The 72089-nt window shown below is 33.9% G+C and overlaps 1 protein-coding gene across 2 annotated transcripts; it reads left to right on the forward strand.

Annotated features, from left to right (window-relative positions):
- Positions 1-8631: 8631 nt before the first annotated feature.
- Positions 8632-52934, forward strand: LOC138714819 (phytanoyl-CoA dioxygenase, peroxisomal-like). 2 transcript variants are annotated; one of them, XM_069846981.1, is made up of 9 exons: positions 8632-8832; positions 24081-24153; positions 27658-27818; positions 37782-37947; positions 39710-39823; positions 41699-41848; positions 44449-44583; positions 48507-48644; positions 50232-52934. In XM_069846981.1, exons 2-9 carry the CDS (start codon positions 24088-24090, stop codon positions 50283-50285), a joined length of 984 nt encoding a protein of 327 aa, XP_069703082.1. In that variant the 5' UTR covers positions 8632-8832; positions 24081-24087; the 3' UTR covers positions 50286-52934. The 2 variants fall into 2 exon arrangements, with proteins under 2 accessions (XP_069703082.1, XP_069703081.1); XM_069846980.1 differs by lacking the exon at positions 8632-8832 and adding an exon at positions 16819-16998.
- The last annotated feature ends 19155 nt before the right edge of the window (positions 52935-72089 follow it).

Raw genomic sequence — 72089 nt, forward strand, 5'->3', positions numbered from 1 at the left:
GGCGCTTCGCTTGTTCTTCTTGATATGGGTCTGCTTCAGTCTGGCTGTGAACACCGTGTTTCAGTGTTTTCTCACTACGTTTCTCGTGGAGCCAGGATATAAACATCCAATTGAGAGCGTTGAGGAGATGCTTGAAAATGGTTTCAAACTGTGCACTCATCCTGCGATGAAAGAATCCCTTCGCTCTTTTAGCAGCGATTTGTGGTCAAAACTTAAGGATTCTGTTATACAGATGTCCGACGTAAGTTCCTGTGTAAATATGGCTGTGAAATATCAAAACGTTTCCTTCTTGTACACTGACTTCAAAATCAGAACCGCTTTTGACGCCGGAAATTACATGGATGAGAATGACAAGCCTTTGATCTGCAAGCTTAGTAATGAAGTATCATTTCAGCTTACTGTGGCCTCTTACATGGCACAGGGTAATCCTCTCCTGGTAAGAGTAAATACCTTAATAAGTCGAATTATTGAAGCGGGATTGAGTAATGAATGGATCAAAAAATTCCTAAGCGAAACGTATCGTGAAATAATGGTTGATTCTGTAACGGAAGACTACTATAGTTTCAACTTAGGGCATATTTATCCAGTTTTCTATTTCCTTATATTTGGAATTGTTCTTGCCATGGTGTCATTCAGTGTTGAATTGGTGTGGCATTGCTTCACTTACTAACACAAACTCTACTATGGAACATTTAACTCAATTCTAAATCCATAAGGTTTATAGCGTTCTTGTAACCACTTATGTGTGCTTTCGAGTTAAGAATTTATACGAGTTTCGTAGATTTCAATGTTGTTGAAGGAATAAATTCATAAATGATTCTTATTATGTCTTAAATGAATATGAAAATAAGAGCTGTAATAAATTATTGAACGCACAGTATATGGCAAAATTAATCTGACATAAAGTGTGAGAAATATCAGCTATTGTCGATATATGTTTTATATTTGTCTAATGAACCTAATTCCATTATTAATGTTGTTTGATGTATTACCATTTCCAATGTCAATGTTACTTCGGTAGTATACTTTTTAAAAAACAAATACCTTAAAAATCATATTCTGTGTTCAATTATTCAATGATAACACCTAACTTCTGAAGAACTGGATTCCATCTATTCTTTAAATTTGTATACTGAAAAATAAACTTATTAATGGTTTAAATTTACGAAACTACAGTCTAAGAATTTTAAATATCTTTCAACTACACTGCAGATACGTGAAAATAACATATGTGCAATTTAAGGTACAAATTGTAAATATACTGACGTAGAATACGCCTGCCCTGCACAGAGTATGGGCAGCCCCTCCGGAACCCGTAGTAAAACAAAACCAAATTAAATAATTACAAAACCCTAATGTAACAAGTCTATTAGCCACAGTCAAATTTTTAAGATAATAGTACAATAGTTAGGCTATGAACCAATGTAACCTGTACGACCACGTCGAATGACGCCAACTCCTCTCGCTCTGCCCGAAATGAGGGCGCCGAAGTGGCGTATAAAATTAGTCGTGCCGTGCGCGCCTTTCAGTAATATCTCGGCATCGATAGCACCTACACACCTATGCGATCACCCATTTGATTTGTAATCGCGGGTTATAAAATACCAAAGAGACTATTTTACTAATGTTACGTTATCTACTTTCTACCAATAACGATGTCGAATGTATCTGTGTCTCAGATATGGACCAACCACAGTCATGATTCTTCAGATAAATGTCGCAATCTCAGTTTCACCTTTATCAGCTACAACTTTCCTTTGTTCATTGTACAGGAGTAACTAAGATTCAGTGTGCACTACAATATAGCAACAATGGCGGGAATTACAAATCGTTTTGGCCAAAAGTCAAATGATGAAACTGATTCAATAATTCAGAATCCAAAGCCATAGATCAGTGATAAAATATTAAAATATGTTTCAACAGTTTTGTGAAGTGCGTTTATGAATTCAAAAGTCAAACACAAACTCAACAGATTGCAACTAATTTAAAAGATTGGGATCTCAACATGACATAATCAAATTATACATAAAGAGTACCGGTACTTTGAAAACCACGTGGAATGCAAAAACAAAAGTGATACAAAAGAATTAATATTTGATGAATATCAACGAAGCTTCATCCCGTTTGTAGATCAAGAATTTAAATGTACTGCACATCCAAGAAACTTCAAAAGGAAACAACTTTAGTACAGAACACACCAGAGGAAAGGAAGCTAAGTGCTGTAGCAATTAAATCAAAATAATATTAGTTAATGATTTATTTGTGTGATCAAATATCCTGCAGTGCAGGTTTCCAGATAAATGAAGGATGGGTGGAGCGGAGATAAAGCTTCTCCTCAATGTATCGCTACGATAGCTTACGTAACTTTATATAACACTGTATCGATCAAGTAGATCGCTTCCTTATCCGAACTTGAACGTTTTAGTTTTCAGAAGTCGCCGAAACTGTTTCTAAAACAATTATCATTATCCTGTTATTATCCAGTATGCTGTGAGACAATTCATGCGCAATTACAATTTTAATTACATATAAAACACGGAATTCGTTTTTAATTTGCGCAGTTTATGAATTTTATTTACATTCCAGTATTCTCGTATACCATTTGAGAAATAGTTCTAGTAAGTACAAATCGACAACCTGAGCTTCCTGCACACTCAAAATCTCTCTTACTACGTAGCCTACCTCGAAAATAAATCAGAAATCTCAGATATTACCTTTGATAATAGACATCTACGATACACTTAGAGTGAACCACAGTGAATGATTTGTAGTGAGCTGAAATTTATTACGCAATGTAGCTTCATAAGAAAAGAAAATATAGTACATGCCATCTATTAAATACTGTCCATACTCTGAATTTGTAAACAGAAACAAACGTCAGCCACTGAAACCAATAAGACTGTAGTTTCATTCCCGAAACTGGGTGACGTATTCTACGTACCGGTGTATCAGTGCGGAGCAAATATTTTTATGTAAAAACCTTATAGGCCTTAGTCCATTAACAAACCTTAGCTAAATTATGTGCCTCTGGTTGAGAGTTAAATTGGGAGCGGAGTGATAATCCTAATGAAAAAATTCATTTCTTAATCTGTAATATTATTTGATATATGGAGAATACTGAAAAGTTTGGGTATGTGTAATTTGTTTATGCTGTAACAATGTGTGTATTTTTGTGTTTGTTGCTTTACCTTCCAATGAAGAGATGAATAAAACTCCTACGTGTTCAATTTGTGTATTTAATTTACCTCCGGTTACCATTACATCATAATTTACTAAGAGAAATTATATATGGAGATCGTATGAAAGATTTCGCTTCTGCGTTTTTCATTGAATGGGAGGTGACAGTAGAGTGCTCACAAATGTATCTTGTCTATATCACATTTTCGATATGCAAACATTCATCCAGAACAAATAAGCTTACACATTTATTGTGTGAAATTTTGAAAGCAGTTTATTCCTAAGGAGAAGTATTACAAATAACGTAACAGATTTCATTTGCTCTTCTATCCTAAGCTGTTTTCATATTGAAACACTAGATGGCAGATACAGATACAAATAATGATGGTGAAAGGATTCAGCTGTGTCTGACGAAAACAGCTCACCTATTTTCCTTCATCATGAGATTTAAAGAAACTGGAATGTGATGTGTCACTTCAATCAACTACAAACTAAATCTAAGTAATGTGTACAGACATAATATTCGGCGGAAGCGGTAAAACCACGTTTGGTGGGCGTGTAATGCAATGGTGGTTCTCGTTATCTTCTCACTTCTTTCTTTTTCTCATTTCTATCACTAATAATTACAATTAATTTGGTAACCTATATATTATTCCACTATCTCTCGGACTTCGCGTTTTGTTTTTCCAGTTGAGGGCACCATAGTTCATCTCATCTCTTCTCATCTCGTTCAAGTTTAAGCGCATCTTTCTCACTGTTAGGCCCAATTGTATAAAACTCCCTGACTAAAGATCAACTTTGATCGAAGATCGAAAAGTGAACCGAGTTCAGACACTTCTTCTATTGTATAAAACTTTTCTGCGATCAAATTACCTTGGTTCAAATGCAATCTAAGTTCACGTGAAAAGGATTTGGCAACATCGCATAAACAGGTGAAATACGTGATGCGCGGATCATGTTATACCAGGTTTGTTCAGTGTTACCAATCTAGCGACTTTAACTCTTTTTCAACAACAATTTCTTTTAACTTTTATATTGCTTAAATAGGGATTTAGTGACCTTTTTAGCACCCCATAGTGACAAAATTTAACCTTTCTTTGTTGATACTGAGAAATATAGCGACTTTACAACTACTTTTTGGCGACTTTCCGTATTACACTCTGTTGGAGACACTGTTTTTTTTTTGTGCAATGTAAATAATGGCGGACAATAAGAAGAAGGTTGACTGTTCTCCAAATTGTTATCATGTTATGGTGTTCGATACTGCTAAACATAATAAAGCTTTATAAAACGACAATTTTCGTGGCATTTTCGTTTATAGTAATACAGTTAATTGAACATTTCTGAATGCACCTATCATATCCATTAATAATTAGGCCTAATGGTTGTTATAAACATAATATAATTATAGGTTATCTTATTTGATACTGCTGAACACGATAGAACCTTATAAAATATAAGAATGTTTGTGTATTAAGGCAAGAAATTGAAAGAAATACATATAAATATACCTAACATATCTATGAATATTAATAATAATGGATATTTTATTTGCACAATCTGTCACTCTTATATTTCAAACAGAAAAGAAAGAACTGAACTTGGATCATCTAACTTAATCGGAGAAATGTCTTCAGTCAAAGTTGACTTTAGTTTGAGACAAATTAATCTCAGATTAGACTTTATACAACACAAAATTCCAAGTTCAGCTGAAACAAGGATCAATGTAACCTCTGATCTAAGATTAAATGGTTTTATACAATCGGGCCTTAGAGTTTTAACTAGAGTTGAACAACGATCGAGGAAGCAAGATTAACAGCGCCCGCAAAGCCGAAAACCCGCACGACAATATTGCCTGCGTTGCGTCGTTGACGTAAAGACTGCGCTTGAGTGTTTCAAGACATCGGGAGTGGTCAACTCTCGAACGTCAAGCAGCCTTGAACCGTCACAGATGTTTACACTCACAAACCAGATTGAACTTAGTTTTGTTCATCTCTAGATCCTAGGTCTCACTTGTTAGACGTGTGAATAGAGATCATATATTTTTAAATTGAATGAGGGAATCAGTTATTTCTAAATCTAACTTAATTATATTAGTCAAAACTAGAATTTCCTAAAGAACCATAGTTATTTCTAGATGTAACTGAATTACGTAAGTGAAAAGTGGAATTTTCTAAAGAGCTTTGTCAGAACTAGAATTTATTACAAACTTCGAGTTTTAACGGATTTCGCGTTCTGACTATAGCATATATATTTAAAAATGTTTATCTAAAAACTAAAATTAATTTGTACTAACATTTTTACACGAATAAATGTAAATAACGGTAATTTTTTCTGAAACTCGAAAAAAAAAACGAAAACCCACGGTAGGCAGATGGTTTTTGAAAAAAAAAAAAACAGTTTTTGCAAACCCTGCTACTTTTACTACCTGGTTTCATGGGGTGGTTACAAAGATTAAACGGTTTTGCACGATGCAATTCCTGACAAAACATCACTCTAAAGATTATATCGCCAAAGAGAACCTGCTATGGTCAGCCTCTGGATGTGTACGTTTTCCGCCAGTTTAAAGTTTATTTTAAAAAACTGGTAGATTTTGTGAGACTTCGATAGATCAAAACCAGTAAAAGCTTTATGACTGACGCTTCAACATAAATATGTATTCCGTCATTTATAATCAATTAAGTAAACCAACTAACCAGTAAACCATTCTATGTGCATGGAAAGCAGCTGGTTAGAAAATTGGAGAGAAGGTTTCATTCAGTAATGTAATAGACATTGTGTTTGAATGTGGAATGCTCGGATGTCAATGGAAAGGCAGTGATGATAGTAAATCTGCTAACTTCGCAATTATTGTACCTTGTTCCCACTTCCCACTTTGTTACTGTTTTGACTATTTTATTAACATTTCACGTCTACACAATTAGGAATATTGTACTTTTCTCATTCTTCATTCATTTTCGTGTCCATTAAAAAAATTTTCGTAATTGTGTTTTCTTTCAAAACCAAAAGTGTCACTGAATGTTTTAACTTTAGATTGCACTGCAGGCTAAAAAGTTGACTAGACACACATCACCACGAGACTCAGCGCCTCAAATTAGTAGGTGAGCCATCCGTGTTCGAGTGTTGAGACCCGGAGGCATCCCTTATCAGATAGACGACGCGAAGAAAAATAAATTGGGACAGCTTCTGCGGAGAAGATCCCAACTAAAAGAAAAAGGCGTAATTTTATGACCGGAAAAGGTGCAAGATTAACGCAAATTGTGAAAATTGTACAGAATAGCCTACACGAATTCTTTTCCGGCACGTAGTAGAAAACAACAGGGTTTTGCCACACAAAAATATTTCGGAATATATACTGTATTTACTTTCACGCTTTAAAATTAGGTGCCTTGTTGTTGACTAGTTTTACCCACTTCTGAAGATAACCTACAACAGGTCGAAACTAGGCAACAACAAGGTACCCAATTTTAACACGTGCAAGTAAATACAGCACATATTCCCAAGTGATACAGTGTTAAAAGTTGTATAATCAAGATGTATACGAAAATATTAATGATAAATAGGTGTCGGAAGCAACAGGAGTTTTCCTGACAAATACAAAAATACAGTATCATAGGCGGAAAGAGAACCGTTTCCTTAGGGGGGAGGGGGAGCAAAACCATAGAATCCTCAGATAACGGGGTTATGGGGGGGCATCATGTACCTCTTCCCCCCGTTATAGCTTGACCGTGGTACGGTACAGTATATCGGAATATCATCATTTAATAAATGTATTTTCGGGGGGCAAGTTTCTCACAGTGTTATATCCATACTCGGGATGCTTCGGACCGAAATGTATAGGGCTTGAATTATAGATCTACTACGAATTATAATAGGGCATAATTTAAAGCGATCTCTTTCTTTTCTCTCTCGTACAGGAACACACATACATCAATAAAACTACGTAACAGTGTTAACAGAAACTTTTTTTATGTTAAGATTTCCTAAAGATATCATATTCAAATTCAAATTCAAATTTATTCACAATTTACATTTGAAATGATACATAGAATATATACCCGAAATGAGCATATGCTCGTGCTCGGGTACAGTCCAGTCTACATAAATTTTAAAGAGATCAATAATAAAGTTGATGTTAGAAATAACAGTAACAATAATAATAATAATAATAATAATAATAATAATAATAATAATAATAATAATAATAATAATATAATATCCGTGACGGAGATGGTACAAAGATAGTAATACAAATTAATTCATTAATAATAATAATAATAATAATAATAATAATAATAATAATAATAATAATAATAGTAATAAAACAAAAATATTTACAATAATAAAATAAATACTAAGACGAATAAAATAAAATATAAAACCACTAGCGAGAGTTAACACAACTTAAAATAAGCATACAATAACCAGAAAAAAAAATGACGAACTCGAAAATCAACAGAAAAGTACGATGTATCGCAGCCGACAGCAATATGAAATGTAAACTCTAATTACTTATTTTATTTTAGTTCGTCTTTAAGGTTACACATTATATCAGGATCACTTTTCTTTTTTCTGCATTGTTGTGCCCAGTATGTTATTCATATTTCTCCAAGTAGCGGCCTGAACACCTGCAGACTTCTAATACACGAGTACAGGCTGCTGTTACAAAAAAAAAACATTACAGTGCTTCCATTCCTCAAACGAGGTATAGAAATTCTTACACATTCAAAAATTTAAAATAAATATTACAGTCCAGACACATGATCTGAAGACATTAATTCGTCAATATAAGCACAGAAACTTAATCATAAACAAAAGCAAAAAAGATATTTTGAATTCAATATTTTTTAACGTAATAAAAAAAAAGTTCAGACAAGTTTGGGGGGAGGGGCAGTGCCCCCCCCCATGCCCCTCCATAACTCCGCCTATGTATAGTATATTCAAAATTTCAGGTCAGATATTTAACAAATTCTAACAAAAAAACGCATTATTTTCTCACTACCTACTCATAAATTTTAGTGAATGCCCATGGAAAAGTATATGTAATACTTCATGTTTTGTCAGTTATTTCCTTTTATGGACTGGCCTAGAAAGGAAGACATGTCCGATAACCCGAACGTTTAGTAACCTAAATCACTCACGTCTAAAATGAAGGATCTGCTATTCTACACAGACGGACGTTAAATGACAAACTACGATGTTTATCGAACATCTGCCAATAAATAACACTATTGCACTGCTGTTTCGTTTTTCACTACTCACTTTCTCAACGTATAATGTAATTTATACAGTGTAATTTATTGCAGAGCGTTGGCAGCAACGTACACATATTTCTTCTAGGGATTTCCAAGATTTTGTAATGTCTATCCGTGATGTCACTCATAGTGTCGACATACGCGGATAAACTGAGATTGTGGCTTGCAATTGATAACGCATCCCTCACCGATGGAACGGTGGTAATTTCTTAACAGCCAGATGCCCAATGAAATCTCAGCTCGAACAGGTATTACAGGTATTAGAAGCACTTTTAACTTGATTGCAACAACTTTCGAGTTCCAAAGTAGACTTTCGCTGATTGTGTCCCATGTCGCACCATATGGTAGCGGCAAACATGGAGTGATACAAACTTCTAGTGTCAGTTTAGTTCGTTTAAAGGTAAGATATTCAAGTCAGATGTTTTATAATACACTATTAAACATTCCAATCTTTTTTTTTTTTTTGAAAGACATGTTGGTTCAGAAAAGTGTGAATACAATTAATAATTATATTATAATAATAATAATAATAATAATAATAGTAATAATAATAATAATAATAATAATAATAAGTTTTCAGTCAAATACACTTTTCAATCTGCGAGGTCAGATAATCTGTTACATCACAATATTTAGTACGAAGTCACTAATATTTTCGACTTTAAAAAGTCATCTTCAGGTGCATGAGATGCAAACAATATTTAAAATAGGTGATAAGTTGATCTAGCAATTAATAACATGGTAAGTAATGCACGTACTGGCATTTACAATTATATAAATTGCATGCCTCTTGAGGTAAACGTACATGGTAAAGCTGAACACTGATGCTAGATTCTCGTATGTATATAAGACAAGGAGAAGGCACAGCATGATATTAACCTTATACAATTAAAGGCTAAGTATTCTCATTAGATCGTAGATCAACTTATCACCTATTTTAAATATTGTTTGCATCTCATGCACCTGAAGATGACTTTTTAAAGTCGAAAATATTAGTGACTCGTACTAAATATTGTTTGCATCTCATGCACCTGAAGATGACTTTTTAAAGTCGAAAATATTAGTGACTTCGTACTAAATATTGTTTGCATCTCATGCACCTGAAGATGACTTTTTAAAGTCGAAAATATTAGTGACTTCGTACTAAATATTGTTTGCATCTCATGCACCTGAAGATAACTTTTTAAAGTCGAAAATATTAGTGACTTCGTACTAAATATTGTTTGCATCTCATGCACCTGAAGATGACTTTTTTAAAGTCGAAAATATTAGTGACTTCGTACTAAATTGCATCTCATGCACCTGAAGATGACTTTTTAAAGTCGAAAATATTAGTGACTTCGTACTAAATATTGTTTGCATCTCATGCACCTGAAGATGACTTTTTAAAGTCGAAAATATTAGTGACTTCGTACTAAATATTGTTTGCATCTCATGCACCTGAAGATGACTTTTTAAAGTCGAAAATATTAGTGACTTCGTACTAAATATTGTTTGCATCTCATGCACCTGAAGATGACTTTTTAAAGTCGAAAATATTAGTGACTTCGTACTAAATATTGTTTGCATCTCATGCACCTGAAGATGACTTTTTAAAGTCGAAAATATTAGTGACTTCGTACTAAATATTGTTTGCATCTCATGCACCTGAAGATGACTTTTTTAAAGTCGAAAATATTAGTGACTTCGTACTAAATATTGTTTGCATCTCATGCACCTGAAGATGACTTTTTTAAAGTCGAAAATATTAGTGACTTCGTACTAAATATTGTTTGCATCTCATGCACCTGAAGATGACTTTTTAAAGTCGAAAATATTAGTGACTTCGTACTAAATATTGTTTGCATCTCATGCACCTGAAGATGACTTTTTAAAGTCGAAAATATTAGTGACTTCGTACTAAATATTGTGATGTAACAGATTATCTGACCTCGCAAATTGAAAAGTGTATTTGACTGAAAACTTATTATTATTATATATAATTATTAATTCCAATCTTCATCTATTAAATACATATAGACTATAAATTCCTTGCAGCAAGACTAAGATTTTATATAATCTATTAACTGAATCCGTAAGACAATAGATATAAATGAGATAGTCCAAAGCCATACTTCTAACAATTTTTTTTCTGTTAGTTCATTTCTTACACATATGGGATGGGAAAGCTACCAGTAAAATATTATAAAAATTACTCAACAAATGACGTAAATATACGCCGAAGTATACGATACCGCACCTAATAGCATTGGACTCTAAACCTTTAACACGCTCTCCTGTAAAATTTTGTCTGCGTGGCTTAGAACTGTATAATTCTCACCTCTTTAAAAATAACAGATCTTTCAATTTTACAGTACTTGAATCTTAAAAAAATATCGTCGATTTACAAGCACAACACATTAAGTCAAAAATTCTACTTCTGAGAAAAAGGCGTTCTGAACGCTCTTAACAAAACTGAATCCTCAAAATATTATTATTACCTAGAAGTTGTTTCTCCTTATGTGTATTCCATTTTCAAATTCTAAGTTCATGCACATAGATTAAGTATTTTATAGGCTTTATTTTCAGAAGTAATATTTTTAAATTAATATGTTTTTTTATAATCATATTGGTAATTATCCGATAATTGCATGTCAATTTTAATCTAATGAACGTTTTAAATTGAACTACATTTTATTCTTGTATAATTCATTAAATATTGTTTACTGATTCCTAACCAACTGTGAATTACGTTGTTCACTTTTATGTGTTACTGTTGTAGATCTGAAGGTGACAAATATTGTCGAAAACGTTAATCTTTTAAATGTACTGTAGTATTTAATAACTATATTGCACTTGATAAGCATATAGACGGCTATTACACAAAATATCAATAAATTAATGTTTTACTTGTAAATCGACGATATTCTTTTGATTAAGGGTGTTTGAGAATAAGGTTCTTAGGAAAATATTTGGGGCTAAGGGGGATGAAGTCACAGGAGAATGGAGAAAGTTACACAACGCAGAGCTGCACGCATTGTTTTCTTCGCCTGACATAATTAGGAACATTAAATCCAAACGTTTGAGATGGGCAGGGCATGTAGCACGTATGGGCGAATCCAGAAATGCATATAGAGTGTTAGTTGGGAGGCCGGAGGGAAAAAGACCTTTGGGGAGGCCAAGACGTAGAAAAAAATGTTACGTTTTATTTAACGACGCTCGCAACTGCAGAGGTTATATCAGCGTCGCCGGATGTGCCGGAATTTTGTCCCACGGGAGTTTTTTACATGCCAGTAAATCTACTGACATGACTACTTAAATGCCATCGACCTGGCCCGGGATCGAACCCGCAACCTTGTGCATAGAAGGCCAGCGCTATATCAACTTGCCAACCAGGTCGACCCAAGACATAGACGGGAGGATAATATTAAAATGGATTTGAGGAAGGTGGAATATGATGATAGAGACTGGATTAATCTTGCACAGGATAGGGACCTATGGCGGGCTTATGTGAGGGCGGCAATGCACCTGCGGGTTCATTAAAAGCCATTTTGTAAGTAAGTATGTAAGTAACAATAATAATAATAATAATAATAATAATAATAATAATAATAATAATAATAATAATAAATGTATTTCTACGTTTTAGAACAATGTTATATAATATTTTATTGAGAATGGTATATTTTGTGCTGTTCTAATGATTTTATTTCACATTAAGTACAAACTCAGTAGGAAAATAGAACAATTACACAAAGCAAATTATTATTGGGGCTAGCCTTCTAAATTATTGGTTCCATGAACTTTACCACATCCGCAAGGATAAGGGTATTCATATTTATGTTTATATGACCTCTGATCTTCACACTACAGCCCAGGAAGACTCAGCGATAAAGATACGGTTTTTTTAACCAGATGGTTAAGCACAGAAACAAAATAAAGGCCTGCTTTGTTTCGGGCATGTAGTGGTACGCCGAGGACTCATCACCAGTGACAATTCCTTTCAGAAAGTCATGCCCTTCTGCAGCGTAACGCCATAACGCATGTCATCATTCGCTGGTCCTTGTGGTGGTTTCTCAGGTTCTTAGGCACTCAGCGAGCACTAACTTTATGAAATTTAAATGTGTCATGCACGATATCGTACACCGCACCGTATGAAATGTTGAACTGCTGAGATGAGGTTCGCAGTTTGATCCGCCGGTCGTGCAAAATTGCAGCCTCTATGCATCTTAGGCCTACATTCCGCTGGGTAGCAGCTGTTACCGACCGCTCGGAACGTGGCGAATCACAAAGGTTCTCACGGCCGTCTGAGAAGAATGCGCACACCTGGAGATGTTGCTACTGTCCATACAGTCTTCCCCGTACACGTCACGCACGTCCCTGTGAATTTCACTCGGGTTATGTTCTTTAGTCCACAAAAATCGCACAACACTTCGCTGCTCTTCACAAGATGACGACAGTAACATGTGCGCCATCTTTGTTGCGTCGTTCACGCTTCTCTCTCTAGAGTTGCATATGCAAAACAAATTGTGTTTGTGGTGAAAACTTCAAACTATATCTCGGTGAGATGTCAACATCTCAGCCGCAATGCCAACGCAGAAAAAAGTTGTTGTGAGCTACTTTCCGATCCACCCTCGTACATATCAACCAGAACCTCAATGAGAGTCAAAACATATCTTAATTACATATTTAAAAATTCGGATAAGGCGCAGTTTGATTCTAGGCAACTCATTCATTTAAGGAGACTGGGCAGTCTAAGGGTATGTCTGTTGTAAGTGAAATAAGTGAATAAATTTTGCTATTAGGAAGGCCTACTCTTCAACTTTTAACCTATCAATTTCCAATTTTTACAGTTACACGCAATATTTCCGGGTATATTTCGGTTTTTAGATTATCCTTCTATCTCATATACCTGACTTTATAAAAAAAATTTAAAACTAAAATATATTAATTAAATTTAAGTTAAATACACAGGTGTTTTAGGAACATTTTTCTCTGAAATTGCTAGGGTTAAGAGGCTAAAATTTTGCATTATCCTATTTCATATGGTGGTGAAGAAGCACGGCCACTTTCACATAGTTATCGCAATTATTATGGACTTTACAGCCAGAAAATTATAAAAAAATTACGAAAATTGTTTAATAATTTTATTCAGGATGGAAAATAATCTTTTTTTTCTTGACTCAACATTCATAATACGATGAAAATGGCGGAAAATATAGTCAACTACATTGCAAATATGCTTTAATTTTGAGGAACCTGTAGTGCAAAGGGTTTCTGAGAAAAATGCTCCTATATACCTACGTTTTTAACTTATGTTAAAATAATTTCTTTCAGATTTAAACTTTTTTATAAAATTAAATATATGAGATAGAAAGATAATCTAAAAACCAAAATATACCTGCAAATATTATATACATGTTATAAAAATTGTACATTAATACATTCAAAAGTTCAAGAGTAATAGCAACATATTCTCACTCATACACAATAGCCATCAATAGCGGCTGGTGACCGAAATCCTCGGTGAGGACAGCAGTAGGTCTAAGTAGTATAAGCAGGCTACCTTCTATACAAAATGTTTATTATTGATGATACTTTATTATGATTGACATTATTACTATATTATTATTATTATTATTATTATTATTATTATTATTATCATCATCATCATCATCATCATCATCATCATTAATGAAAAATAATAACATGCCAATCTTCAAATAAGTTGCTACGCTGTAAGTTAATTTCTGTAGGCTTCACTATTTAATTTTTATAAAGCAACGAATATTATGCTCAACTGAAGAAGCATGTGCTAAAATTCCCCTGGAAATATTTTTCAGATCGCTGAAGTTTCAGTAGACGCACTGTTCTTTTTTTTTTTTTTTTTTTTTTTGACAGCAACAAGCACGACCAACAGAAAAGTTTATTTCGCACCACATTACCGAAGACCCATTTATGTTACTCACACCAAGATGCATTGAAACCTCGCGTTTTAAGATTATCTTTCTGAAAAATTGTCAGTGATGGCGCAGGTCTGTCTTAATTTAAAACTTTCCTTTTTCAATATTATTTCATATCGACAACGATACTCTAACAATGAATTTATTACAATTATCATCATTATTTCTCGCATTTCTTTCGATTTCTATTTCCCGGAATACACAACCACAGTGGACCTCACGACGATTCACCACTGTTATTCTCATCCCAACCGACACTTGAGACCGGCATTGACAAAAGACAGGGTTCTGAAGTGAAGGCTGATGGGTGGGGGAATACCTGCTTCATCACGAGGCCACAAGAAATGTGCCTCAGTTTCAGCTTTCCGAGTGCAACCTTGAAACCGTGGAAAGATACGAAATGCAGAAGCCAGACCCGGCACGAGCGGTCCTGGCCTCAGGAACAAATTTTACTGCAAGACAGGTCTACTACATACATACATCACAAAGTTTTCTACTTCTACAACTCTAGACGCTTCATTGAAATAACTAATAATCAAAGCTCGGAACTTGGGGACTTGCGTGTCGTGTGCATGAGTAAGGTTACAGGTACAACGTACACAAAGCTCACCCTGCAAGTGCTCAGGGACAGTCGTGTGTACTAAGAAAGTGGTCACATCGAATGACAGGAAGACGGACGAGGAAACTGTATCGTGTCGAAGCCAATGACATTCAGATAATTAATTAAAGGTAAACGGTCTGTTTGAAAATAAGAACATACATATTATTCGAATGGGTATTGTATACGTTTGAAAGTATGTTTCTTAAAATTTATGTACAGAATTTCGTGGAGGAATTCTGAGGCGATACATTATTTTCTTCGAATGGAGAGTTTATATTTCGTAACTTGTGTCAAACACAAACTAGAGATTGGAAACGGGCATTCATTGAAATACATTGCAGTCCCTTAAATCGGTGGAAAATGTGTCCATAGCCATGGATCAAGTCGTAGTGGAACCTTCCCTAGTAGTGACATAGAAATTGAAAACTATTTTCGAGACAAATTTAGGATACTTATCTTTCTCAGATACGAGATCAGCCAGCAACTACTGAAAATCGAACAGGAAACAGTGACAGTGAAAACATTCAATACTTTATTTCGGCCTAAGACTTTATAATACAATTACAAACCATTTTCCAAATTTGAAATTTTTTGAAATTGAAGCTTTTAAAAAATAAATTTGTAAAATTATCCACGATATAATATAATATTAACAAATGTATTTTTTACCTTTTATTTCTGTCTACTATATTCTTGTTTTTATTGAATATCACAGGCTTCTGTCGAATTGTCAATTTATATTAAATGTGTATTTTTCTCTCTTTTTCTCTTTCTTCTTTATTCTTGCTCTTGTGTTGTATTTATTGGTTTGAATTAAGTTACTGTATTTAGTAAAGTGTCCTTGTAAATTTTATGTTATATTATTGACTAAGACCACACCGTACACGAGCCTGGCTCTTACGGTAGTGGCTAGAAACATTTTTGTTTTATAAATGTAATTTGTATTCAGTAGGTAGCTAGTTAAAATAAATAAAATTAAAAAAATTAATTTTGCTCCCGTCACTTCATGTGACGTGGAAATAATTTCTTTCGTTTCGAATCATGTTTAACTAACAGACGAAGAAGGTATGGGTTCGAAAAATATTCGAATGTATGTAGTCATACACTGTAATAAAATATACAGAGCAGAACTGTAAATTTGATGTATTTCGCATGTTTATATATATATATATATATATATATATATATATATATATATATATATATATGCTATAAAATTACTTGTTTCAACCTACCATAATATTATCATTATGTTGTTCCAGCCAGGAACCACCTTTATAGCAGACCTTACAGTACCTCTGTGCTGGAAGCGGGAGTTTGTTGACATTGAAGTCCGGTCGCTTAGCCGCGTTCAAAGACACAAGTCCCCAAGTTCCGAGCTTTGCTAATAATCGTCGGTTTCTTGGTAAAAGCGACCAAGTCACAGTGAAGGCTTCCAAGCATTATGGCAATTTAAGACTTATAATTTTATATTAAAAACTAACAATATAACTCATTTACTTCAAAATATCTAATTACTAATATCTAAAGAAGTGCAGTGATTTTTGGATGGATCATTAAATCTTTAAATGCGTTTTCCCAACAATTTTGCATTTTGGACTTGGTCACTTTTACCACGAAACCGACGAATTATGTTATATATGACTAAAAACCACTAAAATTTTGAGTTAAAGGAAGCAAAGTGACTGAGGCCCGCTTCACTTGCCTCAGCCAATCAACCGCCACTGACAGCCATACGCCCAGACTACACAGTCATCTTAAAATCGTATAGTATATTGTAGGTAAAACAAAGCTATCTTCATTATCATTCCGACAGGCAGTTTATCACCAGTGCCTTATGCGCGCAAGCGAGTTGCTACGTTTCATGTTGGTCAAACCCACTTCAGATGGCTTCACATTCGCGTTGGAAATGTTTTTACAGGACCTTGCTCTGATCCCACAAAAACTGTAGCACTTAATGTGTTTAGGCACAACGTAACAGAGAGCTAGTGGACAGGTGCAACTTCATACATACGAGACAACTGTGAGTACGCGCTGATATATGAAACAATTAAGTGTGTTTCTGCGAATGCGTCTGTACGTATTTGTGTTTGTTCGTCTGTATGTTAGGCGTTTTTTTAACAACTATAATCGTTACTGCTACGTAAACTGCCAGTAATGTAAAAGATGTCTTAGTTCGAGGAAACTATTAAAACAGGCTATAAATTATTTATTTATTTATTTATTTATTTATTTATTTATTTATTTATTTATTTATTTATTTATTTATTTATTTATTTATTTATTTATTTATTTATTTCGCTAATAATTGTAACATAATAGTACATTATGCAACGAGCCTATAATGAAGGTAATTAAGAAGTGAGTATGGATATTTATGAAACGAGCGCAAGCGAGTTTCATAATTTTCATACGAGCTTCTTAATTACCATTATAGGCGAGTTTCATACGACTTTTTATGCTCAACCATATTTCTAACTTGATATTATTAATTTTCTTTGTATCTGACCTTGGCCAATGTCCCGTATGTTGTGAGATGTGCGGAGATGCGAAAGTATTGATTTTTTCCGAGGAACAGATGTTCACATTGACCTTGCTAGGCCATAAGAACCTACAGAGATAACATTGAAATTAAATTAGACATTGAAAAACGAGATGACAAATTGAATTTATTTGAATATTATTTATAATTAACGCTAATTATTATAGTAACAGAACATAACCTTCTGCGACAGTATTGCATTTCCAGCCTCCGTGACCTTTCGCTAATTCTCTTTCGATTGTATATCCGAGAATAATCGATACTTGCGATTTTATAACGGTAGAAAGCTGACCTGTCATTGGCTGAACAGTTGTAACCTGAGTCGTCATTGACTGAAAGACCTGACCTTTAATGAGTAGGTGTACTTTAATGACATGCATTCATTCATTCATTCACTCATTTATTGTATTCCATAGATCTTACATGAGCAATGAAGCTTTAAGATGTGGAACATGTCAACATTTTACAATATTACAATTACAATTTTTACAAATTTTTATAGTTTTACAATTTAGTAATTTTCTACAATTTTTACAATGTTGTACAATTTTTTTACATTTTGGCGAGATGTAGTGAGATGAAATGAGGTCCGAGGATTCGCCAAAATATTACCCGGCATTTGCCTTTTCGGTGGGGAAAACCTCGGAAAAACCCAACCAGGTAATCAAATCAAAGGGAGTAATCAAATCAAAGGTGTTGATGCCAAGGACTCGCCATAGACCATCCGGCTTCAGTCCCACGGCTGTGGAAAACCTCGGAAGGAACCAAAGTCCAAAGATCTGCTACCAGGTGTATAATTACTACATTTCGGCATGGTCGAGCATAAAATATAATATATACAGAAAAACTTTAGCTCGCCCCTGAAAGAGTAGAACTCGTGCTCAGGGCGGATTCCTGAATTGAAATTAATAATCATACAATACAATTTGTCATATGTTTACTGTGCAATTATAGTATATAAATTTAAATTTACAATTTTTCAATTTTTATAAAATCCATACATAACTTTTTAAATTTAATACTAGAACTATTAGAATTGACAAGATTAGGATATTTAAATATAAATTTGTTATATATTCTTCGGCCTAAATTACTACTATGGTTAAATACTGTAACAGTGTTGCATTTTGGTTCAAACAATCTTATAGAATTCATACCTTTTGTTTCATAACTATGAGAATACAATTCAAAATTATTTCGATTTTTATGTATGAATTTTATTAATACAATATAATAAATTTGTCTTACGTTAAGTACATTAAAGTCTAGAAACAAATTTTGAGATAGAAAATCAATAGGTTTATGAAGACATATTTTAATTACTTTCTTCTGTAATAAATAAATTGGATTAAAATTGGATTTAAATGAGCTACCCCATCCTATAATTCCATACATAATTACCGATTGAAATAAAGTTAAATATATTTTACGTAATAAACTTATTGACAAGTAATTCCTCAATAAAACAAAATAATATACTATTTTACGTAATTTACTACAAAGGTAATTAATGTGTTGCTTCCATTTTAAATGATTATCGAAAATTATGCCTAAATACTTAACTTCAGAGGACTCTTTAATAATCGGACATTTACACAGTATAAGACAACAATCAGAATTATGTAATTTAATACTTAATATAGATGTAGGAGGTTTGTTACATTTTTCAGATAATGAGAATGGAATAATTATGGTTTTATTTTCGTTGATAGAAAGATAATTTATGTCAAACCATTTTTTTTATTAATTTAAGTCCATTGTTTGAATTATTATATGCATCATACCAGGTTTTTCCACCAAAAAGTAAAACTGTGTCATCTGCATAAGAATAGTGAACACCATTGTATTCTTGTAAGTAAATTTTTAGTAAGTCATTAACAGACATCGGACTCTAGGGCAAATGCCTATTTTGTTTCTTTAGGAGAAAAGTAAAAATAATTATTAATATTTGTGTTTCATGGAAATTGAAAGGTATTCAAAGAGTTTTATAGTGCCCTAAAATGCCCTAAAACGGTTATTAGAGCCTAATTTGTTAATATTCGCCTAAAAATGCCTAACTCACTGTAAAGTTTCGCATTTTACTCTTACTTTTTATAATTTATACATGCATTCACTGCGAAATTTAAGGCATTTAAAAAGTGGAAAGTTTGCTTCACACCGGCCATGAAACCATTGATAAAGGAAACAAAATGTTTTGAATCTCACGACACTCGCAATAGATTTCACCGAATTTAACATGTTTGGAGGCATAAATGCCGACAAAGAACCAACCTTAGTTTTGAAGCAGGCAACAATCACAACATGTGCTGCTACCGATTCAGAGATATACTATACTATAAAAATGACTGTTTTCGGTCTGAAACCGATTAGCTGTACTGCCCTTCAGAGTGTCATAAAATCACAATTTTTGGAGAAAGAGTGTTTTTGAAATATTTATGAAAAGTCGTAAAACTGCGAATTAGTAGGGTAAACCGTTACAAAATATTTAAAAGAATGGCCCTCCTAGTGTTAACACTACCAGGAAATGCAACAATAAGTGGAACTTTGTATTTTTGTCCAATTGAATCTCAATAACAATGGTTCATTTGAATGCTCGTTAACAGTTGCTCTTTCCCTCACCTTATTTGTGTTGAGAAGTTTTGAGCGGTAGGACGTTTTCCTGTGAAGTTTAACGTGATAATGCCGAAAAATATAAGTGCAAAATCTACATTGATCCGGCAATGGCTAACAGAATATTCAGAATTCACTTATGATGGAAAAATAATATTCTGCAAGATTTGTAGCAAACAGGTATGTAACAATAGTTGAAATATATAAATTCTATTAATTTTAATGAGTAGGCCTATAATATTTATACATTGACTGAGCTATCCTGAGGTATAATTCTTTTTAAGACCACTACACTTTAACCTTTTAAATTCCGATAGTTAAAGTATTTGCAGGTCATTAAAATTTTGATTGTTCGAACCCACTAACTTTGTGATAGAAATACGGCAATACAACAATTAGGATTTTATTTTAATTCAGTTTACTTTACATTTTTAGATTTCGCAAGAAAAGAAGTGCCACCTAAAGCAGCATGTGCAAGGAGCGGCTCATAAGGCTAAAGCTCAGCAGAAAAATCAACTGCAACAAACTTTACTAACACAGCCTACTTCATCCAATCTCAGCAGCAATTTCTATGCTGATTTAACCAGAGCGTTTGTTGCTGCTAACATTCCCTGGAATGCAATTGAAAATCCGGTTTTAAGACAGTTTTTACATAAATACTGCAAACAAAATATCCCATCTGAGTCGACCCTAAAAAAAATTACTTAGACAGAATATACAATGAAACTTTAGCTTCCATTCGGGAGGATATAGGTGATTCTTACATATGGGTCTCTGTGGATGAAACCTCAGATCCTATGAATAGGTATATAGCAAATATGGTAGTAGGAAAACTTAGTCCTGATGGACCTTCGATTCCACACCTCGTATGTGTTAAGGAACTTTCGAAAGTGAATAGCCAAGCCATTGCTTATTTTGTAAATAAAGGCCTACAGTCTTTATACTCAGGTAATATAGACGATTCTAAATTTCTGTTGTTTTGTACTGATGCTGCCTCATACATGGTTGCTGCAGCTCCACTTCTTAAAACATTTTATCCTAACCTCACGCATGTAACCTGTCTAGCACATGGCCTTCACAGGGTTTCTGAAACAATCCGGAATGAATTTCCTCTTGTCAATTCGTTTATTCCTAACACAAAAAATGTTTTTGTAAAGCCCCATCCAGGATTTCAATATTCAGAGAGAACTTTCCAGATATCCCACTCCCACCTCAGCCGGTTGTTACACGATGGGGAACCTGGATTCAGTCAGTGGTGTATTATTCTAAGTATTTTAAAGAAGTGGTCACAGTTATTGATAAATTACCTGAAACTGATAGTGCAGCGTGTGTGAAAGCAGTGAAAGATTGTCTGAATGACTCACGAGTGAAAAACGATATTGCCTACATAACATCAAACTTTTCTTTCATACCTGCAAGCATTGAACAATTAGAACGTGAAAAACAATCTCTTTGTAGCCAAAGCTCAAGTGAACATACATTCTGCTTTGGGCGAAACTGGGAAAAAGGTTAAAAAAAAAGTGGGACAACGTATTAAATAAGAATGTAGAATTTTCATTGTTGGAAAAAGTATGAAGAGTAAAAGTGTAAATGTTCCAGTAAGTATTGATGTTTCTATTGTACCTAATTTAAAATTTGCGCCTCTCACATCAGTTTCGGTTGAAAGAAGTTTTTCTGCTTTCAAAATGATTCTCAGTGACAAAAGGCAAAGATTAACTGTGGAGAATTTAGAAAAAATTCTGGTGGTGTACTGTGCAGATAATTATAATAAAGTCTGAGCATGGAACTGAATTTCAATAACTTAAAATGAGTAATCTTGATATCAATAATCATTATTTCATTAGTTTCAATATATTAAATTTGTGCAGCTCTGTTTATAAATATAATATAGTATTCTTTTTTAATGTTTAAACATACTTTTTTGTGCGTATTTTAGTGTATAACTAAAAATTTCAGTGAAAGAAATAAGTATGATACCTTGATGTGCCTAAAATGCCTATTTTCATTAAAATAGAGCCTAATTTTCAAATTTTGAGCTTATTTTAGGCGCCTAAAACTGCAATTTTAGTGCCTAAAAATCCGATGTCTAGTCATTAATATATATTAAAAATAGAATAGGGCCTAGAACTGTGCCTTGGGGAACACCTATATTAATAATTGAAGGTTCACTTGAATAATTGTCAATTTTCGTTATTTAATATCTGCAATGTCAACATAATCATCTATTTCATCGTTTCAACGTTATCATCATCAAGTACAAGAATTAGACAGTAGTGTCAACAAGAAAAATAGGCATAATTATAATTCTGTGGTCCAAGGCAAATGGTGATAATTGTTATTAATGGATAAACATTCGCTCCGGCACCGAGAATCGAACCCGGGACCCCCCCCAGTTCTACGTACTGGATGCTGTAACCATTGAGCTATGCCGAAATTCAACTCACCGCACCGGATCGAATCTTTCTTACTTCATCTTCGACTTATATACTGACATATACAGTGGTTTTCTTCCACACTGCGGCCAGCACACGGATTTTAGTTTTGTCCTTTAAATTTGCATAAATTTGATCCTAACAAATGTAACATTTTAAAATTCCTTTTCATAACGAAAAGTTACATTTGTTCTGATCAAATTTCTACAGATTTAAAGGACAAAACTAAAATTCTTTCAATCGCTTAACATAATACACTGCTCTCTTAAACTGACTAAGCATATCGGAAATTAAATTAATGGCTTTCCCAATACACGTCATTAAATTTTTCATATAAACAATTTTTATCTCGAAAAAGGAGGAAAAACGAGGAAAATTGTATTAAACTATTTTGTTTGAAATATCTCAAAGAAAAACCTCCTGAAATTAATGACATCACTTACGATTCACTCTGCATATGAAAGAAGTGTGCAAAACTTCAGGTATGAATTCCTCCTATGGATAGAAGATAAAATGGTAATATCAACACGGATCCGGAAATGTTTCGTTCCTGAGTAGGGCTTGCTAGTATGATCATAGTGTAATCCAATACGTTTGTTTGTTGGAGTTACGATTCACTGTGTTCACATTTCCTTAAATGAACTGTTCAAGACTTCCTACCTGAATACAGACCACAGCTCGTCATCTCATCGCGATCAGAACATGCTTGGCCTCCACGCTCACCAGATTTCAACTCAACACACTTCTTTTTGTGGGGCGTTTAAAGTCGTTTGTGTATTCGACTCCTGTCGATAATGAAGGAACTCTCCGTCAGCGGATTCTGTAAGGCTATTAGACAGTAATAACTGTTAGACATTTGGGAGCATGTTCTGATTTCGATGAGAAGAGTTGTGGACTGTATACCGGCAGGAGGCCGACGTTTTCAAAAATTAATTCATCTAAGAAAATGTGAACAGAATGCATCATAATAGACTAATTTCAGTAAACAAAATGCACTGGAGTGCTTTACGATTGTACTTGCAAGCCTACTCAGAAACTTCCGGACTCATGTTGACACAACCATTTTTTCTTCTACATAATATAGGAAGTTTTTCCCGCTTTTTTCGTTTGCATGTATCAGCTAGAACCTCAATGAGAGGTACAAGTCATAATATGTATAATATGGTACTTTTTGTTGTTGTTGTTGTTTAGTCAACTGTCCGAAGACAGGTTTGAACCTCTTAAGTAACACCAATAAGGCATCACTCATGAGGCAACTAGGACAAGAGATAATGGAGTAGGCTGGCCAGTTCCTTTCCCCCCTCCAATGCATACATCGCCGATTAGCTACATATTCCACTAATCAGACTCCAGATGCATACAAACAATAAGTTCTTCCTCTGACACATATCGTCAAGTGAGATGTACTGCCTGATAATAGATACACATATGAGCAGAATGTCAATCAGAGGTAGATACTTTTTATCATAGTTTTAATTATATAGTAAACTAATGCAGAATGTTGTTTGATTATTTTTCTAGAATTACAATGGCAGCTGGAAGAATGAAGATAATATTTCAGCATCTTCACGGACGTGATGCTGTATGTACTCCTGTATCCTTCACAAGACTTCTGTGTATAGTCAATTTATATCGCCCAGATCAGAGGTAGAAGTTATTGTAATTCTGTCTATGTGAAATAGGCCTATATAAGAAAAGTCGATCATAGAGAATCTGATGTCCCATTCACGTCACTCAAAATACGAGTATGAAGAAGAGTAAGTAACCATGGGTAATCATTAATAAAAAAAGTGTATGCTAATGTTCAGGTCGAAGATAACAACCACATCCATCCTCAATACGTAATTATTTGTTTTTCTTTCAAACGAACTACAATATACCATTCGTCATTTTATTATGCGTAAAATAAAAATCACAAAGAAAGTCGCAACGAAAAGAAAAAAACGTGCAATTCAATACATAATTATTTGTTTTTCTGTCAAAATAACTATAACATACCATTCGTCATTTCATTATGTGTAAAATAAAAATCACAAAGAAAGTCGCAACGAAAACAAAAGAAACCTGTAATTCAATACGTAATTATTTGTTTTTCTGTCAAATGACATATAACATACCATTCATCATTTTATTATGCGTAAAATAAAAATCACAAAGTCGCAACGAAAAGAAAAAAAACTGCGATTCATACGTAATTATTTGTTTTTCTTTCAAACGAAATAGGCTATGACATACCATTCGTCATTTTATTATGAGTAAAATAAAAAATCACAAAGAAAGTCGCAACGAAAAGAAAATTACAAATTTTGCAGCAAAATGCAGCGACGTATGGATTTCATTTTTCGGCAATGAGTGCATATTATTGTTGAGTGTTAGAGAAGGTCGTATAGCCTTAAGTCTGCCAGGTTAAACTAACCATTATTATTATTATTATTATTATTATTATTATTATTATTATTATTATTATTATTATATTTATGTCTTCTGTATCTTCTGTATTTCTTTGTTTTCTTGCCTTTACTCCTTTGGTTGGTTATTTAGAAAACAGTGTAACCCACATCTGATTTCTTACACAAGCCGCCACTGGAAGAAGTCACTTAAAGAAGATACAGTTAAAACAGTTGGAAGAAGCCATGAACTCCAGAAATTTAGGAGACCTGTAGATGAACAGACAAAAATGGACCTGCAGCAGTGAGAGATTAGAGTAGTCACCACAGAGCCAAATATAGACATTTATTTAAATTGTATGGTCTAATTAGGATAATTTTATTTGTAATCAGGACTTTATGTAATGATAAGTATAGATTGACAAATCGAACTGAAACCCTGACTGAGTTACTACGTGAGCGCTGGGTGTCTTAGGGAGGAGCAATTGAGAAAGCACGGGGGGAAGGGAGAGAGCACTATGCACTATGTACTTGCAGGTCCACTCACAGTTTGTCAAACCTGCTAACAAAAGCATTAAAAGATTGACTAGTTGCCTGCAATGCTAGCATAATGGAACCTTCCTAGCCGACAGTCGAGGCAAAAATGAAGAATCCGTTATTGTGGTAATACTGGAGAGTGGTTCTTCTATTGGTCGCGATCCCCACACACACCCTCTCAGATATTTACGTGGTGATTGGTGACTGAATGACGAGGAGCGAGGGAGAGAGAAGAAAGAAAGAGAGAGAGAGATTCTAGAAGTTGGCGTGTTTTACGGGGTTTCACTTGAAGTTGTCAAACTTTAACTACAAATACTCGTACATTACATTTAATTTTCTGTTTACACAATATTTTTTTATTGATATACCGCTATATTTGAGTCCACTTATACTTTATTCCAACTGTAGTCAAATTTCAGCAATTTTTTAAAATAATAATACATAATTATCTAATAATTCGCTTTAACATTGCTTGAACGCCGTGGTTGTGCGTTTCAACTCCATCTACATTAATAGCATGGATGTTGTTTTGTTATCAACAGTAATCTCACTAGACGTTTTGATTTATCTAAAGAAAATCAAAACTCGAGTGGGATTTAATTGACTATTACACGATTAGAAGAAAGTATATAAAGATTAGAAGTAACGAAGTACTCCAATACAATAAAATATTAATTGACTTACGAAAATACAACTGTCTTCAAATGTATTATTGTACCATCTCAACATTACAAATATTACGCTAGATGCATGCTAGATGGCAGTAGTGTCTTTATACAGGCACACTAATGATTACTATTCAATAAATCTTAATATTAAACAATCTCTGATACGTGACTATCCATAATATCATATAGCAGAAGTTCTTTTTATCCTCTCATAGCAGAAGCTATAACATTATCATCATCATCATCATCTTCCTAACAAGTATTAGGCCAAGTGGCCTGTTACGGTCTCAAACTAGAATTTTCAGTCCATCTCTTCTTTGGACGGCCTAGAGATCTTTTGCCATATGGATGGTAATGAAGCAGTGCTTTTGGAATTCTGCATCGATTCATTCGTTCGAGATGACCCTTCCACTGAAGTTGATATTTGCTGATGAACTGCATAATGGGTTCTATTTGAAGTTCTTGCATTAGGTCCTCATTTTTTTTATGATCCCAGCGAGTATATCCAGCTGTTGCTCTCATAAACCTCATCTCACTTGCTGTTATTCTACTGACATCTTTATAACATCTATAACATAACCTAACTAATATACACAAGTGTTAGGAAAGTTTTAATTAACGACGATGACATAAAAAATAAACATGAATAATTTTAAAAGGAATAATTATTGAATGTACAATTTTCAAATTTGAATGTGGTTGGTGGTTCAATTGATGTTATATTGGACGTGTGCATAATAGAAGTGGAAATCGTTGATTTAGGCCTACATGGTGTATTCAACTTATTCAGGATTTCCGAATGGTGCTCTTCATTTATTTGTAAATCGGATTTCAGAACATGCATAGGTATGATCAGTGATTTTTATTAATTCTTGTTCTTGAATGCCAATGCGAGTCATATTTGAAACTGCTGTGCATCGACTGGAGTGGTTTGTAATTGTATATATATTTTTGACGTCCAGACCAGCGCAGTTTCAAATGTTGGCAAACAAAGAAACAAATGCTAGGGACGCGATAAAATTAAACAAATGCTAGGGACGCGATAAAATTTAACAAATGCTAGGGACGCGATAAAATTAAACAAATGCTAGGGACGCGATAAAATTTAACAAATGCTAGGGACGCGATAAAATTTAACAAATGCTAGGGACGCGATAAAATTTAACAAATGCTAGGGACGCGATAAAATTTTGCGATAAGCAGCCATGATTGGTTGAAATACGTCCTTTCGCACCGGTTTATTGGTCAAAAGTAGTATGACGTAGTAAGAGTGTAATAGTCAATGTAATCTCCCGTGTTGTCTTTGTTACAGAAGGCCAAATATCCTTTTCACACCATATCACGGTGTATCAGTCTGATATCAAACCTTTAACAGATCTAGTAATCCATCAGTTTCAGTTAAATGACTGTATAAAACATATCACTATTGTGTGTAACATACTTGGCAATATTTATCTAACAATGCACCAAGTGTTTTCTTTCTTTGATTCCTTAAAACCGTATCAGAGCACTGAGACAGTTTCTGCAGAAACTTATCCATCCAGAGAACATTTCAGGTTCACTTTAAATAATCCACTTCTCAGCAAAAGCCAGAGAGCATTCTATGAAGAAAACGGTTACATCGTCATCCCGAAGCTGGTTGAAGACGACTTAATAGAAGAATTCCGGTAAATGTATTTGTTTATTCTCGCATTTATGAAAAGAAAAACTTGAGTTGTTCACTTTTTCACATTTTTGTAATTTTCTTGTGTCCTGTTCTTAATTTATATTCATGTCTCGTTCAGCTCGCATTTATTAAAACTACATATATATTTGAATTGTGTTAATTAATAATGTAGTCCACACCTGTGCAGTAACGGTCAGCGCGTCTGGCCGCGAAACCAGGTGGCCCGGGTTCGAATCCCGGTCGGGGCAAGTTACCTGGTTGAGGTTTTTTCCAGGGTTTTCCCTCAACCCAATACGAGCAAATGCTGGGTAACTTTCGGTGCTGGACATCGGACTCATTTCACCGGCATTGTCACCATTTCATTCAGACGCTAAATAACTTAGATGTTGCAAATCAAGCTTTCAGATATAATTCCCTGTAAAGTTGATTGGAATAATTTTGAGGGAAAAATTGTTCCGGGGCCGGGTATCGAACCCGGGACCTTTGGTTAAACGTACCAACGCTCTACCAACTGAGCTACCCGGGAAATCTATCCGACACCGATCCAACTTTTTCCTCTATATCCACAGACCTCAAAGTGGGCTGACAACCGTCAAGTAACCAACAGTGAGTGCACACTAAATCTGTGCGACTTAAATTGTGATTTTCTGTTAACGAACAGTGACGTGTATTATGCAAATCAAGCTTTCAGGTATAACTCCCTGCTCCCTGTAAAGTTGATTTGAATAATTTTGAGGGAAAAATTGTTCCGGGGCCGGGTATCGAAGCCGGGACATTTGGTTAAACGTACCAACGCTCTACCAACTGAGCTACCCGGGAACTCTACCCGACACCGCTCCAACTTTTCCCTCTATGTCCTCAGACCTCAAAGTGGGCTGACAACCGTCAAGCAACCAGCAGTGAGTGCACACTAACTCTGTGTGACTTAAATTGTGGTTTCCTCTTAACTCACATGTATACATGGCACTACAGTTGAAGGTATACCGTCGCAAAGCCTCCGCTTGTCTTATTTTAGTATATCATCATCATCATCATCATCATCATCATCATCATCAACAACAACAGCAGCAGCAGCACAACTGCCCTTTTCTCGGACCATAGTATTTCTCTAAAGCTACGGACAGCTTCTCGTGATTTGCTAAGAGTCTCCAATTGGATTTAGTCAGGAATTTTGTACATTCATTCATTTATTTATTCATTCATTTTTCCCTATCTGATATTAGCTCTTCCTTTCACTCCTTTGTTCTCAACTGTTGCAATTAGAATTGTTTGATGTGTAGATGATCATCTGACCCTGATGCATGTCCGGCACATTACAATCGTCGTGAGTTTTTGTAAGTTATTATATCCGGCGTTTTCATAAAGTTCGTAGAGCTCTATATTGTACATAATTCACCATTTTTCACTTCTACTAACCGGTCTAAATATAGTTACTAGTATTATAATAAACTAAAACCCTTTTAATGCAGATCTCGTTAATCCAGTTTTCCAGTTTATCCGGACTGATTCTGTAAAATTTATTAACTATTTTATTAAGTGTGTCTATGAAAAAAAAACACACTTCCAACACGCAAATACGTTCGTTTCATGACGCATTATGTACTGAAGAATTGATTATAGCACAGGTATTCGTTCTGTGAAGTGCAGTAACATGTACGTAAACTATCTTTTTTATGTCAGTAACGTTTTCAGATTATCCGGATTTTCGGTATCAATTTTTAACTCATTTAGCTTAAACAATTAAATAATTAATCTGATTTGTTTCTTAAATCTATGTGTGTTAAATGTACTTAGCTCAGGGTAAGCTCGAATTAATTCATTATATATTTTGGGTCCAAAATTTCTGCTGTGTTTTAATCCAGCAGTTGTGTGGCATTTCGGAGTATTTAGAAAGAAACTGTAATTTTGTCTCGTATGGTATTCGTGAGGATCAAATTTAAATTTATTGTAGTTTTTATGGAAGTAAATCAGCAATGTTTGTTTATAAATGTGTTCTAGATTTGATACACCAAATTCCTGAAAAATTAATTTTGTTGGGTAATCAAAAGGTTTATATATAAAATTTTGATAATTCTTTTTTGGAGCAAATTTAAAGGATGGAGAATCGATTTTGCTATTCCTCCCCAACCTAAAACACCATACTGAATTATTGATTGAAACAGAGCTAAGTACACAGTACGCAGAACATAAACAGGTAAATAAGAGCGTAGAATGGAAAATTTGTGGATTGTTTTACGCAATCTGTTACACAGGAAGGAGATATGCTTGTCCCATTTTAAATGTTGGTCAATAATAATGCCTAAATATTTAACTTGTGAGGATATACTCAAAGCGTTACATGAGCAAGTAGATAGGTTACAATCCAAGGATCCAAGTTTCGGATCCACGTCTATCTGTCTGTCTGTCTGTCTCTCTATCTATCTATCTATCTATCTATCTATCTATCTATCTATCTATCTATCTATCTATCTATCTATCTATCTATCTATCTATCTATCTATCTATCTATCTATCTATCTATCTATCTATCTATCTATCTATCTATCTATCTATCTATCTATCTATCTATCTTTTATGGCTCTACTGTAAAATTGCAGTTTTGTTGATGCGTCCTTCGGCACGATACCCTCCAATAAATATTGGATAGAGGGTTGTTTCCGATCTCTGATAACGAATTGAGCATCGTGTGTCAGGAATCACACGACAGCTGAACTGCAGCGCGAGGTGACAGACCAGTAGTGAGTGAGCTCATAGAGTGCACGGCGACTCACAGCAGTAATTCCCAAGAAAATCGAGCATTTTTAGAGGGTATATTATGATCCTTTCCAATGCCAAGTACAATTAAGTGAAAATAAAAGAAGCCTACAATAAACGAGGTTTCATTATTTCCAAGAAAGGCATCTTCTATGTACTTAATAAGATTGGTAAATCTCGAATGGAATTAATTTGTATCATATCATGGGGTGCGGCGACTTGTGACGGGGTGTGGATTTGCTTGCTTTTTCCACTCTGGAATTAATCCCATCCGAGCTTTGCCAGTCTTATTAGGTACACACAAGATGTACAGGGACATCATTTTATTTTTACTAACATTTTTAATATTAACCTGGCTATACCTTTCTATTAACGATTGAATCAGGAAACACCGTTTGCTACCCCACTTCCACGACTGCAGTTCGATGTTACTGGCGTAAAATACAAATCACTTTACTAGGTATAGGAGGGAAGAAAAGTAGTTCATCCATTTATGTAAACTAGGAAATATTGCAATTTTGAGTTTGATAATTTTCATTAGGTTTTTGTTTAATCAAAATACAGTACTGTATTAACACTTAGTGTTTTTACACACGAATTGAGCTATCCATTCGGACGTATTAATTATGCAGTGTATATTGTACTGTTACAGCACATTATATATTCAATATAGAGAATGAAGTTAAATTGAAAAATAATCATAATATTAATATTTAAACACATTTTTTTTATGGTGGCCGTTCATTTCGATACAGGCTTCAGTTCTTTTGTGCATATTATCGCACTATAGACTATTGTACCTAATTCCAATTACCAGTTTCGTCCTTCGTACGAGTAACTCATGTTGAAATAATTCTGTACCTACTCTATAAAAGAGTACCTTACGTACTGTAAATTCAATCTTCACTTATCCGAAAAGATAAAATTACTCAGAAATGCTATCTACTGTCCGTTCAAGTGGTTTTGTCGCAGGGTCGTAGAAAGTGGGGGGGGGGGATCACGTGACAGTTAATTACTTAAGGAGGCCCTTTTATTTAAGTTATTTTAAACACTTGTATAATATTACGTAGACGTCCAATTCCTAACAGAAATAATGTTTTCAGAAAAGAGCTAAGACAGCCCAGCTACTAGACTTAACAGAGGGGCGAACAGAAGCAGGTGGGGGAAACCGGGATGCGACGTAGGCAAACGGACGACAGTACCTGTACGAAAATATGATTCAATATTGAAAGCTCTTTCGTCACTGGAAAACGCGAACATATTTCTGGAACGTACTATACTCACTAATTCAGTACTGCTTATGCGCCCTCGGCTCTGTGTCGTGAACGGTTGGAAGTTTACTAGTAGAAGGGGTGGGAGTGAAGTACATTCAAAAACTCAGGTACAATAAAAATTGAAGTAAAAATAAAATGATGTCCCTGTATTTCTTGGAAATAGCGAAACCATGTTTTTTTGCAGGCTCCTATGATTTTCACGTAACTGTACTTGGCATCAGAAAGGTTTGTTATGTACTTGGCTCGATTTTCTTGGGCATTGCTACTGTGATACACCGTGCACTCTGATTATGAAATCACTCACTACTGGTCTGTCACCTCTCGCCGCAATTCAGTTATCCGTGTGATTCCTGACGCATATGATGTCATTCAAATTCATTATCAGAGATCGGAAACAACCCTGTATTTTGTATGCGTCATAGAATACGAGTGTCCGTCTTCTTTCGTAATTAAATTAATGCAAAATTAAATACTACTTAAAACTGATTTTAACCTTATAACACTACAATAGGTTTTGGCTCGAATGGGACCGTCTGATGCTTATCTATTAATATAATATAATATGTTACAATTTATTCATCACTAGCCGTATCCGTGCGCTCCGCTGCACCTGTTAGAAATAAATATAAAGTAATTACATAATTAAAATAGGACGTTTGATCCAGGGAACATTCGTGTTTGATAGAAGGATAAATCGTTTAATATGTTACTTAATTTAAATTGTATTTAAATAATTAAAATGCGGTCATTTTGGTCCAGAGAGCAATCATTTGGTGCAATGACAATTTCTTTAACATGTTTCTTCATAGTTTAATGAAGATTGACATATCATTTAGTTTTATGTGTATACTTTATATTACTTGCTATATGTTTCAGAAGTTACTGTAATAACATTGTAGAATTATGTCCATCTAGAGAAACTACACTTTCCAATGGTGAAATAATAATTAATTAATTAGCTTCCGATATTACTTCATACAAACACAGAAATATTCTCTGTAGGCTATGTTTAATAGCTTTCGATTGTTGTTGTCCAAGGCCCCTTTTAGACAAAGTCCTTTGTTTTTATTTCAGTACAGCGCCTTAAGATGTCGTTGTCATTGTAATTTTAAAACTCATTTATCTCATTAAATATCAGTCCCATCAAAATTTTGTATAGAATAAAACTTATCGAAAATTATTTTTAAAGAAACTTTTGTTATGTAACATTTTTCACAAAAATCAATAATAAGCGAGATATTTCAATTTATTTAATACAGGCCCCCATATAACCCCCCTTTTAAATAAAGTATTTTGAATGCCATATAGCCTAAAATCTAAGTTACAACGAACTTAATTTACATTCCAATTTCAATATAAATCGGTTCAGCCATTATCGCGTGAAAAGGTAACAAACATCCAGACAGACAGACATACAAACAAAAATTTCAAAAAAGCGATTTTCGGTTTCAGGATGGTTAATTATACATGTTAACACCAATTATTTTTGGAAAATGGAAAATTACCAGAAAAAATTTTGGCTACAGATTTATTATTAGTATAGATGAACGTTTTCGGCATATTTATGCCATCTTCAGATATTAAACTTTGTCTTTGTTCATGCTTAATATATGCCACAATGGTGAAACATGAGTAAAAGCGACGTAATCGTTGTGTGCTATTTAAATGAACTTATGGATCACAGTGTTCATACAGCTATTGATTATACACTGTCACTTCGTAATGAATTAAAACACACATCCAAAACCTATTTGTTTAAGATTCTTTATTATGTTGTCACGTGTTTTAGCTGTTTTGAAATCTTTTTTGGTATTGGGATCAGCAATGTAATTTTCAATTATTTTCGCCGAGCTGTATTGCAAGAATTGTTTGTGCGAGATCGTGCGTATTTCCTTGGTTTCCGCACAAAACCAATCCGCGGAAAATGTAAAATTCCACATTCAGTATTCCCAAGCTAACACACATAACAATTTCCCTCATCTTACCGCTTAAGTGACATATTGATTTTACTGCTTTAGGCTTTTAACATATTATTTTTAGAGACGTTCGATATAGTAATAATTATAAATTGGAAACTTACCACTGCAATTTCACCTAAATTGCACTCTTAATTATTGTTCTTAAATATTTGCAAAAATTAAGTATACTCTACAACTCCACTAAAGTTACTGCATTCGTGATGCAAGTAACATTAAGGAAGCCGTGAAAAAATCAACAAGATTCCAGATATATTATTTTAATGTACCGAAGTACATATGATATTTCCATGCAGATATTCTGCGTCATCATATGATGAAAGAGTAATGGAACGGTACATTAAAATAATATATATGATATGCGTAAATCACTTCGTAATTTAAGACGGCGCTTACTCCGTCGGATCCCGGCCAACTAGTCACTCATATCGAGTGCACCTCAGCACATGTGTGGACTTCGGTCCTACGTTCATAGACATCTATGACGTAGTGCAGAGGGCGGCCACTAGAGGGAACCCAAGAGTTGGAGCTTAATCTGAGACGATTCTGTCCGACGCCGGGGTGGTATCCGGTGTGGCTTAGTGGATAAAGCATCAGCACGTAGAGCTGAAAACCCGGGTTCAAATCCCGGCGCCGGAGAGAATTTTTCTCCGTTCCATTACTCTTTCATCATATGATGACGCAGAATATCTGCATGGAAATATCATATGTACTTCGGTACATTAAAATAATATATATGATATGCGTAAATCACTTCGTGATTTAAGACGGCGCTTACTCCGTCGGATCCCGGCCAACTAGTCACTCATATCGAGTGCACCTCAGCACATGTGTGGACTTCGGTCCTACGTTCATAGACATCTATGACGTAGTGCAGAGGGCGGCCACTAGAGGGAACCCAAGAGTTGGAGCTTAATCTGAGACGATTCTGTCCGACGCCGGGGTGGTATCCGGTGTGGCTTAGTGGGTAAAGCATCAGCACGTAGAGCTGAAAACCCGGGTTCAAATCCCGGCGCCGAAGAGTATTTTTCTCCGTTCCATTACTCTTTCATCATAAGATTCCAGATGCATATGTTATTACTGCAATATGTTATATAAATAATATTGTTAAAATATTAAAATGAAAAATAAATCATTACATAACCTTACCGTTTGTTTTAAGTTCGCATTTATAGACTGGGGAAAAAAAAAGACAGACGTATATCACGGCCTGCTGGAGTATAGTAAACACAGAAAACATTTTAAAGCAACAATGTTGAAGATAGATATTTTTGTTTTGCAAATTTGCAGTCATTGAACAGAAACCAAGATGGAGATTTCATTGCAACTAATTAGAAATTCCTCTTTCAGGTATGTAATAAACGATCTTCGCACAAAATAATGTACGATACACAAGCGGTATGTTTTCTTTCAATTCTCGGAAATTAAAAAAGCTCAACTACGTTTCGCTTTTTCAAACTTTTCCTCGAACATGAAAACTTCAACATACCGCTCTTGTAACGCATATTACTATTATTTTCATGGTCACTATGTGAAATTATATGCTGGGTTTCTATTGCGAGCGTGTCTATTACATTGTGTATACAATTTGAGGGAAAATTTTGTTTGTATTCATTTTTCAGGATATCAGTTTCTTGGTTGTTCAACTGAAGGTTTGTTAAGTTTACTATTCTATTATCTTGTGTTATGGGTGTATTATTATTAGCATGTTGTTGTGGATAGCAACTCATCAATGAATCTAGTTTTTTTCTGTAGAGTGTCATATTTGGCTTTCATTATATTATTAATCCTCTCGGTACTACTCATGTAGGCTAAATTCCATGATTGTTCAAAATAGGTTCCTAAATGCAAGTGGGTTTCATATAGTTTCTTGTTTAAAAATCTTTCTTTTTGTGCAAAAACTCAATTTCGTTTCTTATGCGTAATAGCTGATATTGTTTGTTAGATCTTCGCGCTGGGTATGAATAAGGTTTGTTTTTTAATGTCGCATATTTAGGTGTCACCCTGTTTACTAAACATTGTTTGTTGAAGCATATATTAGCATTAGCTTTAAGTATTTTTAGTTTGGTGTTTAAGAAATGAAATTATAACACTACGTTTTTAGCAAATATTTTAAAACTTGTCAATATGTCTGCCTTTCACCTGTAAAATATGCTAGCCATGACAAATTAGTAAAACTGTGTTACGTAACAGAAATTACTAAGACATGTCATTTGTCATTTGTCATCCATATAATGGTAAACTGTTACTTTCCACTAGTGTCTTTCATACAATAGGCCTCAAGCAACTAAAATTGGCAGGGTATTCTCCAGAAAAAGTCATTTATTTAAAGCTGGAAATTCCTTATCTGTTAGTTTAATAAGATGTGCCCGATAAGGCGGAATATGAGCGCAGACGACAAGCAATAAAATACAATCGCTTTGTTTTTCCGAATATGAAACTACCGAAAGAATGGAGAAAATTGTAACAAAAAAATTTTCAAACAAACGCACTCACATCTGAAGTTGCAGTATCCACTATCGAAGATCTAAAACAGATCTCAGTACAGAGTATCGGGAAAATGTGGTGTTGATCCTCATTTTCATATTTTCCTTCAAACCATATTAACAAACAAAGTAAGCTGAAGTTTCCAGACACTCGTCTATATTAATATGATTAATTATTGGGGATCATCAGTGCGGTTTTAGGCGTAATAGATCGACTATTGATCAGATTTTTTGTATTCGACAGATAATAGAGAAAAAATGGGAGTATAAGGGTACAGTACATCAGTTATTCATAGATTTCAAAAAGGCATATGACTCGGTTAAGAGGGAAGTATTATATGATATTCTAATTGAATCTGGTATTCCCAAGAAACTAGTTCGATTAATTAAAATGTGTCTCAGTGAAACATAGAGCAGAATCCGTATAGATCAGTTTCTATCTGATGCTTTTCCAATTCACTGCGGGCTAAAGCAGGGAGATGCACTATCACCTTTACTTTTTAACTTCGCTTTAGAATATGCCATTAGGAAAGTTCAGGATAACAGGCAGGATTTGGAATTGAACGGGTAACATCAGCTTCTTGTCTATGCGGATGACGTGAATATGTTAGGAGAAAATCCACAAACGATTAGGGAAAACACGGAAATTTTACTTGAAGCAAGTAAAGCGATCGGTTTGGAAGTAAATCCCGAAAAGACAAAGTATATGATTATGTCTCGTGACCAGAATATTGTACGAAATGGAAATATAAAAATTGGAGATTTATCCTTCGAAGGGGTGGAAAAATTCAGATATCTTGGAGCAACAGTAACAAATATAAATGAAACTCGGGAGGAAATTAAACGCAGAATAAATATGGGAAATGCCTGTTATTATTCGGTTGAGTAGATTTTATCATCTAGTCTGCTGTCAAAAAATCTGAAAGTTAGAATTTATAAAACAGTTATATTATCAGTTGTTCTGTATGGTTGTGAAACTTGGACTCTCACTCTGAGAGAGGAACATAGGTTAAGGGTGTTTGAGAATAAGGTGCTTAGGAAAATATTTGGGGCTAAGCGGATGAAGTTACAGGAGAATGGAGAAAGTTACACAACGCAGAACTGCACGCATTGTATTCTTCACCTGACATAATTAGGAACATTAAATCCAGACGTTTGAGATGGGCAGGGCATGTAGCGCGTATGGGCGAATCCAGAAATGCATATAGAGTGTTAGTTGGGAGACCGGAGGGAAAAAGACCTTTAGGGAGGCCGAGACGTAGATGGGAGGATAATATTAAAATGGATTTGAGGGAGGTGGGATATGATGATAGAGACTGGATTAATCTTGCACAGGATAGGGACCGATGGCGGGCTTATGTGAGGGCGGCAATGAACCTCCGGGTTCCTTAAAAGCCATTTGTAAGTAAGTAAGACCTCTTGTTTCTAAGTAAAGTGTATGTTACATAATGGTCATTTATATTTTTTTTTTCAGTCAAAGATTTGTAGATGTGTGTGAAGGCAGAATCCCAAAAGGAAACATGACTCTCATGAAAGATGTATCTTTGAAAAACACGGGTGTTAAAGGCGAATTACTATATTACAAGCTACAAGATTTTGTTTGGGATGAAGTTTTATGCAAATTTATTTTGCATCCGAAGGTATGTTATCTGACATTTGTACTCTCTCTCTCTTCCTCCCCATAAAAGCAGAGAGCGAGAAAAATAATTCTTGAAGAGATATTCATCGATTCTTAGGATAAAAATCCGCATTTTTCCCTTACTGTCTATCAAACTTTGGTGACATGATTCTTTGGGGTAAACAAAGCAATTTATATAATTCAAACTTGGAAATCGAATTTGAGGGCCCAAAGCAAAAATGTTTTTGGAAAAAAATTAATAAAGTTTTGAACCGACCTAACTCCATTAGAAATTAACTCAGGGTAAATCATCTTTCGCGAAAATGATCCCCTATATATACAGAATGTCACATACCAAAAAGTATGTATCTTGTACCATTCAAAAGATATGCCATATTATATAAGCACTTTATAAAAAAAATATATATATGCATAAGTGTATATATTTATGGGATAAAACCGGTTGACAATAATAATTTTAGTTCACAACATAACCACATGTTTAAGCTTCAATTTGGTACCTCAATGAAGTCTTTTCTACGATTGGAAGTCTACTTTTGTCCGTCGGAAGGATAATAAATGTCGGAAAATGTGAAATAGGAGGAAACAGACACTGAAGATGGTGTAAGGTATAGAAAGTATAGTGCGCTTATATTATAAATGCCCAAATAATTATGAAATTATTAAGATAATTAGTACAAGTTATATATTTTTGAAAACTAGAAGAAATGAGCTTCCAGATGAGGAAAAACATTATTTACCAAAATTTGTAAGAAATCTATACTTTTTGTCCTTTTTAATACGTTACAGATAAAATAAAATGTTTAAAAATATGTTGCAAAATAAATACTGGTAACACAAAATAAAAACTCTGGAAGTAAATTTTAAAATATGTAGAGTATATGCAGTACTTGATTCATATCCAAATTCCTGGATAAAATAAATCGAAATGTTTCCTTATTTATAACATTTCCATATACAGAGTGATTCACGAGGAGTTACCGCCACTTATGGAGCATATTTCGGAAGACATTTTGAGCAAAAGTGTCCTATTTTCTGAGTTACTGTAATTTGAAGTTGTTTGTAATATACCTTTTTTCTTTAGTGTTAAGGGTAAAAGAACATTACAAATAGAGAATGAACTGTTCAGAAGTATCATTTCTTTAATTGGCTAGTGTTCTGAAGCTAAAAATTTGTTGTGAATTCCATTGTTGCTTTGTAGAGAATTTTTTTTTCGATTTTTAACTAAAAAATCACAATATTCTTACACACGTATTACAATAATTATTACAAATCACGCCACTTTTGTAAACTCTTAAAGATTATACATTAGGATGCAAAATTGAACTGCAAAGAATCAAATCCCTAGATGAGGTGTGATTTATAATAATTGTTGTGAAAAGTGCGTAAGAATAATGTAATTTTTAGTTAAAATCGAAAAAAAAAATCTGTACAAAGCAACTAAGAAATTAACAACACATTTTCAGCTTCAGAAGATTATCCAATTAAAGAAATGATACTTCTCAATAGTCAATTCTCTAATTGAAATATTGTTTCACCCTTAAAACTAAAGAAGAAAGGATTTTTACAAACAGCTTCAAATTAGTGTAACTCTGAAAATATTGACAATAGGACTCATGTTTGTTTGATGTATTTTGCTCAAAATGTCTTCGGAAATAAGCTCAATAAGTGAATCCCCCTGTATATGTGGACTACAGTTACTGTGTATTAAATTTTTAAGTCAACAGTACCAATTAAATACTTTTCTTCATTGTTTTTAACAGGTACTGGATTATGCTGAATGTTTCACTGGACCCAACATCAAAGCTATGCATTCTATGCTTATCAACAAGCCACCAGATTCAGGAAAAATGACTTCAAAGCATCCTTTGCATCAGGTACCGTAACTGAAAAAGTTCATATTCTAACACAAACATAGGCCTATTTTATAGACGTTGACCTACTGTAGGCCTACAAGAAAATCGTTAATAAGGTATATCGAAGCTCTCCTCTGACTTCACAGTCATTTAGATCTCCATAGCAGATAGATAAATAAAAAACAAATTTTATTTCTGTCCATACTAAGTGCAAGGCTGTGGAAACTTTTCAAATGTTGAATGCCGTGTACCTGGAGGGAATAGTTGAGTGTCTATTCTCGTTGCCAAGCAACATCCCACATAATACAGAGTGGAAGGGGACCGATGCACCAAAATTTAAGGAGTGATTCTACATGTTAAATGTAACAAAACTTTTATTACTCTTTTCCTTCGATGTAGCACTGTTAAGCAGGAAAAAATATACTCTTTGCCCAATGTTTGCAGCGCTCTATTGCGGTAAGAGTCCGAGAGAAATGACTGATTGCTATACAAGCAGATAAGTAAAAATAATCTCAACAGTTAATGTCTTAAATCTTTTTTTTTTTTTTTTTTTTTTTTGCATATCAAATCGTTTAGACATGAATTTAAATTGAATAACAGCGAAAATCGTTCAAATAAATCTTGCAACGCAGCGCACTGTCACGCGTCACCGAGTACAGCAGAAGAGGAGGGGAAGGTAAAGAGTGCAAGCCGTGCTTGGTATAGTCGGACCATCGGATCTGTGCCCCCGTAAGATATGCGAACTGAACTCTAATTCCTTCTCAGCCTCGGTAATTCATTTCTCTCCCTGCATTCCTATCTCTCTCTTTTCTATCTCTCTCCCTCTCTGTCCCCTACTACTCACAATTTTGGCCCTCTTGCGGGACAGTTTACAATATTTGCACTTGCAGTCCAGTGTTGTCAACTCAACATGAATATTGTAGCACGGAATGGCGAAAGAAATATTATTAAGTACGTAATAGCATTTTGCGATGAAGAGAAACAAACAGGTCAATATCTGTTTTCTATAAATCAGGCAACGAAAAGAGCAACTGATATCACAGGTGAGACTTATTTTATTTCAATTGATTATGTATTAAAATTATTTACTTAACTAATACTAATAATACAACATTTTATGTAATTTATATAGACAGGTCAGAACTTCTAATAAAGAAAAACAGGAGAGAGGGAGTCTGCGGAGGAGATGAAAAGCTGGGATCACCAGAGAAGAACAGACCAAGGGAACTTTTAATTATTGTAGATAATATGAACCGATGTATTTTAAGAAGAAAGATACAAGAATTTTATACCGTGCAGAAAGAAGTTTCAACATTGAAGAAATTACTGAAAAGTAATAATTTCCAAGGTTGGAGAGAAAAACTACGGAAAGTGATTCGAGACATGGGATTTAGGTTTAAAAAATGTAGAAATACAAGATGTATTTTGATTGAAAGAAATAATAATATTGTAGCATGGAGGACCAGTTATTTAAGACACCGTTTGACGGAAGTTTGGCAACATCCCTATTCGGCAAGGTTCGTGGCCTGCTGTTGAACGTGGTGGGAGGAAAGCGGGTGGAATGGAGTGAGTACAGGCGTTTACTTTTCCAAGAACGATGACAGCGCTGAAGGGGCACAGATCCGATGGTCCGACAATAGTTATTGCAGTAGCCGTGATGTTGCCAAATGCTTCATAAAAACATAACGATTTCCTCTAAAACTGTGAATGTTAGAGAAAAACCTATTTCGATTTTTCAAGTCTCTCTTCATGATCTATTACCACTTTCATTTCGGTGCACAGGTTACAATCCATCCTGTATAAACATGTCTTGTTCCAGTCTTTCATAAATAAATACTTGTATGTCAATGAGAACTGGTTAGTCTGAGAATAAATCTACTTTCAAATGTTGGACAGGATCTCCACTACTTCTCATTCAGACCTGCGGACCGCATTGTTGCGGCATGGACTGCAATGGAGAAGGTAAACGAAGACAATGGTTGCCTGGTTGTAATTCCCGGGAGTCACACAGGAGAACTTCTGCCTCACGACTACCCAAAATGGGAAGTAAGTAGTTCATCTATTAAGAGAGGTGTTCACTTTAAAGAATTTTAAAAAATGGCATCTTTCAATTCATTTTTTCCTTTATAGAATAAACTTTTATTTTTCTTATGATGAAAGAACTTCTTAGAAGATATGCCCATTAACTTACTCACATATCACTTCACTGTATCTTTCAATTTTGAGTTCTTCAGGTCTCAAAACGTACAAAAGCATATTTTTTTTTTTTACCATTTATAAAATATTATTTTATTAAAAACATTGTCTCGAATGCATGATCCTAATATTTGTGTGTACGTTACAAAAAGAAATGGTTACGTTTTTCACTGTCGAGAATAAGGAAGCCATGACAAAAGTTAAAAAAAGGAAGAAAAAAATTAATAACAATCATTCTTGAATGACATCCAAGATCTCATCTCTCAACCCAATACATTTTTTTTTTTCTGTAGGATTATTTGAAATGGAGGGTCTACCAAGACCGATCACTAGACCAGGAAGAGTTAAAACGATGCTTAAGATGAGATACAACAAATCAACCGAACAATATTTTGCTGAAGACCAGCCTCATGGTCTAGTGGTCAGAGCTTCTGGCTATAGTTCATGAGGTCCCGGGTTCGATTCCCGGTTAGAGCACAGGAATTTTTCCTTAAAAGGGATTATTCCTGTGTTCGTCCATGGTCTGGAATTTAGGTTAAGTTTAGATTTAAGACCTCTCCTGGCACTACATTATCATAATCATCCTATCACATCATCGGGGTAATATAACTCCGCCTTTCAGGCGCCCCAACCTCAGAACTACTAACTAAGCCACGGCCAGGAGAGAAGACCAGAAATGTCGAAAAGACAACGTGGTGGCATTGGATAAAAAAAATATATACATATTTTGCTGAAAACAAACAATTTCCAAGGCAGACATCAGTGGCGTAGCCAGAATAATTATTTTGGGTAGGACAGATATGCATGGCTTAGAAAGTACCTGGCCCATCTCTTGACAATGCCGCTGCTGTCAACTCGAAGTCTTATTTAATAACATGCAAAATTATGATAATCAATCATGCAAAGCATATCTTTACAAACACTTCATAAAGTGAACTGGAGCTGTCGAGATTTCTTAGCAACGAATCTGTGGATAGGTCCTTCAACAAATCCCAACTTTCCTCTCAATGGATAGAATTGCTAGATTACAAAGCCTTGTGCTTGACATGATTGTCGAATTTTTCTTCGTTTCAGAGGTTTGAAAAGTTTTATATCATTGCCTTAATGAAGGACGAACATTTACTAATATCCATTTTTGGAAACTGAGGTGCTTCCAATAATGAATATGCAAGAGCAAGAATATCGTCTAAACATACCGAATAAAATAAGGTGTCAATTTTTTCTAGCTCATGGAACAATTCTGTAGCCTCCACAGCTTCTTTCATTTTATCGCTGCCAGACAATTTTTAGGCAATGGCATATACTGGTTAAAGGGTTTGGGCTACCGCTGACCCTATTATTACACAAAATATATCTAACAATTACTTTAATTTTAATTACTATGGTAAAACTAATAATACAAAATTATTACATTATGTTATATTATAAACTTTTTCTTTCGTAATTTCCTTGGGCTAGCCCCGGTAGCCCGCAAAATACGCCCCTGTTTTTAGGCCCAACCCAACACAGTTAAATTGGCTCTTGAAGAAATGAACGCATTTTTTACTTCTTACCTTAATGCTATCGACTGTAACTATTGCTCTGGACCCATGGTTTAGTTTTAATGTTGAGTATTTTCCATTAAAAAAAATACAAAAATTCGCTTTTTTTTTTTTTTGGGTGGGCCTGGGCCCACCTGGCCCACTCGCTGGCTACGCCACTGACAACATGCATTGTTTGGCAGTGAACAGAGGACATTTTGAACACTTTCAGTGAAATGATATCATCATATGGCATAATTGCTACATTGTTAAATTGTTTTTATTGGTTTTTATTTCTTTAAATTCCATGTCTTGTATTAAATTATACTCAGTTCCTCACTACTTCATAAAATCAGCATCAATCTCTTCTTTCTAGTCCTTGTCTCGACACAGTACTTATACTCATCCTTCTATACCTATACTATAAAAAAATTGCTATAAATATATTAATCACACAACAAAACTTACAGCAATTCTTAATTGCCTAATCTTGTAGTAACTACGGACTATATTTCAGTTCAAAAAATAAATAAATAAAAATTGCAATGCACGAAGAATAATTATTTTATGTAGCAATACAAAAAAATTAATTAAAAAATAAAAACCTGTTTGATCTATGAAGTTTAAATTTTTTAAAACAGCACATGTTAACTGTGTGAGGATATGATAAAAATATAGAAGTTGAAAATGTCACCCTAAGCCCCCCTGAACAAACAAATGAAGCCCGGTATAACATACATGCAGTTCCTGTCAATAACATAAGTGCAGCACTTCTTTACCAATTTGCAGAATCTTTCTGGTACGGTAACTCTAAATTCGATGAACACTCAACAGTAAATGAAGTTAACGCCAATGATATTTGCGCTATTATGTAACACAATTCATATGACATTACGCACAAATCGGTAAGAAAAATTGCTCTCTTTACAGCACGGTGTCAACAAGGCATTCCATAGAGTTACAGGATATGAAGATCATCCTTTGGTACCACTTCGCATGGAAAAAGGAGATACAGTTTTCTTTCATCCTATCCTAATACACGGTTCCGGTATAAATACAACAAAGGTAAGATATTAACCTAAAAATATTTCCTAATATGAGGTCTGTCATGTAGCAGATTCAATCAGTAGCGATCACAGCTTTGCTAACTGGCATCATATGATGCGGGGATGCTTACATGACTTTTAAAACTTCTATGATTTTCATCCAAAGTTTATCAAATTTAATCGACATAAGCATGCCTACAATGCTATGATCTGTACAAAATTTGGTGCCATTATGGTTAATAGTTTTGAAATTATATTTTTTAATATATTTTATATAAAGGTCAATAAAAAAGTTCCTTGCGATAAAGTTTTTAAACTTTTAGTTCATATATGCTCAAAAGACTGAAAATAGTCAAGGAAATAAAACTGAATAAGCTTCTTGAGCTCAGTCTAAATAGAGGATCAAAATAAATTTTTCAACTTCATGAATTTATCATTGCAACATATTTTAATCTAAGTGCAATATGAATATGCCCCAAAGGAACTTAATATTAATATTTCATACAAATGCTAATTAATTTCTTTTATCAGCATTCAATTGACCTCTGTAAGAAGTTTCAGACCAATCTGACAATAACTGTTGTGAAAGGAGCTTTTTTTATTCAAGAAACTGCTTAAATTGTTAAAGTGGAGAAAACAGCATTAAAATAAACATTTCTCTCAGCCCACTCATACAACGTATGTTTGGCCACATTTTATGAAGGGGCTCTAAAATTGGAAATGAAAACATATTATTAAACTAGAAGGTTAAAATATAATTAAGAACATAAAAACATGATTTTCTTCATTTGTCACCACTATTTCACCATAATATCCTATTAACAAACTTCTATTTTTAGCCTCTCACAGAAAAGACAGAATCCTGCCCAAGTTAGACGTGACCATATGAAAATTTTCAAATGGAGGACATTGTCTCAATAAAAGGAGGGCTTTTGATAAATTAAGTAGCCTATTAAGTAAAAATGTCAAAATTAAATATTTTATCATTGTGTAAATTAATATGTTAATTAGTAGTAGCTGTTTTATGTACTAATTTAGAAATCTTCTCACCATTTGTGAGCTGCCACAAGGGACAAAGAGTACTTAATCATATATATGTATACAAGTTCATTGAACCAATGATTTTGTTTTGACAATGAAACTCCTACAAGTACATGGCTGCAAATACATTTTGAGATTGGTGGAAATATACCTACTTTTAGAGAACTAAGTTTTACAAAAAAGTAAAGAATGCTAATGAAGTTAGTTTGATTTCGAATATAGGTGATGCTTCAGGAGAGCAATTAATCCTTTCAATGCAGCTAAGGTTACAATCGGAATAATAGATGTAGGTATTCCAAGCCTCTTAAACACATCTTTCATGAAGAGAGTAGCGGACCTCTTGCTACAACCAGAAGCCCGATTACTTCAAGCTCTTTTAGCCAGTACTTTTGGAGGTAATAGAGAATGGTAGGATTGTAGATATTCTTCTTTTCCTTATCCACTTCTGCTGACTGTTCCTCATTTGTTTCGAAACGCACAGTGGGATCAATTATGAATCCAGATCTTGTAGATTCCTTGAAAGCTATTATATCTATGTGCCGTGTACTGCCAGTGACGGAGAGACCATGTACTTCTTTAAAAGTGTTGTAATCGGCATCTTTAAGGGCAGTGGCTATAATTTATTGTATTTGGTGGTGTCGACTGCACTTACTTTTGAGAGAAGAGACTAATTGTTTTCTTGTAACACATACTTGTAAAATTCTTCACAAGACACAGTTTTTTAATTAAAATTTCCCAATACGATCTCCTAATTGACTCTGTCATGGGGCTGTTTAATTTTTATTCTAACTTTGTGACTCCATCAACTTCATTCATATTACATGTTTTGAACAGTGTTTCTCAACCGCCGGGCTGTGACCCGGTACTGGACTCTGGCATCAATTATACCGGGTTGCAAGACATTTTCCTACAATTTATTATTTTAATTTTGTAAATATTTTTCGCGAATAAATATTTTATAATGGAAATACTTTTAGAAGAATAATTTTCATGATTGTGTCGAAAAGCGCTGATGCTGATCGTCTCTAAACTCTAACTAAATTGCATCTGTGTAGCAAATGTCAGCGATCAAGCAACTTATTTTTTAATGATCGAGAATTCTGCAGACTTATAAGTCTTTCAACATTCGGGAAAGGGAATATCGCTGTTTATGATTGGCCATAAAAATTGCCTGCAAGTCGACTGCAACAAAACATGTGGATTGTGAACCTTTTTGTCGAACATAAATAGACAATCTTGAACATTTCTACTTCTTGAATTATCATCACTCATCAGACAAAGGACTGGAAAGTACCTTTAGATCTATGAGTAATTCGAAATTCTGGATAAGAATGAAAAATGAATATTCAAATTTACATGAAATAGCAGTCAAATTTCTTCTTTGTTTTTTCACCACGTGTCTTTGTAAAAACTAAAACTTTGTATCTTTGTATTACCATGACCGTGATTAAAAACAGAACAGAGGAACCGCCTGTAACTTTCTGACTGTCTCCGTGTGGCTATCACTTCAATTGAACTCAGAATTAACAAGCTAACAGACAGAAAACAGTAACAAAAGTGTCACTAGCCTCGCTAAAATCTTAAAAATTCACAGGTGTAATAAAAAATAAAATAAACTAAGCATTAAGGTTATTTTTTTTCAATACCTTAAATCCATAATATTAATTAGTGTTCGAACTAGTGTTGAGAATTTAGAGATTCATACATTTTTATATATAAAATTACATGCATTGTAAATGAAAACATTTCGCGTGTGTACCTATGTGTGATAAGTGTTTCACCGACATTTTGATATCGTTCAGCTGCTCCCATGTTCAGCTGATTGGTGGTGAGTTACAGTGCATAATCATTCTTCCCATTACCTTTTCTTTTTCAAACCAGCATCATTAAAATCAATTTAATAATCAATATTATAAATGAATGAATTATAGACGAACTTTATAATAAAAGAGATTGATTTTAATACTATACTTTTTGCAGACGAACGCTGAATTATTTTCAGATCTCAGAATTAACTACAAAAACAATTTTTAAGCTCAAACAAACAGTAAAAATTTTAATATGAAAATATCAACAGAAAAAACATAAGTAATGCCTTTAGAAGTACACAGACGATAAGAGCATGTGAAGTCAATTGGCTTACTCATAAACAAATAAATAAATTAAATACCGATAATACTACAAGTATTTTTAATTATCATGAAAATTTAAATTGAAGGTTACGATCACATGATACATAAATATCACTAGCCAATACAGAACCAGAAAACCAGAAACGTATTCACATTCACTGTTTACAAAGTATCTAATGAAATTAAAATTATGCACAGAAAAAAATCAAACCGTGTGTACACTGCTGTCCACATGAAATCGATCTGAATTAATGCCTGTTTCGACAAATTCCTGTGCCATACAGTTCACGAGTATAGACATAGCAACAGTAACAATAACATTAATAATAATAATAATAATAATAATAATAATAATAATAATAATGTTTTCCCATTAATCATTGTTATTAATTTTATAATTATTTGTCCATTTTATTTCTTGCATTTGGTCAATTGATTAATGTAGACTATTCCATTATTTCAATTATCTCATTGTACTAATTTATAATTTTATAATTATTATTTATCAATGATTGATGTAGACTATTATATTGTTTGTATTTCATCTCATTGCCATTTTCTATCATTCATTCTATCATCATTTGTTGTTTTTTTCTGTTTTGTATCGTGCTAAACTGTAATTGGCCTTGTGCTGTTGTTTTTGCACGTTAATATTCTAAATAAATAAATAAAATAAATAAATAAATAAATTATACTACTTATTTGATGCAACTTTAAAGGAGTGGAACTAGGTACATGTGTTTCACTGTATTTTTGTTCTTTTAATCAGGGATTCCGTAAAGCCATCTCTTGCCATTATGCTGCATGTGAATGCCACTACATTGATATTGAGGGAACGACCCAAGAAAATATTGCAAGAGAAGTTAAAGAAATAGCTGCCAGAAGGGGATTTGATATGGATTACGAGGTAAAGCTGAGTAACTTTCATTAAACTTGCATTCATATGCTTTGACATACAAAAATATTCTTTTAAATGTTTTACATTACATTATGCTTATAAATCATTCCACAGCCAGGCAGTCTCTTATTCTCAAGGTGTGTCCTCTACTTAACTAAGTTTTCACCGTCGTAACTATAGTGAAACCTAGCTAATTCGGAATTCGTGATAATTTGAACTGCTACTTTTTTTAAACATCACACTTAGAAATTAACATTCCACACATTCAAGTTATAAGTGAATGTAGACAGCGAAAAATATTATTATTATTATTTCCACCATAAGATTAATTTAGATTACATTAATTGAATTTGTGAACTGTAATCCGAACTAGTGTCAGAAATTTTATCTTGCCTTAAAAAAAATCCGTTGTATGTAAAGAACAGCAGCGCAGAGAGAATTACAGCAGACAACACCTTTTTCAATTAAATCACAATCTGAAATTCCAAAGCTAATACTTTCTATCCAGTAATTGATTTAAGCTAAAGAACTTAAAAGTCATTATTTTTTAATTAATATTTTGTGTTCCGTATGTTTGTATAAGCTAGGTACAAAACGTACTTCCTAAGCAGCAGGTGGCTGGGACTAAAGAACTTCGAACATAATCATATATTTTTTATCACTGGCTAACTTTATAACTCTTCCCTATATTAATATGAGGAAATTACCTGGCCGAATAGTTTCGAAGTGATATTATTCATTTTTCAAAGCCTAGTGAAGGTCCCACGCTATCTTCTGGTTTCTTGTTGTGGTAGGATGTGTTCATGATTGTGTCGAAAAGAACATGTGTTTTGAAATTGAGTTGAGTGTTCTAGGTGTGCTGAGAGTGTGTTTTTGTACGTTTGTATATTTGATATAGTTCTAGAATGTCAAGTTTCTGGTTTTTGGGCTGGATGTGTAGTATTTTCTTGTTAGTGTCTATGTTGCTGTAGTTGTAATTGGAGTTTGTGATGTGTTCTGCGTAGGTTGAATTGTTGTGTAGTTTGGTTATGGGTGTGACATATTCCTTGTAACGGGTTTGAAATGATCTTCCAGTCAGTCCAATGTAGAAGTCGTTGCAAGTATTACATGGCAGTTTGTATACTCCTATTAAGTTGTATTTCGTTGTGTGTCTTGTCTCTGTGTTAAGATGATTTTGTAGTGTGTTTTGTATTCTGTATCAATGTTGTATTTTAGTTTCTTGAAAGATTATAGTTTTTAATTAATGTTTTGTGTTTCATAATTATGTTTATAAAATTGAATAATCAAACACTAAGTTAAGTAAATAAACAACTACAGTATACAATATCATGATTTTTTTAAATTGAAATAATTTTGTTCCAGTAAATTATCTGTAATTTGAATTTTTACTAATTCGGACTAAATTTGTCCCCAATTAGTGAGGTTCTACTATATATTTAAATTTATTTTGAAGATAATTAATGTGTTACTTTCCCTACAGAAGTATTTTAGTGGTTGCGGTCAAAGAAAAAAATGTGTGTAATAATTCAGTAACCATCAATTTCTAGAACCTCCTATTAACGGAATCTAATTTATATCGGTAAAACATATTTTCAGACTTTTTGGAAATTCAGGGGACGTCTTGCAAGAGGGAAGGATGTCAATTTATAAACAGTCAATGGAAAAGAAGAGAGGAAGAAACAACCTAAATGTTTTGATTAAAGTAACGGTATTTCTACATACTGAGATGAAATAGTTATGGTTCGCATATTTAGACGCTATTACACAGCACGTTAAATAGTTAGGTATGAAAAACAAAAGTTGACTACCACTTAAAGGGGATCAGTAGAGAAAATATGAATTTTTTTAGAAAAAATATATTTTTCTTTTTTTTCCGTAAATTATTCATAATACCTTACTCTACACAACTGCAAAGTATCACGATCGTAAAACGGTTGGGAACCCTCCTAATGACGTCATAATTAAAGATCAAGTGGAATTACAGCATTAACTTTAAACTCATTTTTCTCAGCTATAATATTTTGTACATTTCTTTTCATACAAATCACTAAGGCTTCTACAATTTTGTACTTAAGAAGCTGAATTTTTTTCTGTATATTCACTATAGCATAATTAATAATTTTGTGCCTGAATTTTTTTTTCTAACTCCCCAACTTTTAAAATAAAAATATACATGTGACATAAACAAAAGAATTTAGAAAAAATATTTGGTATTAGTTCACAATTATTTTTGTATTGTATTGTATTTATTAACATTCCATGGTATTCATACATTGCTTCACAGCTAGAATATAGAACAAGTCAAAAAACTTAATACTATTATAAAGTCTTAATTTATAGTCACAGTGTAGTTGAAATATATACAGACGAGGTATACAATACAGTCTACTAGTACAACACAAAGTTTTAGTATCAATTTCATGAAGAGTTATTGAATATCATGAATTCACCTACAGAATAGAAGGCGTGAGAAATTAGGTACTTCTTTAATTTGGCCCTAAATAATCTTATGTTTTGAGTTTCATTTTTTATATCGATAGAGAGGCTATTAAAAATTTATACTGTCTATAATGCACTCCTTTTTGATAGCACGTTAGACTTGCCGATGGAGTATGAAAGTCATTTTTTTGACGTGGATTTATGCTATGAACTGTCGAATTAATTACAAAGTTTCCACGATTACGTACGAGGAAGATTATTAATGAGAAAATATACTGACAAGCCATGGGCATTATTTGTAGTTTTTTCTGTAATCAGGTATTACATTAAAAAAAATACATGCATAGTCATACTCTTCCTAACATAGCAGTGGTGTGCTGTATAAAAATATTTCAGACTGGTTATACGAAATTTTTATGAGTAAAATTCTGAAAATTTGCCTCCTTTTCTTTTTAACAAAATTGGATAACTGAAAACATAAGTGTATGACGAAATGTCTAATTTTGGTAACTCTATTAGATGGCTAAGACACATATGTGTGCTAAAAATTAAAGCTATATCTTAAATAGAAAATTTCATTTTCTCTGTAGTTCCCTCTTAAAAAACATTTCATGAAATGACGTGAAAAACGTAAATTCTTTTTTTTTTTTTTTTTTTCATGTAAGGAACAAATTATTTTTATGTAACATTTTTATTTTGTTATTCTTGTCCTTGGTAACATTCTGACTCTTGTCACTTTGATTCAGCACTTTATAAAAATAAGAACTAGCATAGCTGCATAAAGTTTTTCCTTACATGTGCACTGACAATTCACTTAGCATAAATGATTGTATGCAAGCTTCTCACCTTACTGCATAGCAGAATGAGTCACATACCTTGAGAATGAAAGCAAATGGAAGTGTTACTGCAGGTCAGTTATGTATGTTAACGTTTGAGTGTATGGATAAGTTCATAACGAATTAATAAAAGCATGAAGTTTTTAGTTCAGATAATGTACATATACGGTATACATAAATCTGTATGTATATATAAATGTAAACTTCACAGACTTCATTGCTAAGAAGCTGAATATATCCTTATGAAGTAGTTTAATATGACATGATACTAATGGACCTCAAGCAAACAGAAGGATGGTGTAAGGGCTCTACGATGTAAATTTTTCAAATAGTATTTACATGAATAAAGAACACCAAATACTGTATCACGTTGTTATATATTACAGTTCTTAAATTATATTCATTCTAATTGATGTATTACGTTGATGCAAAATTTCGAAGGTACCGGTAGTGTTTTTTCGTTGTGAGAAACAGGGTGCGAATTAAGATTTCTGATGAGGAGACGATAGAATCCTAGATAGAGAATACCATACATAGAACTAGAACTAGTATAGCTCTATAAAGTTTTTCCTTACATGTTCACTGACAATTCACATAGCATAAATGATTATATGCAAGCTTCTCACTTTACTGCATAGCAGAATGGTCACATACTTTGAGAATTAAGGAAATGGAAGTGTTACTGCAGGTCAGTTATGTATGTTAACGTTTGAGTGTATGAATAAGTTCATAACGAATTAATAAGAGCATGAAGTTTTTAGTTAAGATTATGTACATATATGGTATACATATATAAATGTAAACTTCACAGACTTCATTGTTAAGAAGCTGAATATATCCTTATGAAGTAGTTTAATATGACACGATACTAATGGACCTCTAGCAAACAGAAGGATGGTGTAAGGGCCCTATGATGTAAATTTTTCAAATAGTATTTACATGAATAAAGAACACCAAATACTGTATCACGTTGTTATATATTACAGTTCTTAAATGATATTCATTCTAGTTGATGTATTGCATTGATGCAAAAGTTCATAGTGTTTTTTCGCTGTGAGAAACAGGGTGCGAATTAAGATTTCTGATGAGGAGACAATAGAATCCTAGATAGAGAATACCATACATAAAATTATTATTATCCTCATTCGATATGGCTTAACGCTTAGTCGCACTGAGTTGCTTGTCTTGCATCTTGATCATAATAATAATTATATCCGTGAACAGGCTTAAGGTAAGATGTTTAATTCCTAAATTATTGATTGTTGTCAGCTTGCCGATGATGATAATACAGAAATATTATTTTCTTTGCTTACTTTATACTTTATAAATTGTAATCGTATTAAAGCAATTATATTTTGTGAGGGGGAGGGGGATACAGGTTATCCCTGGCAGGGATGTCAATATGATTTTATGAGGGGGGGATAACTTTCCAACAGGGGGAAATCCCCCTCATCCCCCCGTTAATTCGCACCCTGGTGACAAAAGTTTTTATTTGAGATGAACAGAAGACGAAATTAATTAGTAATATATGTGATGTTTGGTCAGAACTCCAGAAAAGCTGTTTTGAGATACGCAATTTTATTTCCATTTTTTCTTTAAAAATCAGAATTCTAGTTTACATACAAATGTGAATGAAAATAACATAGATTAGGGCACTGTTCAATTATATGCACATACTCATTCTTTCCTGTAGCTTCTAAGTAGCCTACTGGTAGGTGTAGATAGCAGGAAATGGCCATTTTGGAGTTATCATGTCTGATCAAACACCACAGATATATCCTCCTACACTATCTATGACACTCTACCAATGCTTGGGTAGTTTCTCAATTGAGGACCGTTTTTGCAAAACTTGCTAACTGCAAAATTTGCAAAATTGAGATTTTGATGGATTCGTTAACATAAGGCAGGTCTCTACATGATGTTCAAAGCGTCTTAGTAAAATTGGGTTATTTCTTTTCATTGTAGTGTGTCAAAGTGTGATCGTTTTTTCAAAACTTGCTTTCTCCTATAAGTGAGACATACAGCAAAACTTGCTTATTATAGTGTTTTGTCTCTCCTGTAAAATTTAGTTTTTTTCAGTTAGCAAGTTTTGCAAAAACGGTCCTCAATTCAGCTTCTGAAGAATTCTGCTGGTTTGGATTTAAAGTAGTCAAGCCAAGTTTCTAAAGCAACTTCCTTATCAAAGGAGTTCTCTTGAAGTTTGTTGGACAGAGAATGGGAAAGGTGGAAATCTGAGGACGCAAGATCGAAAGAATATGGGGGACGTGGATTCACCTCCCAATTAAACTCCCAGGTTGGTACTCAATTTTCACCCAAAAAGAGGCCCATAACTCTCTCACAACAGTATTTCAATAACCCAGTCATCCTAACAATTGCAACATTGTATATATGAGATAGTGTCTGTCAAAGTGACAGTTTAAAATATGTCGGGCTCAGAAATAGATGGATTTCGGTTGGGGGTTTAAGTGTCCAGCTGTCGTGAAAGATATTGTGTTAATGAGAGAGTACCTTGGCAGTCCAGTCGGGGTTTAAGTGTTCAGCCGGTGAGGTAGATGTCGTGATTGTCAGGGTGTCAGATGTCTTTGTGTTAGAGAGAACGCCGAACTTCAAACAAAACGACATCCCATCCATAGTAAAATATGACCATTGTAGTTAAAATTACTATAAATAAAAAATACATATTTGCAACGATTCATGTACACTTCTTTTCAGTCACTAAAGCAACTAAACCAGAAATGACAAATTGTCATCAGACAGAGCTCTTGTTACCACATAGTCCGACATACTGGCGCGAGATTCAAAGTTTGTTCACTGCTTTAAATTTGTCAACAGTACAGCTCGATTCAACGTTATTGGCCCCTGTCCTTGGTTGTTTAGCTAGTGAGCGAGCTGTGTGTTGCGTCATAAGAAAGAAATTTAATCACAAATGTGCATAGGAGGGGAAGAGGATGAATGAAAACAATATCTATGCTCGTAGCTGAGGGACACTCATGTCTTTACTTTAGTAGGTTATTTTACGACGCTTTATCAACATCTTAGGCTATTTAGCGTCTGAATGAGATGAAGGTGATAATGCCGGTGAAGTGAGTCCAAGGTCCAACACCGAAAGTTACCCAGCATTTGCTCATATTGGGTTGAGGGAAAACCCCGGAAAAAACCTCAACCAGGTAACTTGCCCCGACCGGGAATCGAACCCGGGCCACCTACACTCATGTCAAGAAAATATAAGTCATCATAACATTGTCTAGTCAACAGACATAGTGTTTAGTAATGGGACGTGTGGAAGAATATTGTGTTTTTAAGACGGAGTGTACCGCAACATGATAAGAAGGAAGTATTAGGTGTTATGACTGAGCGGCCTAACTTGTGTGACCTAGCCCTTCAGCAGTGATGAGTATTATTAAATAACTCGCTCTTAGTCTATCTATTTGCTTTCTGCAGAGGCCAAAATCAAGCTGTACATTTAACCCGCCAGTAGCTGCGTGCTCAAACGCGTTAGTGGTTGCAGTTGTGATCCATATTCTAAGTTATTTTTTTCGCATATAATTTTTTTAACTCTTCAGGTTAATTACCAATTACTACACATTAACAGAGTCTATTTTTTTTTTAATTCACAAAACAATTGTTTATCCAATTTGTAAAAACATAAATCTAGAAACAGAACATCTGTGTGGAGAACAGTCGTGATCCAAGGATGCATGAACTTCATTGCGCACCAAGAAAACTCTTCCTCAACACTTGTTAATTACAGCGACTAGCTGAGAGGGTAGAGAAATATACGAATGAAAGTACCCAGACGACAAATAAAATAAGTGCTGCCATCTCCGATCACCAATCATAAATAAAGTACAGGATCACTACTGTGAGCCATGCGACCACTGGAGGGTTAAAGTAAAATAATTACTGAAGATGTAAGTACCAGTAGTAATATAATGGTACCGGTACCCTAATTAGCTACAATAATTTACCAACAAACGAACTCATTGCTGATATAGAAGAGACACACAACTCACATGGTCTGGCCAAGCCAGGTTTTACTATACTATATCTGAGATCACATTGCCAATTTATTGCTAGTAAACGACATTTTTTTTTCCTAAGAAATCGCAGTTAGTTGTTCTGTTCCCATTCTCTGTATCAAGTGTTAGGAGGAGAATACTGCACCCTACCAAAAATTCACTGTGAATATCCCATACTCCCAAGATCACCAAGAGTCACTTGCAACCCGATGACGACTGAAATAGTATAACTTAATTCCGTTACATTAAGAACATGGTATTGTTAAAATGCCTTTCCTATTCTCAGTTTCATAATTAAATATCACTTTTATTCAATAGTCAAGTAAGCTTTACTGTATTTCATAGAGTTGTATACAATTTTTTTTCTTAATGAAGTAGTTTTTTGTACTTCAACATTATAAACAGTCTTCATCATTAGTGAAAATCATGCATAATATGCCACATTATTGTACCAGAGCAGTATAAATATTACCATGCCAATTAAGATGCCATGACTTCTATTATGACGACATAATTTGTGCCATAAAGTTAACATTATGACAGTATCCCTAAGTAAAACTAAAGTGATGGCTTTCAAGGGAAAAGAGAGCAGCCGATCAAAAATTGTAATTGAAGATAGTATTGTGGAACAAGTTACAGAATTTAAATACTTAGGATGCAATATATCATACCAAAAAGAATCTGATCAATTTAAAAATATGGAAGTATTTAATCATCTTAATGGCACTATAAAAAGGTGTTTGAAAAACAAAGTAAGAAAAGACACAATATTAAAGTTTTATAAAGTAATGTCAGTGCCAAAACTATTGTATGGGAGCGAAACTTGGATCATGACAGAGAAAAATAAAAGCAAACTTGAAGCAAATGAAATGAGATTTCTAAGAGCAGTTGCTGGCTATAAGAAAATAGACCATAAAAGAAGTGAAGATACAAGGAAGGAATTAGATATATATAATCTGAACGATAAAACTAAAGAGTATAAAACCAAGTGGATAAACCATGTACAAAGAATGAACATAGACAGACTACCATTTCGTTTTAAGAATTATAAACTGGTAGGGAAAAAAAATATAGGAAGACCCAAAAAAACGGTGGCATGAACAAGATATGTAGATTGCTACAGACAATAATGTCTAACGCGTGAAGGAAGAAGAAGAAGATGAAGTTAACATTATGGAACGGTTTGCCATGGTATAATATTAATACATTATTGTTTTCATAGCAACATCTTTCTTCATAGACCACGATATCAAATTACCCATCATTACAAATCTGATGTTATTTCTTCATTAATTGTTTCATAATACTGCCATACAAAAAAAAATTACGTACCTTATGAAACACGTTTATAATGTTATACAGTAATGGCATTCGTCAAAATGAGGAAACTCACTTTGCTTGTTCCCTAAAAATTGACTCATGTCATAACGTATCCGTAACATTATAAACTTGTTTCATAATTACCATCAATTCAAATTCCCTTTTATGAGGTTCAGAAGATTGTAAAGGAAATTCTGAAGGCCTCTCTTCAAATTCTACACTATCATCTATATGTTAACACGTAAAGTTTTGTTTTAATGTACAAATCGAATCATTATTTTGCTCGTTTCATTTCCCTTTATCGTTTATGTTTGTTAATTCCGGATCCCAGTGGTCAACCTCACTTGAGGACGGATGATTTGAAATAAATCTTAGTAGTATATATTTTTGTAAGAATGCATGTGATTATAAAGAGCACAAAATATTGTTTCTAATTCATACAACATTCTCTCCCATTTTACTCCTTCCATCTTAAATAATATATTGTTCAGCACAGAGCACAAGAAACCTATAGCATATCAGATTATGCACTTGTTTCATTTTTAATTTATTGGTCTGACCCAATATTTTGGGTTTGTCCTGCGACACAGAATAGCTCACAATAAAATTTAAAATGAAAAATTATATAAACAGGTTTCAGACAGAAGTGATTAAGACATAAGAAAAAAAAATAGAACCAAGTATAATTTAAATTGAATGTACGCCATAAAGATGCTGACGAAATATCGCTATAGAAAATTTTATAATGGTGGTGATGATGGCATCTTGAAGATCTCTCGCCAGCTTGTATTTTTCTCTCCACTTTACAAAGGCTTTCGGAATGGTGCCTCTCACTCCAAAGAAGAGACCGGTAACTGTGATTTTTTCAATGTTGTATTTCGCTGACAGGTACTGAATCGTGGGCTCGTAGATTATATTAAAGTAGAAGCTAACACAGATCAGCAAATAAATTTTTCATCTAGCCTATAAATAAAAATACAAAGAAAAGTAATCACTTACCATTTGTGTGATATCCATACGGTGCATCTTCACAGCAGCAATTAGATGAGAGTCATCGTCAGCTTCCAACCACTATAAAAGTAAATAAAACAGAAATTTAACAATAACAACAGGAAAGGTTATGAATATGGGAAGCAAAGTAACACATTACATTTTCTCCAATGCATAATGGGAGCTCATAATATTATCTGACCCAATCCGTGGCTTAGAACTGCTGCTCTGAGTATTTGGGTTTTTACATCTACAAATGCAAACTAGAAATGATTATTCAACAAGAAATGACATTTAGATATTTGGAAATTGAATTAACAAATTTTGGGAACATAGAACAGGAGGTGAGACAACAGGTTATTAAGGGAAATCAAGTAGCTGGATGTCATAAATGGTACAATCTGAAAAAATAAACATTTAAAAATAGAAACCATGGCCAGAATCTACAAAACAACAGTAAGACCCATTGTGTCTTCTCAGGCAGAAACAAGACCAGATACAATAAAAACAAAAAATGTTGTAGAAAACAGCAGAAATGAAAGTACTTCGCAAAATTGCAGGAAAACCTTTATGGGATAGAGAAAGGAGTGATAGTATAAGATAAACATGTGAAGTTGAATGGGTAGCCTATGTAGGAGAAAATAGGAATGAAATGTTCATATAAACAGGATGGATAGTAACAGAATTGTTAGAATTGTAAGAGGTAATCTTCCTAAGTCCCGCGCCGTGGCGTCGCAGTCTAAGGCATCCCACCTAGGACTTGCGTTACGGAATGCGCGCTGGTTCGAGTCCTCATGAGGGAAGAAATTTTCTCTTGAAATTTCGGCCAGTGTATGGGACCGGTGCCCACCCAGCATCGTGATGCACTTGGGGAGCTACGATAGGTAGCGAAATCCGGTTGCGAATACCAGCTATAACAGCTTGGGGGATCATCGTGCTAATCACACGATACCTCCATTCTGGTGGATGATCGTCCACCTCTGCTTCGGCATGTGGGCGTGAGGCCAGCAGCCGGCTGGTTGGTCTAGGCCCTTCACGGGCTGTAGCACCACGGATTATTATTATTATTATTAATCTTCATAAAGGTAGAAGAAGGCAGGGACAACCCAGAAAAGGATGTATTTGGGAAAGGCAGTGAAAGCTGAAAAAAGAACAGGCCATAAGCCTGTAATGGAAGAATGAGAAAGAAGAAGAAAAAGCATAATGGGAACTTAATATATCTAATCAGACACTTACTTCGGAAACGGAGAGAAAGATAGAACTGCCAACTATGCACATTTTTATTTATTTTATTTAACAAAGGTAAGCCAAAGTATAATCTCAATATACAGGATGATTCACAAAGTTCTCCCCCGGTTTATGGAGGTGATTCCTGAGGTTATTTGGAACAAAAAATGTAAATAAATTAATGGAGTCACATTCATAATTACGGAATTACGGTAATTTGAAAACGGCAGAATAAAACTTTTATTTCAGGATTTCACTAACAAAAATGCAAAAAATAATTAAAATACAAACATACATTTTCAATATCATGAATATCTGAAAAACAGTGTTATTCAGTGGCTCACGACTATTAGATTTTTCTGATTATTATACTTTCACTATATCATACTGCTTTTGACCAATAAAACGGTACGGAACAACGTGTTTCAAGCAATCATAGCTGCTTATCCTACAATTTTTACCACCTCTCTAGCATTTGTTTCTATCACCTCCCTAGCATTTGTTTCTTTGTTTGCCAACATTGTACTTTCAATAATCGTACCTTTTAAAATGATTCATGTTTATTTCATCATCCTTAATTTAAACTTTCTATCATTTATCTTGTTTATATTAGGTTATGTTATAGCTTCTCCGTATGAGCTAATGGATAGTCACGTATCAGATATTGTTTAATATATATCGATAATTGAAGTGGAATGGAGCTTTTTAATAAAAATGAAACTGAATCAACAAAGTATTCTTCAAAATCGTCCATAGATTCAATGAAGATTGTATAATTGGTATGACTGGTAATAAGAGAACACTTATCATAACACACTACTGCCATCTAACGGAATATCTGTAATGGTGAGATGGTACAATAGGCCTAATACATTTTCTAGACAATTTAGTGAGTCAATATTTTATTGTATTATAGTACTTTATTTCTTCTAATCTTCATGTAAGTTTCTTCTAATTGAAGAATAGTCAATTAAATCTCACTCGATTTTTGATTTTCTCTAAATAAATCAAAATCTCTAGTGAGATTACTGCTGATAAAACCAATTTATATAAGAGATTACACTTGGACTGAGTTCAGTAACTGCAAATTTATTTTCTCTTCTTTTAAAGAACTCATCTCAAAGAATGACACCTGTATGAATATGCATGGCCACTGCTTATGTGAAGCTATTTTATACTCCCTATAATCTTCATTTGTGAAGGAACACATTTCTTCTTTCTTATCATTTGACCTTCACTCTCATGTCCACATTTGCTCTACTACTTGGCTCGCTTTCCCTTTATAGAACCTTTTTTGATTATTTCAAACTATATTTTACTTAAAACATAATATATAAATAACATTATACTGAAGTTGAGAGAAAGCAATGTAAAGGTATCAGTATCAATATTTGAAGAAACAAAGCAAAATAGGCTGTTTTGTTTGCAAATGACAAGGTTATAATAACACTCAGAAAATATACTGCAAAGATCAATATACAAATTAGAAACAACATTTATCTATAGTTAAAAAATTTCTAATTCTAAGGCAAAATCAACGGCTTTCAATGAAAGGGAGCCAATTAAAAGTGAAATTGTAATAATTAAAATAAATGCGAAAATAAATACTTTTAACTCCTTCTTGGATGTATAAAAATAAAAAGATATAAAAAGAAAAATTGCAACGTTTCTCCAACAGATAACACCAACAAAATTCTACAACCATACCACTTTCAGAAACATACCACATTGAAAACATACAACATTTTAGTTATGCCTACACATTTATACGGATATGATATTTGGACAATAAGGGAACAAGATAAATCCAGATAAGGATAATAGAGGTGAAATAAAAAAATTAAAAATAAATAAATAAATAAACTGCAAAATATATATGGCAAGACTACAAAAATCGAGAAATTTGATCAAAACATCAATCCATGTAAACTTTTACACAACCACTAAAATTTATTTTAAAGCAATTTTTAGTGGATTTTGACAAGTAATAATTAGTTTTATTACATTGGTATATTAGTATTGATCAAATGTTGACCCTGTGTCTTTGTAATATTAGACATTTTTAAATTTGAAGAACTGATAAAATTATAATTTCATTTATAGTTTCTGTCATTGGTTAGACCGTGTTGTGCATGCAGCTCACCATTCTTTTGTTTTGAAAGAAGCCATTCTTTCTTGTTCCATTAGATTAGAGAGAATTATATGTTCTTCATAGGTTTTCCATTTTTTATGGTAAATATTTCTGACATTTGCTTTAAGCGTAGTTCATCATCATCATCATCATCATCATCATCATCATCATCATCATCATCATCATCACTGTGAGGACCTCACAGTTTGTAGTCCTTTGAAGAACTGTTTTATTTATTTATTTATTTTATTTTATTTACTTATTTATTTATTTAACCTGGTAGAGACAAGGTCATCAGGCCTTCTCTTCCCCTCTACCAGAGGATTACAACTACAATATTAAGAATACAATTACAATTATAATTACAATTAATATTAAATTTACAAATACAATAAAAATCAAAGTACTAAAAGATTAACTGATTAATAAAAGCTAGACAATTTATTGTAAAAGTTAAGAAGAGAGAAGCATTTCTTTTATTGATTAAGTAAAAATTAAACCTACTCTATGTGGTAAGAAAATGCTTAATAAGTTTTCTTTTGAACGCTACTAAATTCCGACAGTCTCTGATGTCACTGGGTAGGGTATTCCACAAGCGCGAGAGCAAAATTCAGTCTACCAAAGTTTCCTTTCCATCGTGTTAGAGGACATTCCAACAACCTTTTTCTTGTTGGATTATAATTCAGGGTTGCCTTTGGTATTCTTGTTTGATATTCGAGTTACATGTTGCAGCCATTTGGTTTGATATTTATGTATGTGAACTACAACAGGTTTTAAGCGTAATTAATAGACTTTAATGTCACAACCGTCACCCAAAACATGTGTATTATTATTTCATAGGCTACATTTAGAATAATTTCACAGAAATGTGAAACTTGAAAGTCATGTTGTCATGCTTCCACCATAAATTGTCCATATGATAAAATGTCCACGAAACTAAAAAAGCCATGACATCAAAATGTTCATGAAGGTAAAATATCCAGAACTAAAATTATTTTATTTCTCAAAGTATATTATGTACGTTACGTTATTGTTCCTCTGCTACTTGAAGACGAGCCCCACTTTTCAGACAGTAGCCAATACCCCTCGGATATCTGAGAATTTCATCATTTTTCTTGTAGGTTTGGTAGTTATTTGTCTTGTAGGTTTTGTATTGACCATCCGGAGGATTTGTCGCTGATTAGTCAAATATGTTTTATTCACCAGCTCTTTTATTTGCGTATGGCCTCCTCTTGCTTGTAATATTTGTGTCCACACTTTACAAAGTTACAAATTTGTCACTCTTTACGCCAACAATAAATTTTAGTTCTGTTTTTATTGTAGTCATTATGCTGGTACAGAAATCCTTTAAAAGCAAGAAGGGCTTTACCCTTTTGGGAATGTATCACTTTAGGACCCCTTTCTATTTCACTTATAATTTACAATTACCACAGTTACCATGAACAATTAATACGAAATTTATTGTTGAGCTATTAACCTCATAAACACGACAGAACTTTGAGACAATTTAAATGAATGAAGTTCAAAAGTTTTAAAGAAAAGCATATGTTTTGAAAACATAAGAAAGAAGCATAGCAACCATGACATTGCAGAACTATGGACATTATGACTCAGGACATTTTGGTACCAGTATAATCATTTTGGATATGGACATTTTTTTATGAACATTATGGAGCATTGACATTTCAGTCTGCTAACCTCCTCAAAATCATCATTTTCCTCCATAGCAGCCTGCATGGAATTACCAAATTCATATCGTTTGATGAGGTCTTGCGGTGTTAGCTTTTGTAGTAATTGTACGAAGTACGGTTTTATTTGCAATTGGTTTCATAAAATTTTCCATACAATCCGTTACAAAATATCAAGTTCCTAACTGGCACGGTATGTTGATTTCTGAGGACTTCGAATGAAACTCGCCCTCACTCGCTCCACTATTTCATTAGAAATACTTGGGCATCATTCTACTGGTTTTACCTTTACTCACGGTACCAGTTGTCTTAAATGTACGATGTTTTGAAAACACAGGAAAGAAGCATAGCAATCATGACATTGCAGCACCATGGACATTATGACTCAGGACATTTTGGTATGATCATTTTGGATATGGACATTTTTTTATGGACATTATGGAGCATGGACATTTCAATCATAGACCTTATGTCTGCTAACCTCCTCAGAACCATCATTCTCCTTCATAGCAGCCTGCATGGAATTACAAAATTAATATCGTTTGATGAGGTCTTCCAGTATTTGCTTTTGCAGTAACTGTATGAGGTACGGTTTCATTTGCAACCGGGTTCGTAAAATTTTCCATACAGTCCAGTGCAAAATATCAAGTTCCCGACTGGTGCATTATGTTGATTTCTGAGGGCTGAGAATGAAACTTGCCCTCACTCGCTCTACTGTTTCATTAGAAATACTTGGGCGCCTACTGGTTTTACATTTACTCACGGTATCAGTTGCCTTAAATTGACGATGCCATCACAGAATGCTTTGGTGACCTGGCAGTGAAGATTGGTTCGCGATATCTTAAATTACTTTTATGCTAACACGAAGCAGGTAAAAGATTTTAAAAAGTTTCAAAATTTTGTCAATGTCAAGCCAAATAAACTATTACCACTACGTCAAACAACGTTCTTTTCTGAGAGTGGTTTTCTCAGTACTTTAGAAGACAAGTTTCAAGCACCTGAAGATATTCATAACAAACTGATATCACCACAAAAAAAATATAGTATTATCTTGAATTCCTTGAGAATGATGTGTCTATGTTTCATGATCTCAACAAACAAATGCAAAGCGAAAAACCTAAATATTCATAATTTGAGAGCTAGTGTAGTTTCTACTCTGTCTATTTTCTGAATTTCTTCCAGTATAGCCTATATGAGTACTTGCTTCAAGTGACACAGTTGACTAAATTATTTGGATTTTTGTAGGACTTATTGCCTCTAACAATGTAAGAACAGGATTATCAAATAAGAAAAGGGCTAGTATCCGGTAAATTGATTCAATGTAAGCATTAACATAGCATAGGCCAATGGGAAAGTTTTCACATGTTGGTATGCAGAGTTGATTTGCCAGAGATAACAGAATTTTTGCAGAAAAATACTTGTTTTCCATGAGAAAATATATCTTCAGAACTCTATTGATTAGATAATGTTTAACAATCGAGGAAATTCACAAAATAGACACAGGGTGGCAAACAGCACTGACTTCGGATGTGAAAGTAGCACTATAATACAAGAATTTGGAGTCGCCTGAGAAAAAAAAAACATATGCCGATTCAAAACAAATGTTCTCTCTTTTGTCAAAGTCAATTTAGTGCATTTTTCAGTATTTTCCATTCCACTGCTACAGTGAAGTGTATGTTTTTTTCATGAATAAATCTAATGAAAGAAATAAGGAACTGATCAACAACTAAAACAATACCCAGACTATAGCACACAAAAGATATCTTTCAGATTTCCAATCTCATTCTTTTGCAGTAACAAGTTCAATGATCAAAAAAGCTAAAAGTGACATATGAAGGGTACAGGGGAAGAAAGATCAAGGTCACATAAAGCAAATATTTCAGGAGAGGAGCGAATTGAATCTTCGACACTGATTTTTCTTTCATACAATGCTCAAATTTAAACTGCATGTTTCTCGGATGCAAATCGTTTATGCTCAGTAATACTTAACGTGATACATTCACATATTATTACTGTACTATCAATTGGTAGCAAGTTTTTCACTTTTGGTGTACCCTGGTCTTTTTCCCCTGTACCCTTCATATTATATAGCAGTGAATGAAACTTCATGGAAGAATCGTTATGAATGTTAAGAGTTATTGAATTTAATATTAACTCTTGTTATTTTAAATTTCAAAATAAGTGGACTGTTCTGTTACCGGTACTGAAGAAAGAACTAAACAAATATTTTATGATTGCACCAGAAGATAAAATTCATAAGTTACAAAAACTATGGATAAAATAACATTAAGACAAATATATTTGAGTTTTGTTCATTCTATCCTACAATATGACATTATGGGATGGGGTGTGGCAATGAAGTCTTCATTCACGCCATTAATATTATTACAGAGGAGAATAATAAAAATATGTATTAAAAAAATGGATAATCATACACGTCTCATATGCAAAAATTTAATGTACTGAATATTAAACAAATATACATACATACTCTCTTACCACAAAAATAATAACTATTATGACCATGGTTACAGTACAAGAAGACACATTATATATTATCGTGTCCTTTGTTTGAACCCAAATGCAATTCTGAAGCAGGACTAAGGCATGCCTCAAATTTCGGCCCGAGATTGTATAATAACTTCATTAAAAACATTAAAATTAGCATCTTCCAATAATAAATTATTTAAAAAGCAAGCACTTCAACTGATTTTAAATGCTGATTAGTATTGTAATATATATATATTTTTTTTCAATTTTTTATATTTCTCTCTTACATGAAATTTTTTAATTTTTTTTTATGTCATGAAACTTTCAAAATTCAATAAATCAAATAGAATTAAAATATCATTTATCTATATAATATATTACTCCATTATATTATTGCATAATATTTTGTATTTATTTTACAATTGTATTATTTAATACTTTTTTCATTTTATTTTATTATTGTTCGAAGGAGCCACCACCCCTTGTACTTTCTAGTTAACCTACTCTTCTGTGCTTTACATGATATAATTTCATTGTATTTCTTGCATTATTATTTTGATATTCATCACTTTACTTTTGCTTACATATATTTGATTACTTAAATTAAACAATTAAATAATAATTTTAGTGTAGGCTTAAACTTGTAATATTACTTTTTATTTAATGTAAACTCCACTCCCGGCCATAAGCTTTTGCTTCACCGGGAGTGCCAACCAAAAGTGTACCATTATTATAGTTCAAATAAAATTATTATTATTATTATTATTATTATTATTATTATTATTACTTACTTACTTACTTACTTACTTACTTACTGGCTTTTAAGGAACCCGGAGCTTCATTGCCGCCCTCACATAAGCCCGCCATTGGTCCCTATCCTGAGCAAGATTAATCCAGTCTCTATCAGCATATCCCATCTCCCTCAAATCCATTTTAATATTATCCTCCCATCTACGTCTCGGCCTCCCCAAAGCTCTTTTTCCCTCCGGCCTCCCAACTAACACTCTATATGCATTTCTGGATTCGCCCATACGTGCTACATGCCCAGCCCATCTCAAACGTCTGGATTTAATGTTCCTAATTATGTCAGGTGAAGAATACAATGCATGCAGTTCTGTGTTGTGTAACTTTCTCCATTCTCCTGGAACTTCATCCCTCTTAGCCCCAAATATTTTCCTAAGCACCTTATTCTCAAACACCCTTAACCTATGTTCATCTCTCAAAGTGAGAGTCCAAGTTTCACAACCATAAAGAACAACCGGTAATATAACTGTCTTATGGGGGAATGTTGTACTTTTGACAATTAAATTTTTTGATGTGGCAAAGTTGACTAACCTAACTCCATTGTCATTACTAGTTATGTGCAGGCTCTCTTTTCCAATATTCGGTTTAAAAATATCCTCCCGTCCTACTTTAGCATTGAAATAAATCAATACATATATTTGATTGCTTAAATTAAACAATTACATAATTGAGGAGCGTTTTTGCAAAAGTCGATAGATGCAGAAATTTTCGAAAATGAGTTATATATGGATATCGTATGTTTTCTAGCTTCGGCATCGACCTATGAACTCGGATTTGGCATAACTTGATTCATACCATATTTACAGACCACCAAACTTTCCAGGTTTTTTCAAAACTCGATAGATGCTGTCACTTAGTTAAAGCAAAACTCGATAGATGCTCGGGTCCTTATTTGAAATATGTGCAGGGTCAAATAAAACAGTTTTCAGCATAGTATTTTAGACAATTTACTTTTACTAGGGTTGCCGGCAGAAGTGGAATGCTATTATTTTGTCGCCTAGCGGTAAATCGCTGAGACGGAAGCTATTTGTTTTCCCTCCCTCCCCAAACTAAAGCTTCACTGTTTAGGATTACTTGCATAACTGTAAATCACTGAGGCGAAAACTATTTATCTATTTCTCCCACTCAGCTTGCCAGTGAAGTGTCGAATATGAAGTGAAATACATTTCAAAACAGTATTCATTCACGAGTGTCTTCAGACGAGTTTTAAGTAAGTGCGTTTTCCAATGTTGTGATATTCTAGTTAGTTTCTGTGTGTGAATAATGGATCCAGGAGATGAAATGATTATGATTCAAGAAGTAGTTGGTGGTAGGAAATCCAGCATTAAAGAGAAGAGTCCTCGTACAGAGAAGCGTAAAATAAAGGAGCATGAACCTAATATAAAATGCTCTCATGGACTTGAAAACTCTTCTTCCAATCCAAAAGCTAAAGGAAGTAAGCAGTGTAAAGTGGCAGAGTTAACCTTTGATGACATTAGTGTATTTCACAATAAATTTAAGACTTTATGCAAAATAGATCAGGACAAATTACTTATTAAATTCATGACCATTACATCACCAAAGCGTAGGGTGGTGAATACAGAGTCTTCGAAAAGAAAACAAAGTGTGTCAATTAAATACAGTATCAGGAAAACAGATGGACAGATAATCCCTGTTTGCGCGTCAAGTTTCCAAGGCATAACTGGTTTCTCAAAGGACCGATTATCTCTTCTGGCAAATAGATTCTATTCAACAGGACAGTCACCAAGGGAAAATAGAGGAGGAAATACTGCAGGTAAGAAGCATGAGAATCTTACAATAGCTGTTAAAAATGATATAAAGATGTATAAATGCAGAGAGAGCCACTATACCAGGGGAAAATCTAGTAGGGGATATCTGCCTCCAGAACTCTCTGTTAAAAAAATGTGGACAAATTTCTGTGAAAAAAGAAAAAAACTTGCGACTACTTGAGACTTGCTCACTCTCGAAGTATAAACATATATTTTACAGATATTTCAACCTGTCATTTAGAACTCCACATACTGATTCCTGCTCAACCTGCAAGATAGGCCTATTCCAAATAAAGGCAGAGACAGACTTGGTGAAAAAAAATGAACTCAGGACCCAATATAGATTACATAAACTCCGTGCAGACAAGTTTTACAAAATTATGAAAGATGATAATCCAGAAGTGATAAAGATATGTTTTGACTTGCAACAAAATCAACCTCTGCCGAAATTATCAGTGAGCGAAGTGTTCTACGCAAGACAGGTATGGCTCTACAACCTCTGTGTTATGATACATTCAAAGACACAAGAAATTAAGGACATTTCATTCTATACTTGGTTGGAGACCCAGTCATCAAGGGGATGTAACCAAGTCGCATCTGCGTTGTTAGATTTTTTATTTAATCTTGAAAAAAAAATCCGCAACTAATGCCGCGTCCACCATTCATCTGTTTTCTGATTCTTGTGCCAGTCAGAACAAGAATAGCATTATGATGGCTACTCTCATAGCTGTTTTAGAGCAAAGCAATATTTTTACTCGCATTATTCATTTCTTTCCGATACGCGGTCATAGTTATATGGCTCCAGATCGTGTTTTCGGAAGAATAGAAAAAGACTACAGAAGAATGGAAGACATATTGACTCCCAATGGCTACCACAAGATACTAGAAAATCATGGCACAGTCAAGAATCTCAACAAGGACTGGAAAATCATGGACTTAAAGTCGAGTGCTCAAAAGGTGTTAAGATCGACACTACCATTTAAGATGGCCCCACAGCGAGTGATCACTTACAGTAAAACTTTGGGAAAACATCGTAATGTTTCTGTTACAGTGCAGAACACATATACAGCGTGTCCAGTGACAGTGTGTGTGCTAAAACCAAGAATTAAGACATGCGGTAGTATGTTAAACTCCCCTGTTCTTCCAGAAGTCAACATGGTGTCAAAAGAAAAAAAGAATGACGTTAAGAAACTCACAGAGGCGGCTCCTCAGGGCAGGCAGGGTAGGCTAAGCCTACCTCAACACATTTAGAAAAACCTAAAAGTGGATATTTATTAACTACTCCAACACATTTGGAAAACCTTATATAATTATATACTCTTGTCTAGGTGCTTAGAAATTCTTCAATTAACTATGAATGGGATTTTTTTAGGGTTAGTTGGACGTTGCTTACTACTGGCAGTTCGATTTATGCGACAAGAATACACTGGACAGATCACGATGCGTCAGAACTGTCAGAAGGTAGGCAGAAGCGAAGTTAGCCGACCTTCCACGTAACTTCAAAGCTGGCCCTGGAGTAAGCATTAAAAGAGATCGCTATTCTAAATGCTTTCTTAGCGCATGCGTTCTATGCTGAAGCCAGCGCGCTAGAATTCTGCCTGCCCTAACGAGAACCCACGAGCATTATCGAACACCTACGATTTGCGAAATTTCTGTTTGAAAGTTTCACGAGTTGGAACGTAGATTGTTACGAGTAGTATAACAGTTTTTAAACAGTGTGTTTTAAAAGATGTTTTTTTAACAGTGTATTTTAGAAAATGTGATTTTTGCAAGTATGTACTGTATATTAATGTTACGTATATTTGGTGATTTATAGTTAATGTAAGTGATAACAATAATATTATATTATGACTGATATAATAAGTAAACTGTTACGTTGTCCGTTTTCGCGTCGTAATGACATTGAAAAGAGAAGTATTTTGGACAATGGACGACCCACTCTTGCATTAAGCTCTATTGTTCATAAAGTCAGTGCTAAAGGTGCAAGAAAATTTAATCCTTCATGGTATGAAACACTATGAAATGGAAATATAAAAATTGGAGGTTTATCTTTCGATAAGGTGGAAAAATTCAAATATCTTGGAGCAACAGTAACATATATAAATGATACTCGGGAGGAAATTAAACACAGAATAAATATGGGAAATGCCTGTTATTATTCGATTGAGAAGCTTTGTCATCCAGTCGGCTGTCAAAAAATCTGAAATTTAGAATTTATAAAACAGTTATATTACCGGTTGTTCTGTATGATAGTGAAACTTGGACTCTCACTTTGAGAGAGGAACATAGGTTAAGGGTGTTTGAGAATAAGGTTCTTAGGAAAATATTTGGGGCTAAGAGGGATGAAGTTACAGGAGAATGGAGAAAGTTACATAACGCAGAACTGCACGCATTGTATTCTTCACCTGACATAATTAGGAACATTAAATCCAGACGTTTGAAATGGGCAGGGCATGTAGCACGTATGGGCGAATCCAGAAATGCATATAGTGTGTTAGTTGGGAGGCCGGAGGAAAAAAGACATTTGGGGAGGTCGAGACGTAGATGGGAGGATATATCAAAATGGATTTTAGGGAGGTGGGATATGATGATAGAGACTGGATTAATCTTGCACAATGTAGGGACCGATGGCGGGCTTACGTGAGGGCGGCAATGAACCTGCGGATTCTTTGAAAGCCATTTGTAAGTAAGTAAGTATGGTATGAAACACATAAATGGCTAACAGGAAGTGAAGTTAAAGCTAAGCTGTAGGTGGTCACGTTTGTTATTGTAATCTAAAGAAGGTACTTGGAATCAGATCATATTTGTAACTCGGTAAGTCTAAAGAGACTTGAAAAGAATTTGAATCCAATTTCGGAAATGTTGTCTGAACAACAAGGGTTGCAAGACAACAGTATTACAATAAACTAGAAAAAACCGACAAATTATGAGACGGGTCATTGATGTAACAGTATTGTTATGTAAGCAAGAGTTAAATTTTCGGGGTTCATGATGAAAGCGAGCTGTCATTGAATCGCGGGAATTACATAAAAATGTTCTGTAAATTTTGCCTACCCTGGACATTTGACTACGAGCCGCCACTGGAAACTCATGCAGTATTTTGAAGTAACAGGAGAGGCCAAGGACTTCTACACAACCGTTCTAGCAGATGTGTCCCATTAGACTTTAGTGACAAAATTGTACTTTTGTGTTGACACTAATAATTTTCTTCAATTTTATTGGTGTTGCAATGAGATTCATATGAAGATAGAGTGTATCTATCGACTTTTGCAAAAATTCTTATAATTTGTGCATATAATTAACAGGTAATAAAAAAAAAGTGCTTATATTTTTCAAATCTACTTCCATTGCCTCAGAACAAAGAATGCTTCCTGTGAAAATTGCTGTTGTAAAATAAATATTTGTATGTTTAAATTAAAAAATGTAATTTCTGTAAAATCTTGATTTCTGCATCTATCGACTTTTGCAAAAAGGCTCCTCAATTATTTTAGCGTAGGCTTAAACTTGTAATATTACTTTTTATTTAATGTAAAAACTCCACTCTCGGCCACAAGCTTTTGTTTCATCGGGAGTGCCAACCAAAAGTGTACCATTATTATAGTTCAAATAAAATTATTATTATTATTATTATTATTATTATTATTATTATTATTATTACTTACTTACTTACTGGCTTTTAAGGAACCCGGAGGTTCATTGCCGCCCTCACATAAGCCCGCCATTGGTCCCTATCCTCAGCAA

This window comes from Periplaneta americana, chromosome 15 (assembly GCF_040183065.1).
Source record: "Periplaneta americana isolate PAMFEO1 chromosome 15, P.americana_PAMFEO1_priV1, whole genome shotgun sequence".
Classification (NCBI taxonomy): Eukaryota; Metazoa; Arthropoda; class Insecta; order Blattodea; family Blattidae; genus Periplaneta; species Periplaneta americana.

What these genes read in the sequence shown, in the direction of transcription:
- LOC138714819 (XM_069846981.1), top strand. Translation starts at nt 24,088, where the DNA reads ATGGCAGCTGGAAGAATGAAGATAATATTTCAGCATCTTCACGGACGT. An exon ending in GACTTAATAGAAGAATTCCG is followed by an intron (nt 27,819 to 37,781) that starts GTAAATGTATTT and finishes TTTTTTTTTCAG; the next exon opens with TCAAAGATTTGTAGATGTGT. An exon ending in GATTTGATATGGATTACGAG is followed by an intron (nt 48,645 to 50,231) that starts GTAAAGCTGAGT and finishes ACATATTTTCAG; the next exon opens with ACTTTTTGGAAATTCAGGGG.